At 46.7% G+C, this 72,089-nt stretch overlaps 1 protein-coding gene across 1 annotated transcript; it reads right to left on the bottom strand.

Annotated features, from left to right (window-relative positions):
* Nucleotides 1-16,629: 16,629 nt before the first annotated feature.
* Igf2bp1 (insulin like growth factor 2 mRNA binding protein 1) lies at nucleotides 16,630-60,357 on the bottom strand. Its single transcript, XM_040749563.1, is given in 16 exon segments — nucleotides 16,630-23,076; nucleotides 23,817-23,930; nucleotides 24,225-24,356; nucleotides 24,854-24,928; nucleotides 25,622-25,741; nucleotides 26,038-26,160; nucleotides 26,412-26,547; nucleotides 27,118-27,240; nucleotides 28,546-28,680; nucleotides 29,135-29,229; nucleotides 29,231-29,417; nucleotides 30,259-30,322; nucleotides 35,052-35,103; nucleotides 35,514-35,562; nucleotides 59,004-59,064; nucleotides 60,183-60,357. Coding segments are annotated over 16 exon segments (1,734 nt in total). The 3' UTR covers nucleotides 16,630-22,983.
* Nucleotides 60,358-72,089: the final 11,732 nt, after the last annotated feature.

The raw sequence follows: 72,089 nt of genomic DNA on the forward strand, positions 1-72,089 counted from the left end.
CTCTGTGATAAAAAGGATCTTAAAAGTTGCTGGCAGTCATCCCAGGTAGGCTGGTGAGTGAAAAGAACAGTTTGTAGAAGATTAAGTCTTGTGGGTTGTCTGAGAAAGGGGAGTTTTGGGATCTCCAGTTGTACAGGTCACGTGTGGTAAAAGGCCAATAGTGGAAAGGTTGGTTTCCTGCTTCCTCAGGTGGTCCTTCCGGGCGCAGAGGGAGAGCTGTAGTTCCATTCTGTGGGGTTGCAGCTCTGAGGCTGCAGTGGCTTGAGCCGGCTCTCCCCCATTCCCAGCAGGTAGTTCAGCCTGCTCCAGGTGTCCGGCTGCCTGTGGTGGTGGCCTCTGTGGGGCATAAGGATAAGGGGGAGGAGGAGGAGGAAAGATATCGAACTCAGTTGTATCCCCTTGAAAAATTGGTGGTTTCGTGACAGGTTCCTGAGAGGATCGGGCTGTGGGCTTAACGGCCATAACCTGTGGGGCGGAAGGCGTTACGGGTTCAAGGTGAGAGAGAAAAGGCTTGCCCCATGGGAGCGGGTCCTCTATGAGACTGCGCCAGGTGACTATGTATGGTATCTGGTTTGGATACTCCGTGCGGGGCTGGAAGACAATGTCTTCCACCTTACTAACGAGATCTAGGCGAAAGGTCCCTTCTGGGGGCCAGCCTCCATTGAAAGCAGGCCGTTCTGCTTTACACAATGTGGCCCATTTGCCCTAGTGGACATTAACGCTGTTGTGAGCTCTCGCCTTCACATCCTTCCAGTGAGCCAGGCTGAGATCTAAAGGAGAAGAAGGTGTCTGTCCCATATTAGTTTTTGTCGGGGGGGAGGGTCGTCTGTAGGGGAAGGGTAACAGAGAGGTATACGACGAAACAGACAGACAGAGGACAAACGAAACAGACAGACAGAGGGCCAAAAGGCTGACTGGCGCGCGTTAGGTTCCCTCAGATTCGGATGTCCTGACTCCCCGTTTCTGCGGGGGGAGGGGTCCACTGTGCCAAACACAGTACGGATGCGAGGGTAGCACGGTCCTCGACTGTGCTTTCACCCTCAGATGCAGGCTGATCCAGACCTCCTCGTCTAGATCCCTGCCCAGGTCTGCCCGTTCTGGCAGAGTCTCAGATGTCTGCCACCGACCAGAACTACAGGTTCAGGTGATACCTTCTATAGAGCAGAACACAGCGAACACAGAACAGATAGAACCCTCACCATCTGGCCAGGAACACAAGCTTCTTGAGAGTCGAGGTCCTGGGAGCCTTGGGCACTTCCCAGCCCAATGCACCAAATGTGTCCCTACGCAGAGAGGACCCCAAGGCTTCAAGGAGCTTAGGCTCAACTCTGTCAGCAGCAAAAGCAAGGCACTTTTAAGGAAAAAAGAGGCGGGGGAGTCCCGAGTCTGCTTGTCTCAGTCCTCAGGGTTCCCATGGTTACAGAGATTACTTAGCATACCAAAGGTTATCAGACAGAGAAGGCCTGGGGGGGGAGCCCTGAGGCTGCAAGTCTCAGTAGGATTCCCATAGTTACAGAGATTATTTAGCACTGTAAGTCTATACGTAGTTACCGCGTACCAACTTTTCATACAAAGTTATAAGACGAGGCCTTGAGAAGACAATGACTGCCTTTGGTTAGGTAGAATTACTTGGCACATCTGGCACATCTGTGCTCTGGGATTCCATGGCCAGAGCACATCCTACGATTGTGGGCTAAGGGAGCAGCTGCAGATGCTGTTACAGCTGCTCGTGGGTCTGGGCTTCTGATCGCGTAACCTCACATAACTCTCCTCACTTAGTTGGGGACTTTTATTCTTTTTTTGTTTTTTTTTTTTTCATCCATTTTCCTTAGTGGCCCAGAACACATCACTCACAAAGCAAACATAAAACAAACTTAACTTTTTTTTTTTTTTGGTTTTTTCAAGACAGGGTTTCTCTGTGGGTTTGGAGTCTGTCCTGGAACTAGCTCTTGTAAACCAGACTGGTCTAGAACTCACAGAAATCTGCCTGCCTCTGCCTCCTGAGTGCTGGGATTAAAGGCATGTGCCACCACCACCTGGCAAACTGAACAACTTTAAACCCTGTGGTGGCCCATGCTTGACTCAGTTTCCATCTGGAATCTATTCTGAATTAAGAGTTCAAGCTTGCTTACTCCAGTCTCCTTGAGAACCATGAGAAAGTTCTGATTAAGACCTGGGGATGGAGTGTATTATCTCTCTAATGAGTTTATGATGCCAGGGGTAGGCACACAGCCAGGTAACGCAGCTGCTTGCAGCTAGTAGGACCCACATGACAGACAGTGAGCCTGGCTATTCCTTGATGCAAGGACAGTGCAGGGAGCTGGCTAACTGACTGTGCTGCTCTTTGTTCTGCTTTGCCTCTCGTCTGTATATAAGCAGGGTCTAAATTAAACTCGGGGGCTGTTCAGTGTGCTGAAAGGCATGGACCAGGCAGTCCTCCTGAATCTATCCTGTGTTTCTGTTTCTGTTTCTTCATCTGCCTTTTCTCAATCCTCAGGCCCCTACTCAGGTAACCCAGCTGACTCCCTGGAGCCTGCAGGCTCTGACAAAATCCTTCTTATCTAACCACCCTGAGAGATCAAAACTGAGATAAGGATGAACCAGATCACACCTTAACCAGGGCTGCTTTGTTTCTGGGGTGTTTGTTTGTTTCATTCACTATGAAACCTAGGCTGGCCTTCAACTCAGTGTTCCTCTGCCTCGGTCTCCTGAATGCTAGGCAACCTTTACAATACCCAGCTTAATTCTGCATACCTCTTACCTGCCCCCCATTCAAACTCTTCCCCTAAATTTAAAACTCACAGAAAACTTGGAACCGCTGGCCCTTTTCATCTGCTCCTCTCACCGGCTTACCCTCTCTTCTGATGGGGGGAAGGCCTCTAAATGTTGTGACTACGTGTTTCTCTTATTGGCTGATGATCACAGTCGATCTCTTTCTAAAGAACAAAAGACATAAATATGATATAAAAATAAATACTTCACATTGGTATGGATTTTGGCTCATTGATACAAATTTCAGGTCAATTTTGTGATATGTATATTTCTACACTTGTTTAGTTATTATGTTTATACATCTCATTAAAAATGTAATGTATATGTGAGTTCGAGGCCGGGCTGGACCGATAGCCTCCGAAACAATACAGAGAAACCCTGTCTCGAAAAAACCAAAAAAAAAAAAAAAATGTAATGTATAATTTAGAAATACAGATTAATAGTCATCTAAAATAATCAAAACTTATAGTCATGTTAGTTATATTTTCTAGATATACAGAGATGTATTTCTAATGGATAGGTATTCTTCAAAATCTTTCAAATACCTACAGAATATGAATTTAAGATGATTTATTAACTTAGGATTTTCATGACAATGAGACACATCTGCTCCTGGCAGTACCAATCACATCAGAGAAAAAGATGGATATCAAAAAAATCATTATGAATTTGCCTTCAATATGACAGGGATAGCCATTTGGATGAGAAACTGCTCTTGCCTGGACTGCTTGACAGCAAGCTGTCCAAATTGGATGAACAGGTTACAAAAGAAAGCAACTGACAAATTTTGGCAGTATAAGACAAAACAGATCTTCAATTTTCCTGCTTCATTAAAAAGTCTGCTAGACACTCTGGGCCTATAGGCTAAAGATAGATGCCCCAATATTACAGAGAAATGTTGGTGACTGTCCAGGCAGCCAGATGTCTCTGTTAATTCTGGAGTTTATATTATATCCTTCTGGAGTCTTTGTTGGAGTTAATGACATATAATTATAGTTTTCCTGAATTATAATAAAATATAAGTTAAATATAAAACTTTAGACTCACAAAGATAGGATAAATGATATTTTCTTTAAATTTTGCCAAATGTAAATGGACTAAATATTGTAACTATAATTCTTGCTTGATAACTATTTTGTTGTATATAAGTTAAAGTTAAAACCTTCCTTTTTATTTAGACAGAAGAGAGAGATGATGGGGAATGTCCTCTGTGTGCTGTTACTATGTGTTTCTCTAATTGGTTAATGAATATAGCTATTTTGGCCAATGAATGGGCAGAATTCAGCAAGGCAGGAATTCAGAGAAAAGAGGCAGGGAAAAGATGAAGGGCAGAGGCTCACCAGGGAGTCAAGAGGCCAGGGCAAGCCAAGGTCACTTGGTGATACATATATTAATAGTAATGGGTTGGTAATGAAGAGAGAGCTAGCCGGGCTGGAGAGAAGGCTCAGAGGTTAAGAGCACTGTCTGCTCTTCCAGAGGTCCTGAGTTCAATTCCTAGCAACCACATGGTGGCTTACAACCATCTGTAATGAGGCCTGATGCCCTCTTCTGGCCTGGACAGAACACTGTATGCATGATAAATAATTATTAAAAAAAGAGAGAGGGAGCCGGGCGTTGGTGGTGCATGCCTTTAATCCCAGCACTTGGGAGGCAGAGGCAGGCAGATCTCTGTGAGTTCGAGGCCAGCCTGGTTACAAGAGCTAGTTCCAGGACAGCCTCCAAAGCCACAGAGAAACCCTGTCTCCAAAAACCAAAAAAAAAAAAAAAAAAAAAAAAACCCAAAAAAAAAAAAAAAACAAAGAGAGAGAGGGAGCTAGCCAGTAAGAAGCCTAAGCCAAGCAAATATATAATATAATATTAAAAAAAAAAAACAGGACAGCCTCCAAACCAATACAGAAAAACCTTTCTCGAAAAACCAAAAAAAAAAAAAAATACATACACACACACACACACACACACACACACACACACACACACACACACACACATATGTAGTCTCTGAGTATTTATTTCATAGTGGCTACTTGGTTGGGCGGAGAGAAACCTGTCAGGTGGTACAGAGAAAGTCTGCTTCAGAGGGAAAATTAGCATCACGTGCTCAAACTGCATAGCCCCAGCTTTCTCTCTTCCTCCTCCTCCTCCTCCTCCTCCTCGAGACAGGGTTTCATGAACACACAGTTCTACCACAAACTCTCCTGCCCCCACCAAAGCCCCTGGCACCACGTACTGAAATTCTATAATCTACCTTGTACCACAATGCCTACCTCAAAACATGAAGTCTTGGGATATACACCCTTAGACCATACCTAGCCATAGTACCTCAGTTGTGTCAATTTGTTTTTACATCATAGCAAACTACCCCAAAACAGTGACTTAAAACAAGTCTGTTTTGGCCGGGTGGTGGTGGTGCATGCCTTTAATCCCAACACTTGGGAGGCAGAGGCAGGTGGATCTCTGTGAGTTCGAGGCCAGCCTGGTCTACAGAGTGAGTTACAGGACAGGCTCCAAAACAATACAGAGAAACCCTGCCTCGAAAAAAAAAGGTCCGGAGAGATGGCTTAGAGGTTAAGAGCACTGGCTGCTCCTGAGTTTGATTCCCAGCAACCATATGGTGGCTCACAATCATCTGTAATGAGATCTGGTGCCCTCTTCTGACTTGCAGGAATACATGCAATCAGAACACTGTATACATAATAAATAAAATAATTTTTTAAAAAAAGGGCTGGAGAGATGGCTCAGAGGTTAAGAGCACTGGCTGCTCTTCCAGAGGTCCTGAGTTCAATTCCCAGCAACCACATGGTGGCTCACAACCATCTGTAATGAGATCTGGTGTCCTCTTACGACGTGCAGGGATACATGCAGACAGAATTCTGTATACATAATAAATAAATCTTTTTAAAAAACAAGTCTGTGTCTCATGATGGTAAAGCTTTTGGTTTGGACTAACTGAGCTGGGACTGAGCCAGAGTGATCTAAAAGTCTCATCCACACACTTCGTGGCAGAGCAATCTAAGGAAGCCTTGGTTGGAATCACTAATGGCTGCTCCATCTAGTCCCTCAACTTCCAGAGGTGTCTGTACAACACAGAAGGGTTTGATAGGTCAGCAGGAGAGGGCACCCCACACCCAGTGCTAGGGTTTGAACCCAGGCCCCTCCACCGTACTAGGCAAGCACACTCCATGCCCAGCTCCACAGCCCTTCCAAGTCCCTTTTTATCGCTTGGCTAATGGGGAACAAGCCACCTGGCTAAACTCCAGGAAAAGTGAGACATAGACTCCAATTCCTATGAACACTGCCACAATCCTAATGCGGAGGGGCATGCATTCCGGAGACGAGGAATCGGAGGCCATTTCTGCAGTCTACCACAAGACTTTAAGGTAAAGATTAAATCAAAGGTGTGGTTATCACACCCTTTTAAAGTGAAATTCGAAAGGATTAAGGTGGTGCCTGTAGATCTGTTCAACCAGACGAAAGGGTTCCTTGCACAATTAACCATGTGCTCCCACAACCCCTGATGCTTCTGTTAAGCCCTGTATCTGATACTAAGTCTGGGGAGGAAGTGTGAGAGAACTGTGGAATCAAATACAGAGAACATGCTTGGCTCTGAGAGTTATTTGGCAAAGTGCCCCCACCTGGACTGAAAGGGCTGAACGATGTAACCTAATCTCCACATCTCCACCTTGTACAGAGAGGAAGGAGGTTAAAAAGTCTGGCAGCCACACAGAGCACACATTGCTCAGTGTTCTCCAAACTCTACCAAGGAGCCAGGCTTGGTGGCTCATCCTGTACCTGCCAGCCCCCGGGTGACCGAGACAGTGTGGCCAGGGAATCTGAGGTTCCCTCTTTGGGTTCTCGGTCTTGTTGATGAGGACTAAGAAAAACAAGCTAGAGAGGTGGGTGCAGTGGTTAAGAGCGTTTGCTGTGGCCGGGCGGTGGTGGCGCACGCCTTTAATCCCAGCACTCGGGAGGCAGAGGCAGGCGGATCTCTGTGAGTTCGAGGCCAGCCTGGTCTACAGAGTGAGTTCGAGGCCAGCCTCCAAAGCCACAGAGAAACCTTGTCTCACAAAACCAAAAAAAAAAAAAAAAAAAAAAAAAAAAAGAGTGTTTGCTGCTCTCACAGAGGGCTCAGGTCCCCAGCACAGACAGCCAGGCAGCTCAAGAAACACCTGCTGACTCTAACTCAGTTCAAGGGCACTGTCGCCCTCTTCTGGACACTTGCGCACACATGGCATATATGCACACTGACACACACGACATACACACACACACAGATGGGAACAAAAATAAAATATTTTAAGTGGTAGTTTAGAAACAGACTTGGAAGGGAACTCAAAGGCACCTTCTTATTTTCTTTTTTGACACAGGGTCTCACTATATACAGCCTAGCTGGCCTGGAATTTGCTATATAGGTCAGGCTAGCATCTAACTCACAGAGATCCACCTGCCATGTACAAAGCATGGGTTAAAGCCATGTACAACCAAGGGAGGCCTTTTGATTTCTTTCTTTTTTACTTATTGATGTATTTTGTGTCTATGAGTGCTCTATTTGCATAAACACCTGCAGGACAGAAGAGGGCATCAGATCCCATTAGAGACCTTCAGGCCACCATGTGGTTGCTGGGAACTGCACTCAGGGCCTCTGGAAAAGTCATCTCTCCAGCCCCTCGTTTCTTTATTCTAACACTGCCCACAACCTGTGCATGTTTTCCTGACACCCTGGGCTTCCTAACTTGTGCTCTGAATGCCCCTTCTGCCATCAGCCTTTTGCAGTGCAGCCGGCTAGCTGACCTTCATAGCTGACCCTTTTCCTTCGATTTCAACTCAGAAGGCTTCTTCCTCTTCTTCATCTTCCACCTCCCAACCTGGATTTACAGCCTGCCCACCGTCATGGTGGTTCTATTTCTAAAACTCAAGTCTGCTGGTCCTCAAGCAGGCCTGCGAGATCTTCAGGTGATAAAGGTGCCTGCCACCAAGCCGGGTGACCTGATTTGGTATCTACAATTCACAGAGTGGAAGAGGGCACTGACTCCTGCAAGTTGTTCCCTGATTTCCATATGTCACTGTGATGAATGTGCATGTATGTATATACACACATAAATTTTAAAATGCAATGCATTTTAAAAAAATGTCATCAGCCATGTATGTGGTGGTGGCAGATGCCTTTAATCCCAGTACTTGGGAGGCAGATATGTATGAGCTTGGTGACAGCCTGGTTTATATTGTGAATTCCAGGCCAGCCAAGGCAACAAAATGAGGCCCTGTCTGTTGTGGGATATTATCTTAAGATGTGTTACATTTGTTTATGCTATGGAACATTCGTTTTAATGATGCAAAGATGTGCTTCATTCTTCTACGTTGTATTTGTTTAACTATGTGAAGCTATGTTACTCTGCCTGTCTAAAACATGATTGGTCTAATAAAGAGCTGAACGGCCAATAGCAAGGCAGGAGGAAGGACAGGCAGGGCTGGCAGGCAGACAGAATGCATAGGAGGAGAAAAAGAGGGGTCAAGAAGCAAGGAAGATCAAGGAACGAGAGAAGGAGGACACTGGGGCCTAGCCACAGAGTAAGAAGTAAAGAAAAGGTACACAGAAATAGAATAACGGTAGATGGAATAGTTTCAGCTAAGAAAAGCTGGCAAGAAACAAGTCAAGCTAAGGCTAGGCATTCATAAGTAAGAAAGAGTCTTTGTTCGTAATTATTTGGGAGTTGGGTGGCAGGCCCAAAGAGTTAAAAACAACCGACACCTGTCTCATAACTAACAAAAGGAATAAACACATAAACACATAAAAGAAGAGGGAAAGCAGCTGGGAAGTGGTGGTGCACGCCTTTAATCCCAGCACTCGGGAGGCAGAACTCTGTGAGTTCGAGGCCAGCCTGGTCTACAGAGTGAGTTCCAGGACAGCCTCCAAAGTCACGGAGAAACCCTGTCTCAAAAAAACAAACAAACAAACAAACAAAGATTCCCTCCTCAATGTGTGTGTCAAGTTGACATAAGACTGACCCCTTGTCAGCCTGACACACAAACACATCACTACGAAGGCACACCTTTCCTTTCTTATTCCTCCCCAAAAGCTCACATTAAAAACATAAATAACTTTAAAAGTCCCAAGTCATTACAAATTCAAGCACATTAAAATGTCAATCTCTTAAGCCGGGCGTTGGTGGCTCACGCCTTTAATCCCAGCACTTGGGAGGCAGAGGCAGGCGGATCTCTGTGAGTTCGAAGCCAGCCTGGTCTACAAGAGCTAGTTCCAGGACAGCCTCCAAAGCCACAGAGAAACCCTGTCTCAAAAAACCAAAAAAAAAAAAAAAAAAAAAAAAAAGTCAATCTCTTTAAATTACTCAATCTCCCTAAAAATCCAAAATCTCTTTTAAAGTTCCAAGTCTTTCAGCTGTGGGCTCCTATAAAAATCTTCAAGAGGGAAGAACCAGGACATAGTCACAATCTGAACTAAACAAAACCAAACTCCGACAGTGTGAATTACTCAATGTCCAGGTATCTGAGATTCACTCACGATCTGTGCTCCTCCAAGGAGCTTGGGTCTCTTTTCCGGCTCCGCCCTCTGCAGCACACACAGCCTGTCTTCCAGGCTCTGGCTGGCTCCACGCCACTGCTGCTGCTGTTCTTGTGGCCATCCCATAGTACTGGCATCTCTAAAAGTCTGGAGTCTTCTGCTGTGACTGGGCTGCATCTCACCAGTGGCGTCTCACAGGCTCTCCCTGGGGCGCCAAGCCTCAGCCTCTCCGCGTGGCACCTTCAGTCCTGGCCCTTCAACCGCCTCTGAGGCTGCACCTTCACCAACGCCCTTGCCTCTCACAGTGCCGAGCTGACCTCCATGACACTTTCATACCTTCAAAACTGGTGCCACCTAGGTGACTCCTTACACGACCCAGCTCAGCTGCCAACACAAGGTATACCCTTGGCTGCCTCTGGAACGCAACTTCTGTTTGTTCTCAGGAAACACTTCCCAGAAGATTTCACCTCAACAATGCCTGGTATTCTGGTTCCCTTTTTTTGTTTGTTTGTTTGTTTGTTTGTCCAAGACAGGGTTTTTTGTGTAGTCCTAGCACTTGCTCTGTAGAGCAAGCAGTCTGGCCTCAAACTCACAGCAATCCACCTACCTTTGCCTCTTGAGTGCTAGGATTAAAGGTGTGTGACACCCAGCTGGTCTCTTCTTATTCATCACCAAATTCTCAGCTCCAGCCAACCAACATTGAGTACCCCAGCAAAGCAAAGGTTTCATCTTAGTAGTTCTTAGTGTCTTGTAGTAGTTTAGTCTCTTGTTAATCACAGCTGATTCTTCAGCCCAGCTAACCAGAACCACAGACTCTTGAGTTAAAATAGCAAATAGCCCTGATAGTCTTTAAACTCTAGTTTGTGTGTCAAAGTAAGACTAGCCAGAACAACATGTATGTAGTTGATACAGATATCTTTTATTTTTATTTTTAAATTTAAATTAGAAACAAGGTTGTTTCACATGTCAATTCCAGGTCCCTCACCCTTTCCCTCCCCTCTGCCCGTGCCCTCCCAGACACAGATTTCTTGAAGGGGTGAACTTATGGCTATGTGATCGAAACCCTTGGATTAACTATTTATTTTCATTGTTTATATGTATAAGTTTGCCTTCTTGTATGTATGTGCATCACATGTGTGCCTGGCCCCAGATTCTGTTCCTTTGGCTAAGAGGAAGTAGCCTTGCCTCAGTGGACCTCAGCAAGGCCTGGGTACCTCCACCCTGGATCTCCTGGAGCTGGAGTACAGGCAGTTGTGAGATACCCAACCTGGGAGCTGAGAACCAGACTCGGGTCCTTTGGAAGAGTAGAAATTACTTAACCATTGAGCCATCCCTTCTCCGGTTCTGCCCCCCTCTGCTGCCCTTTTCTTCTCTCTCTCTCTCTCTCTCTCAAACAAGCTCTCATGTAACCCAGGTTAGCCTCAAATTTTCTCTGTAGCTGGGAATGGCTTTGCATTCCCGACCCTCCTGCCCTGAGTGAGTGCTGAGATTACAGGGATGCACAATTATGCCAGGTTTATGTGGATAGGAGTGGTACCCAGGCTTTGTGCATGCTAGGCACACAACATCAACTGAACCAAGTTCCTAGCCTCTGGCTTTGTTCTGATGTTACACTCCACCCCTCTCCCCTGCCCATCTTACTTAAGTCTTACTATGACCATGAACTTTAAAATATAGTGAAGTACCATTGCTGGGGTTTTCCCTTGGCTTTGTAGTATTGGGGGTAGAACCCGGGTATCTGTGCATGCTGGGCAAGCAACACAGGCCTTCTTCCTGGCTTCCAGGTGTTAATTTTGGTTTCCTAGAAAGAGAGGTTTGCAACAATGCATGATAGTTCTAGTTTTGCACGTTTAGCTCTTTAATAACTACTAGCGTGTTCTCTTTATGTGGGTGGTGGGGTGGCTTTTTGAGACAGGGTTTTTCTGAGCCATGGTTGGCCTCAAATTCAGAGATCTGCCTCCACCTATGCAGTGCTGTGATCAAAGGCGTGAGCCACCACCACCGGCTGTATCTCATGTCTTCAATTTGCTTGGTTTTCTAGAATTCACTGATACATACTGCTGCGATGTTTTTTATTTAAATCAGAAACAAGCTTGGTCACATGTCACCCTCCCCTCACTACTGTGATTTTTTTTTTTTTGGTTTTTCGAGACAGGGTTTCTCTGTGGTTTTGGAGGCTGTCCTGGAACTAGCTCTTGTAGACCAGGCTGGCCTTGAACTCACAGAGATCCGCCTGCCTCTGCCTCCCGAGTGCTGGGATTAAAGGCGTGCGCCACCAACGCCCGGCCCACTACTGTTATTTTTAAAAGCACTGATTCTTGAGTTTGTCAGTAACCATCATTTCTTGGTACCCTGATATTCTAAAGATAACTTATGTATTATATGTGTATGAGTGTTTTGCTTACTTGCATGCATGTGTACCACCTGTGTGCAGGGCCCAAAGAGTTCAGGAGAGGTGTCAGTTCCGGGAACTGGAGTTACAGATGTTTGTACATGGCTATGTGGGTGCTAAGAACCAAAGTTGGGCCCTCCCAAGAGAAGGTAGTGCTTTTAGCCACTGAGTCATTCTCCAGGCTGCAGGAGGGAATTGCATCTATGTGAGTCTCACATGTGCCACGAGAATGCTCTATTATTGAGAAACTTTTCATTTTATTTCTTACAGAATTAACTCACTTCTTCAGGTCACATAACTCAAAGTGACTGCAGTAAGTACCACAGTTTTCAGTTATTGCTGTTTTCTAAATATAGAAACAGTTTAAGTCTACAGATGTACCTTTTTTATGGCCTGTGTAGTGGTGTATGCCTTTCATCCCAGCACTCAGGAGGCAGAGGCAGAAGGCAGTAGGAGCTCTTTAAGTTTAAGGCCAGCTTGCTCTACTGAGAAAGTTCCAGGACAGCCAAGGTTCTTACACAGAAAAATCCTGTCTCAAAAAACCTGAAAAACCCAATCTCAAAATAACTGAAAAACACCACCACCACAAAAACTGTACCTTTTTAAAAAATTATAAGAGGGCCACACACACATGCACCTGCCATCACTAATGTATGAAAGTCAGAGGACAACTTTGTGTAATTCTCTCCTCCTAAAAATAAACAAAAGGGTTAATTTTTGTTTTTTGTTTGTTTGTTTGTTTCGAGACAGGGTTTCTCTGTATTGTTTTGGAGGCTCTCCTGGAACTTGCTCTGTAGACCAGGCTGGCCTCGAACTCACAGAGATCCGCCTGCCTCTGCCTCCCAAGTGCTGGGATTAAAGGCGTGCGCCACCAACGCCCGGCTTAGAACAGCACACATCTTAACCACTGAACAATCTCTCTAGCCCCTTTCCACTTTTATGTGGGTTCCAGCAGAGCCAGAGACCCTATTTTCTCACACACACACACCCAAGACAGGAGTTCTCTGTGTAGTTATTATCCTGCAACTAGCCATGTAAACCAGGCTGGCCTCAAACCGACAGATTTATCTGGCCTGCTTCCAGAGTGCTGGGACTAAAGGTGAGTGCCAATACACCTGGCTTCCCTTCTTGAAGTATAAGCTCCCTGTTAATTCACCTTTAGTATGTTAATCAGTAACAACGACAGAAAGTACAGAATGAAAATTCATTGTGTCAAGATTCTGGGGCATCCTGGGGTGTTGGTGGCATACGCCTTTAATCCCAGCACTCAGGGAGGCAGAGGCAAGTGGATCTCTGTGAGTTCGATGCCAGCCTGGTCTGCAGAGCAAGTGCCAGGACAAGCTCCAAAGCCACAGAGAAACTCTGTCTCAAAAAACCAAACCAAAACAACAAGATTCTAGGGCATGCAGGCCCAGCAGTGGTGGTGGCACACGCCTTTAATCCCAGCACTCAGGAGGCAGTGGCAGCTGCATCTCTGTGAATTCGAAGCCAGCCTGGTCTACAGAGCTAGTTCCAGGACAACTTAGGCTATTACACAGAGAAACCCTGTCTGGGGGTAAGGGGGTCAGTTTCTGTAGCATGCAACCAAAGCTATCTTAAGAGGTGCATTTGTAAGAGCTGGTTAGACGGCCCAGCAGGCAAAGGTGCCAGAAGTACATAACAGAGCAACCCTGTCTCAAAATAAATAAACAAATAAATAAATATTAAGAATGTCTTTTGTGAGAAATGTAGATAGACAACAAATAGACAGGCAGATAGATAGACAGACCGACAGATATTTTGTGAGAAATGTAGGTCAGTAATATGTGCCTAGCATGCCCAAAGCCCAAAGCCTGAACACCAGAACATGAAAAAGGAAAAAGTCATATTCTACAAACCAGGTATTTGACATGAATCGGCCTCACAGATGAGACTTGGCAGTGGAAGAAAGCTTTACCACAGTTCCTGATATTGTGGTGGTGGTCTGAATGAGAAGGGCCCCCACAGGCTCATATGTCTGAATGTTTAGTCGCCAGGGCACAGAACCACCTGAGGATTATTAGGGCTAGCAGGTGTGGCCTTCTGGTGTGTCCACTAGGGGAGGGCTTTGAAGCTTTAAAGCCCATGGCGGGCCCAGGCACACACATCCTCTTCCTCTCCCTCCCAGCTACTGCTCCAGCGCCATGCCTGTCTGCTACGCTAACACTGTAAACTGTAAGTACCAATATTAAACGCTTTCTTAAGTTGTCTTGGCCATGGTGTCTCCTTACAGCAATACAACAATAACTAACACAGATAAACAGCACTGAGAGCAATGGGAAATGACGGTGCCTACTGCTGAAATGGTATCTGAGCTCTAACCATGGTTCTTCCTGTGTGCTCCAGACTCACCTAGCAGCTCAGCCCATGAGCTTGTTTCCTGAGGCATGGCCACCCTACAGAGTCTCAACATGTTCCATGCCTGCCACTGCCTTTGGCCTCCTTCATCTCCTGCCTCTGAAAATCCCATTGAACTTGTCATCCCTGTTCAAGTCTCCGTTGACTCCTGTTAACCCTCTAGATGCCAGGGTCTCTTTAGGACCCAACTCCAGTAGCACCTACCAGTATTCCAATAAGATCCCACAACATAGCTGGGCAATGGTGGTAGACGCCTTTAATCCCAGCACTCGGGAGGCAGAGGCAGGTGTATCTCTGTGAGTTTGAGGCCAGTGTGGTCTACAGAGTGAGTTCCAGAACAGCTTCCAAGACAATACAGAGGAACCCTGTCTCGAAAAAAAGCAAAATGTACCAGTTACACCAGAGGAAGAAGTGAAAGGAGTTCATTGGAAAACCAGTTTGGGAGATGGCAAGACAGCTCAGCAGATAAAGGTACTTTTCCCTAACCCTGACCGCCCAAGTTTAATCACCGGGAGCCACACAGTGGAAGGAAAAATATTCCCAAAGGTCATCCTCTGATTTACCCCACCCCACCCAACCCCCTGCACAGTAAGTAAATAAATGTAATTTGAGACAGGGTTTCTCTATGCAGCCCTGGCTGTCCTGGAACTCTATCTATATAGATCAGGCTGGCCTGAAATGCATAGAAATCAGCCTGCCTCTGCCTCTCCAGTCTTAGCATTATAGGCTTTGTGCAAACCACTCCCAAGAGTGTAACTTTTATTAAAATTTAAAAAAAAAATCCAGCCTCAGAGGCAGAGGCAGGAGGGTTTCTGTGAGTTTGAGGTCAGCCAAATTTACACATTGAGTTCCAGGACAACTAGGGCTATGTAAAGAGACTCTGTATTAACAATCATAAGAAAGTTACCAAGATGGTAACATTAGGCAGTTTATTGCTGCTTGTAATCCAGGCCCAGCAGATCCAAAGCTCCTGGCCTCCAATGAGCACTTGTATTCATGTGCATGGGTGCTCATGTGTGTACACACACACACACACACACACACACACACACACACACACACACACACACACTCAAAAGTTGACTGGAGAGATGCGTCAGTGGTTTAGAACATTTGTTGCTCTTTCAGAGAACCCAGGTTTGACTCCCAGCATCTATATAGTGGCTCACAAACATCCTTAACTCCAGGTTTGACTCCCAGCATCTATGTAGTGGCTCACAAACATCCTTAACTCCAGTTTCAGAACTAACACCCTCTCCTGATCTCTATGGGTGCCAGGCACACATGTAGTTTATATACCTACATGCAGCTAACATATTCATACACATGAAATAAATAGGACTAGGGGTATTCTTTCTGAGGCAGAGTCTCACCATAAGGTTCTGGCTGTTCTAGAACTATGTAAAATAGTCTGGTCTTGAACTAAAGAGATCTACTCAACTCTGCCTCCCAAGTACTGGAACTAAAGGAGTAGGCCACTAGCAACATTTCTTGGAATGTTTGTTCATCTGGTTTCTTCAGGTCAGTGGACTTCTCTGTTTGTTAGTCCAGTAGTTCTCAGCCTTCCATATGTTGTGACCCGTTAAGGCAGTTCCTCATGCTGTGATGATCCCAACCATAAAATTTTATTGCTACTTCATAACTGTAATTTAGCTGTTACGAATTGTAATATAAATATCTGTTTTCTGATGGTCTTAGATGACCCCCCTCAAGGAATCTCGACCCACAGGTTGAGAACCAGTGTTAATTCCTTCTTGTCAATATCTCAGGTGATAAATTTGCCCTCCAGAACTGGGAGTACCATTGCTCACTTTGTAAACTTAGGACTTAACTCAAATTGAAGGATGGACAAAAGGGCCAGGTGTGTGTGTGTGTGTGTGTGAGACAGCTGTAACCTCAGCACTTGAGAGGCAGAGGCAGGATAGCCCGGTCTATACAGCAGGTTCCAGGACTGCTCAGCGGAACTCTGTAGCTCAAAGAGGCAGAAAAGATGGGCTGTATTCATGTAACCTTCAATGGACAAGTCCCCTGCCCTCTGCAGGACTGTCCACAGATGGGCCAGGAAGCTCCAGGTAAAACAAATCAGATCTTAAAAGCTTACAGGGCAAACCCATGGTGTCCACATCAAAGTCACTGAGTGCCCTTCTCCAGGGGCCTCAAGTCCCCTAATGGGCTAGAAACTACTGAATTGATGGGGTAGATGTGGATGAGTCCAAAAAATAGCTCAGGTCATAGAAACAAAACAGATTTGGAGCTATACTCTATGAATGGTAATAGTTCTGTTGGGGTTGCCAAACAAGGCAACTATAGTTAAGAACAAAGGGAAGGAATCAAGTGACAAGTTACAATGGTACAGCAAGAGAATAAAACAAAAAACACCTTTCAGGAAACAAAGCAAGCCAGGTTTGAAACAAAAGAGAAGTGGCTGATAGGTAGATTTGCTCCTATCCAGAACTTAGCCATCCGAAGCTGAGCCCTGGCCAGGTATGATGTTATCATCCATATATCTGGAATGCCAACTGGAGCCCTCCCAGACTCCAAGAGCCCCTTTTTTAGAAACAAACATACTCGGTTTTCAATATAAGTTTCATTTTATTTTGAGATGGAAACAGTGGAATGGAATTGCTTTGTGGCTGAAACATTCACCGGGAAGGACCCCGGGTGCTCATCCATTGAAAGAACAAACGTGCCAAGTCCGAGCCAGGTGCCCACCTCCCCCCAGCTTCAAGAACAGATAAGGGTGGGAGAGGGAACATCAGATTCAGGGTTGTGACAGCTGGCAGGGTTCTACAATTTCAAAGTTGTCCTGATTACAGAGCAGAGCAGTCACAAGCAGCAGCCCTCCCAGATTTCCACTCAGAAAGCTTAACTCCTCACTGGAAGCTGTCTTAGGACCGCCATCAATCCACTTTGTCTTAGGGGAGCAGGCGGGCTCTTTTGACTTTACTCTGGTTTTGGGAACCAGAATAAGATTCTGAAGGGAGACTCCAAGTAGTGATGTTTATTCATTATGCTAATCGATAATGCACTTAAATTCATCTCAAATGCACTTATTAGCAGTGGTTCACCTAAAACTACAATGTTACCAGTGGTCCCCAACCACCCGCCAAGAGGAAATACTGAGTCAGGACTGAATCGCCCCAACCCAGTGTTCCTTCTTGTGGTCTTGAAGTCACCTGGTTAGGAGAGTAGTGACAGGAAGCACAGGTGGGTCTCACTGGCAGCCATGGGGTGGGGATGTGACAAGCCAAGGAGCACACCGGCAAAGCAGTAACTGTTCATAGCTACCACGTCGTCGTAAGTGAAAAAGATTGCCAAAAAGTGATAATCATGATTGGGGGGAAAACTATTCAGGAAATCAATCCATTGGTTACCAGAAATTGTCTCCCTCCTTTCAAAGACTTTTTTTTGGTTTTTAATTTTTTAATATTTTTTGGAAAGTAATTTTTAAGGTAATATTTTTTCCTTTGGAAAAAGAAACCTTTTCCCCCCCTAACCTAAGTTGAGTTGCCACTACCTAATTTCTCTATATTGTTTTGCTAAGAGGTAGATAAAAAACAAAAGTGAAATGGGGCTTCTAGAAGGTCCTTTAGAGGGTGGGGAAGGGCTAGGTCACCCAGTGGAATTCCCCAACTACAAAGATGGCCTGAGCGAGCCTGATAGACGAGGCTGGCCCAGGACAAAGGATCCCGTTCCATCTCTTCTCCCCCCACAACCAACTGCGCCCCTACGGAGAAGCGGGACTCAGTGGAGGTAGAGGATCTTCAAGAAACCCTGTTGAAGAGACCCTGGTTCTAGGACTTAGAATGTGGGGGCTGAATGAGGGACTCCAGGTCAGCCCTAGAATCACCTCTGGGCAGCTCTAAGGGAAGAAAGAGCCCATACCTTTCCTCACCAGCTGGTCCGTCTAAGCTAAAGCAGGTCAAAGAAGGAACAGCTGGAGGGAAACGTGTGAAGCATGGGTGGGGAAAGCAGAAAAGGGGGGACCGGACGAGATGACGAACCCTGCCAACCCGACCGATGTGAGTGGGGGTCCTGGCAGGCCTACCCGATCCCCAAGACAAACCTTTTGTGTCATAAGCCTCAACTCTTCTGGCTGGGATTCATACCCTCATGCATGAGTCCCTGCCCTTATTTCCAATCTTATTGTAAGGACTGAGGTAGATCATCCATTTACACTCGTAGCATTCATCATCTGTGATTACGAAAAACATGGTGCTCCAGGAGCTTCCTGCTATGTAAGAAAAACAAATGCTCTTCTTCTGTCAGTCCAGATTGAACCATTTGAGGTCATCAGTAATGGTGCCATCAGACCATGCAAGGCTGAGGCTTTGGCCGCCCCCAGAACCTTGGGGCATGCGGCCTCTCCCATATCCTGTACTCTCAGAGACGTATCCAAAGGAAAGAAACAGGGAGTTTCAGCTGGTATTACTCTACGTCTAAATACAAGAGAAACATTCTGCACCTAAAACATCGAGTATCTGGAAGGAAAAATGGCTTTTACATCCCCTGGCGATGATGAGTTCTTGTCAGTCTTCCTACAATGTCCAGTCAGGCGGAGCTGTTTTCCTTCTATTGGTTCTCAACAATCAGCAAAACAGTTGTGGTTTGAATGGCAAAGCCACTAGGATCTCCCCCACAACACTTAGGGAAAGGAGACCTCGCCCCAAGTGAGGGGGAGAAGAGGTGCCTGAAGGCACCAGCTCCTCCTGAGGCTCAGTTAGGCTTGGCGCCCTCTGGGGCTGAGGTAGTTAGTAGCACTGATGGTTCCCAGTTTGGCAGAGGGTGTCTGGGAAGGGAGGAGGGGAAGGCACCCTTGAGAGCTAACTGAGGCCCCTCCTCACTACCAGTCTGCCAGGCCTGAAGGGAACTTCACGGTGCCATCTCTGCGGTGGGGACAGGGGAGGAGAGCAGTCCTGCAAGGAGCCTGAAATATTCCCTCCTTCCCCAAAGTGCAACAGGGGGCCAAAGGACCCTTTCCCCTTCCCTCGCCCTTGGCAAGCACCACCCACAAATCCCTGGAGCTTAAGAGGAGTGGGTCCTAGTCTTTAGTTTCCACTGTCTCCAGGCCCCTCCCCTAGCAGACAGGCCCAGGAGTTGTACAAAGATGGCCAGCCACTGCTTTTGTCTCAGAAACAGCCTCAGCCTCTGTCTGTCTGTCTTTGGCACAAAGGAAACGGGACACACAAAACCAACTAGAGCATCGTGCTCCTGTGTCCTCTGGGTTTTTACATGGGGTCTCTTCGGCCAACAGTGAGGCATGAGCTTTCCCCAAGAATGGAGAGTTCAGGGAGAATTAATGAAAAACAAAGGACCAGAGAAGAGTCAAGGACCACACAGCTTCCCTGTCCTCAGCTATGGTTCTCTCCTGCCTAGCCCCCTCAACAACTGAGTCCACAACTGGAATTGCAAAAGGCAACCAGATCCCAAAGGGAGGTAAAGGCCCTGTGGTATGAGCGGCAGGCGCAGGCTAAAGTAGGTCAGTGGATGAAACCATTTGGCTCTTTTGATGTGTTTCAAAGAATTGAGAAAAGAACAGACCCTAAAGAGATGGTCCTTCCATAAAAACACACGTGTAGCGAGCGCGCGCACACACACCTCTCTATGTACATACACCTTAGGGCATGGGAGCATTTTTCTAAAAGTTGCTTTTTTCAGTTCCACCCAAATCTCCCAAGTGCTTTTTGTAGTGGTATGCTACCTCACCTAGGATGCGGAAAGGGTGACAAGCAAGGCAAGGAGCAGCCCTAAGACCCGGGCTTCAGGTCACAGGATAACCCAAGATAGGCCAAGTTCTTCCTTCCCGCTGACCTCTGGCCCCTGATCACTATTATTCTTTTGAGTAAGCCAACTTTCACAATCTTCCTGCTGGGCAAGTTCACCTACAAGTGAACCTTGCCTGATCCGTGTAAGTTTTTGGGTCCCTTGCCGCACTTTCTGATCTCTTCTGGGAGCTCCATCAGCCAAAGGACTTGGGCTTAAGGTGTGAAGGGAGCAGGCCCCAAGGAATGCAACACTCCAACAATCTCATTTCAGGTACTGTGGGATTCCCCCTCCCCCACGATCACTTGAACCAGGTATCAAAGCATGCTTGCTGCAAGAAATCCACTTTTAAATCACTAAATGGCCGATGTCTGAACATTGTCAGCTTCGTCTGGGGACAAAGCATGTAGAGCCAGATGGGATGTTGGGAGACCCTTTCTTTCTTTGTGTCTGGGACAGGCCTGTTACCATCCCTAAAGACTTTTGAACTAGATGGTCTGGAGGCTATGAGGGGCTGTCACAGGGGCCATGTGGTAAGATCATACCAAAGCAAGACCTGTCCCAATCATGCTCACCATTCCCCTTCCCTCTTGGCTACCCCACCACCCTAAATCACAAATTTCCTACCTAACAAGTCCACTTTTAGTATCAACCACATCAACCTAAAGAAGACAGGGAGATGGGAGAGGGCAGTCATTGACCATCTGCTTGCCTTGTAGTCTAGGAATGATCCAGACTAAGAATAGCAAGGTGGGATGGAAATGAAACAATAACCAAAAAATAAAAACGGACATCGAGAAACCAGGTGAGCCTCTCGAAGGGCGAGAGGGTGGCCTTGTCTTTCTCCCATTAACGGAATCTTGGCTCCCATATTTTTTAAAGAAATACAGGTTTTCTTAAAAGGTTCTATTTTTTAGTTATTATTTCTCTCCTCGATAAAACGGAGGCAATATCTTAAAATAATAACAGCACCACTGGTGGGAAACTCCAGCTAAGGTACTGTTTCACCACAGGAGAGGGAGGGGTGCCCACAGGCCATCTGGTTAGTGGGACACTGCTGTTTGGTCCCCAAGGGTCCAAGCTCTGTTTGATCTTAATATTTCAAGGCCAGAGATCAGAACCCAGCAAGGTCCTGGGCCTGGACCCCTTTGGGGTTATCCACTTCTCCCCTGGGTCCAGTCCCCACCTTTCCCCACAGGGCCTGTTCTCCACAGAGCTCCTAAAGAGTTACTGGCTCATGTTGTAAGAAATTATGAAACATAACTTTCTCATTTTTTCTTTTCATTAAAAAAATAAAATATTCAAGACTATCAGCTTCTCTTTTGCTCTTCTTTTTTATATAAAATATCAGCAAGCCGCAAAGAAAAAAAATCAAAGAAAAAAACAAAAATTAAAAACGGGGGTTTAGGGAACAAAAGGAAATCATTGCTGAGGTAACGTCACACCTTGAGGTAGTTTACTTAGCACAGTACTGCCTGACTCCGCCCACACATCATGGTTGCTTTGTCACTGTTGTCCTTGCAATGTCAGGAAGAGGGGAACTCTGTGCATGGGCTTTTCCACATGCAGAAAGAGGCCCTCCTTTCTTCCCAGCACACTTGATAGTATTGTCCAGGGTAGCTAAAGTGCATCACCTGGCTAAATGCATTACAATCAATCAGTACACTGTTAGGAGGGGAGGCCTAGCCTCACTTAACTGATGGCCACTGTCCTCCATAAGGGCTTAACTTCCAACAGGATCTTATTGAGCCTGTCAAATTAATAAATTAAGTGTGTTCACCCCTTTGTGCATAATGCTGCTGGTATTACGAAGTTTTCAGGCATGCCTTTTATAATGACAATTCATGGAGGCATAGCAGTCAGTTAAATACTCCTCTACAATAAAAACAGAAGCAATATTCTCCAATTTACTAAGTTTGCCAGATGGTGGGCTTGAAGCTTTATCAGGAGCCCAGGGTTGGGTTGTAGGTCCCACCACCACAAGGAAACAGTGCTGTGGTGGGGAATACAACTCAATGCCTGCCTCAGCCCTTATAAGAGCACATGGGTTGGAGCGAGAGCACCTTTGGACTACTCAACTCCTCCATGGAACTGAGACATTATCAAAGGGAGCTTACACCCCCTTTCCCAGAGCTCATATATCCAATCATTAAAATAGACTTTAAAAAAATATAAAATCCGCCTGAGAATGATAGGAATCAGGGACAGTGGTCAGTCCTCACCCTGCTGAGCATGAGGTACCACGCATGTGTACCAGGCACCACGAAGGCTTAGATGGGCATAAACATAACGGGGAGTCTTGGTGAGGAAGCCCCAGCTGACCAAGAGAAATTTCTGTTGTGCCAATTTTTCTATATGGTGATCTGCAATAGCTCGCCCATAAGGGCAAGCTGTTTTTTCCTTTTTGTGATGCCAAGGATGGAACCCAGGGCCTTGAACATGCCAGGCAAGCACTCTGACCATTGGGCTCTATCCTCAGCTGAGGGCTCCTTTTAAACGTGGATTAGTATATATTTTTTATTATCTCTCTCCTTTCTATCTTGCTGTTCCCACTGGTAGATTGAGGAAGAATCAGGATTAAAGCACTGATGACAAGTGTTCTCCACAGAGTTAATATTGTAAACAAAGCTGTGGCCCAGCCACCCCTACCCCCATAGTCACAAGGCTAAAACAGTGTAAATGAATACAGGAAGCAGTAAGGTATTGGTCAAGGCATTAAGAATGGGAAGAATTTTCATCAATTAACCAAGAAGTCAGGTTAGAAAGATTCTGGGGTCAAGAAACAAACTATCCTTTGAGGTTTATAAAACCTGAAGGAAATTTTATTTCTCTTCCCCACTGGGATCTGACCCATCTTTCTGATGGAGATTGGAGGACTCCTCAAAACAATCCACGTTTAAAAGCAACCCAAGCCACAACTGCAATAGTGACATTCCAAGGGGTGGGTCATGGTGGGCACCTGGCTGAATGAATTGGGGGCGAGAGATCAGGGTTCCTCACTGGAACATTTTTCTCAAGACAGTGGGCAAACCTGATCTCCAGCCAGACCCAAAAGCCCGATTCCCACTCATTCTCAGGCCTGCTGGGAAGAGCACACTGGCCCTCTGCCCTCCAGTTCTGCATTCTGCCTGCTGATCTGGAGCCAATGGGACAGGAGGGGGGGTCACTTCCTCCGTGCCTGAGCCTGGTTGTTCTGTCCCTTCTGGTGCTGTTGCTTAACCTGAGCCAAGATGTCTCGGATCTTCCGCTGCGCCATCTGTATTGGGAACAGGCAAGGATGAGGAGGATGAGGACCTCCAAGGAGAAACACTTCCCATACCATACCAACAACAGCCTCTACTGAATGGAGAAAGACCTGAGTCAGGGAGGAGGGGGGGGGACTGACTTGAGTCAAGGTGTGTGTGTGCTCGCGCGCGATGTCTGTGTGAGAAAAGAGTTCCTTCTGTAAGAAGTATCTTTCTTACACTCTGACATGCTATCGAAGCTGAAATGGAACTTATAAGTACATTTCATGATGCCCCGATCACACATTAGAAGGAACCACTTTAGGCAGTGGTGGTGCATACCACCTTTAAATCCCAGTACCCAGGAGGCAAAGGCAGGTGGATCTGAGTTCAAGATAGAGAAACCCTGGCTCAAAACAAAACAAAAACAAACAAACAAAAACCCCCACCACTTTAAACTACTGTGCAGTGAAACAGTGGGAGAAAGATGCCCAGATGTAGGATACCAAACAGTAACGGGACAGTTCTCCACTTTTTTTTTTTTTTTTTTTTTTTTTTTTGGTTTTTACGAGACAGGGTTTCTCTGTATTGTTTTGGAGGCCATCGGTCCTCCACTTTCATTCTTGAAATTTTCTTCCATTGGGGCTGGAAAGATGGCTCAGCAGTTAAGAGCACTGGCTGCTCTTCCAGAGGACCCAGGTTCACATCCCAGCCCTCATTTCCCTGACCCCGGCTCCAGAGTCCTCTGAAAGTAAGAGAGCATGCTACACACCTGGCTGGCATAGAAATGCCCGATGATCTTAACAATGACTTGGTCATTCTCATCCGGAGTCTGGTCTCTTGGCACTACCACCTCGGCAGCAGTCAGGTTTTGCAGCTCATTCACCTAGGGGTGGGACAGTCAGAGAGAGGCTCAGAGTGCCAGCAATGAGAGGCATAGGGAGAGGAGGGCAACTCAGGGGTAGATGGATGCTCTGTTTCAGTGCATGAGGTCCTGGGTTTAAGATAGCACAAGAAAAGAAAACCGCTGTAGGACCAGAAGTGGTGAGAGGTAGGTGAATGGCACTGGGCCAGGGAAACAGAATCGAGTCAGTGACAAATGAGGGTAAAAGTAACAAAGCCAGACAAAAGGGTGGGTTTCAGAGAGCAAGGCCTGGAGCTTCCAGCCTTGGGAGCTCACCGTTTTGCCGCCTTTGCCAATGACCCGGCCAGCTGCAGAAGCTGGCACCCGTATGTGGGTCTCCAGCTTTACTTCCTCCTTAGGACCAAAGAAATTCTCTTCTTTTAGTTTGCCATAGATTCTTCCCTGAGCCTAGGGAGAAGTAGTTATGGTTAAAAGCAGTCATGGTGGAAGGCTCGGGTTCAATCTTTTCCATCCAAGTGCCAGAACTCTACCAGGGAGGACCAACCAGCTAAGGCAGGTTTCCTGATTATCTGGAATGCTTGAGACCCTCAGCTTATGACCCACAAGTAAATAAGTATGGCAGTATTACAGAGGCAAGAGAATCACAAGTTCATAGTCAACCTGGCCTGCAGACCTGGTTCGGCGCCAGCTAGAGTAGAGTTACACACTGAGACCCTGCCTTAATCTCTTCCCACCTCCCTCCTAAAGACAGAAATGAATAGACACTTCAAAGGATGTACCACACTTACAGGTTCCAGGATGTGGCAATAACCAGTAATGACAACCATGAATGGCAACAAACTCATGCTCCTTGAGTGCCTAGAAAGCTACCCAGGACCCAGTCTCTCTTAAGTTCCCAACCTCAGTTCTCTATATCCATCATAGAAATGCAATATAGATCAAACCTTGAATTGTGCCTCTGGGGGGCCAGTGATGATAACCATTCGAACTTTGGAGTCAGGTGTTTCCGGTGGTGCGATCTACAAAGGACACAGTTGGTCAGAGGGAGTTGCTTCCAGAGGAAGATGAAGGCATCTCCATCCCCTCTAATACCCTCCCATTGCCCATTCTGAGAAGGGGAAGAACAAAAAGCCTCAAATCCAAGTTCCTGTATGTACACAAGACCTGTGATGACAGCATAAGCAACAGGTAGAGGGACCTGCCTCAGCGACAGGACTGCTCCCCACCACCATCCCAGAGAGAGTCTAAGCAGGGTGCTGCCAAGAGGCTGTAAGTTATGAGATGACTACATAGAGAAGGTAGAGGTTTCACCTCTCTTGGGATCAGGGAGGGAATCACAAAGCGTTACACGCCATAGAATGAAACCCATCCATCTGGACCCGTAGGACCAACAACAGCACTGGTTTCGTGATTAGAGTCCCTTACCCTCCTGGATTCTGGATGCAGGGAGGTTAAGACAACCAGCACAGATATAGTGCTCACTCCTAGGCACTGCCTGCTTCCTACATCCCACACGTGGAAAGTGAATCCAGCAGGTGGCGGGGGTATTGGTTTAGAACATCTCAGCTTGCTGTGTTATACTGCTTCTCATATAGCCTAGAAACCTAGCTAGAAGTAGTGAAGACACCCACAGGGACTGGGCTTTCATTCCCCAAAGTGTGAAGGGAGCTGGAGTTTTCACACTAGACCTGGGAGAATTCAGAGCAAATTACCTTGATGGAGGCGCTGGCGAACCGTGAGAGTTGTTTGATGTGCTGCCCCTTCTTGCCAATGATGGCGCCCACAGCCTGGGCGGGGATGAACACCTGTACCATCTCCTGCTCCGGAGCCTGCTGCCAGGACAGGGGACTCCTTACCAAAGGACCAGGGAGTAGGGCGAGGCAGAACCCAGGAGCCCCTCCATCCTGCTGCCTTATACTCTAGGCCATGGAAGGCTACCACGGACTCTTTTTAGCTCTCATCCAGCTAAAGGGAAGCAAAATCAAGTGGAAAATTGCTGCCACCACCGCAGGTGCTATCTGGGCTGGGCTGCTTTCCTTGTAGCTGGCATTCTCTCTTCCCTCCATCTAACCAATGCACTCAGCTCCCACACTCCCATAGGCCCCCAGTAATAAGACCTTCCACCTACCATGAAGGAGCTATAGGGAGCAGCCCCAGTGACACTGCTGGGAGGTGGTGGGACCGCACTGGATGACGCTGGGAAGAGACCTACAGCAGCCAGGTTGAGACCAGGGATGAGGTGAGACTGCAACTGGAGAGAGGAGGCACAGGTGAGCTGACCTTGGTGGGAACCAGGGATGCACGTGATGTCCACACATACATGCAGGCAAACACTCACACAAAAGTGATGCTCTAAGGTTATGCTGGCCACCCTGTCTGCTGCTGCCCTTGCTGGGTGCTAAGGAGGGACTAGGACATAGTCAGGGGTATAGACTTTGCCATCTCCAGGGCCTAGACTCAACTCCCAGCAACTAACACAGAAGGGTGCCACTTCTCACTCACGCTCATGGCAGCTACATCATTCTCGTAGGCTTCTCGAACTTTCTTCATGATCTCTTGCTCAGCCCTGCAGCAATTCTCAATGGCCCCCTTCACAGTGATGGTCCTCTCAGGGTTATAGAGAGTGAGATCCTGGAGCCTGGCAGGAGAGCAGGGCAATGTTAAGCAGTAGGCAATGCAGGAGTGGGACCAGGCCCCAGCTAGGGACAATGTCATTCCTAAATTAAAGGGCCAGCATTTCTAAAGGCTGTCTTGCCTCAGGTAACCAGGGCAAGGAGCACAGGACAACGAGGAAAAGCCTTCAGTGGAAACAGAACCTATTGTCAAGATGCAGTCGCCACGCATGCAGAATGGCTGTGCTGCCGGCTGTGCTTTACTGTTTTCCCAGGCACCGTCAGTCTCCAAGGACGTGAACGGAGGCAGGATGCTTACAGTCTCCAAGGATGTGAATGGAGGCAGGATGCTTACAAATAGCTAACCCGTACTGGTCAGAGGCAGCCCAGAGCCCCCAGGCTGAAAAGGACCAAGGTCTGTACACCTCTCACAGTGACAGACATATCTAAAGCTCACACCCTGGCTGCCTGCTTTCCTGGAGATGCGCAGAAGCGGTGCCCAATTTAGAAGGCAGGTGCTAAGGCTCAGTGATGAAATCCGTGGTACCCCACCCCTGTGCTCACCACTCCTTAAAGGGAACCAAGGAAAGTCTTACGATGAGATGGTGATCTTTGTCTCTGTGTCCTGCTCAACTTTCTTCAAGTTCCTCCCTTCCTTGCCAATGAGTCGCCCCACAAAGTTATTATGGGCCAAGATCTTCAGGGGAACCTCATCTGCCCTAAGGAGGAAATAGGTGACAGCCGGGTCAATAATGCCAACAAAGACTCAACCATGAGGTCATCCACAACAAACGCAGGACAAAGCACACAAATCAAATGTCAGAAGATTACAGAGAAATGGTGGGTGAGAATGGACTGAAGAAGGCAGGATGAAAATTTGGGAGCCAAAGCTCCCAAAATGGTTTCAACAGATACTGCCATATATACAAATGAAACCCAAACTGCACACTCGAAAAATTACCAACCACACACACAAAAGGCAGGTGCAATAGTTTTAGGGTTTAGCTGAGCTGTTTACCCAGCTTGCATAAGGCCCAGGTTCACCCAAGGTGAAGGGGGTTGAGGGAACACAAACGGGAAAGAACACAATTAAGCCAGATATGGTAGCATGTGCCACAGCCCCAGTTACTCTAGGCAACTTGTCTGTTAACATTATTGTACTAAGTGAACGCCAATAAAACTACATCAAGAAATAGCACCTGAGTGGGGTGGTAGTGGCCCACGTCACCTAGGTGTCAGAGGCAGGTGTATCATCTGAATTTGAGACCAGCATAGTATACAGAATGAGTTCCAGGACTACACAGAAAAACCTTACCACAAAAAAAGACATATACATGCAGGCAAAACATTGGTGCACATGGGAGGGAGGGAGAAAGGGAGGGAGGGAGGGAGGGAGGGAGGGGTCAGCACTCAGGAGGCAGGGTTATAGGAGTTCAGGGTTATCTTGAGATACAGTGAGATCCAGCCTCAAATACCCACACCAAAAGTGGTGTAAGTAAATCACCTATACTTTTTTGCATTAGTGGGGCCCATACCCAGATCCTCACATATGTAGGCATCTACTTCATGCTACTGGACTATATTTCAAAGACTGTGTCACTTCTCTCTCTGCGGTGGCTTTATATTTACTGATAGATGTAGTGACACAAAATATTATAACAAGATAGAGCAGCATTTCAGCCTGACCACCTGTGCTGACACACATGCACACTCAACTAACATACTCCATCTATGGAGACTCAAACACATACGTATCCATATATATGACACAAACAGAAACAGAGTACATAATAAAATTCCTAGATTATACAAGAGAAAGCTCTTATGTCCCAGCTTCTATGTTTTCTGTCCATTTTGTGACTCTCTCCTGAACTCTGTGTCATTGTTATTAATAATTTAGAGTAAAGACTGGGATGTGGCTCAGTAGCCAAGAATCTGCTGGCTTGACTCATAGCACAGAAAAGGGGAGAGGACGGGGGTTGGGTGGGGGTGGCAGCAGTCACTGAAGTACAATTGGAGCTTACGTTTTGGTATCCTTTGCCTCCTTGTGCATTATCTCCAAGATCATCTTGCATGCCGAGGAGCAGCCTTCAGGCGTTGAGTGCACGCTGATGGCCTTCTCCGCAGCTCCTGCATTCTCCTTCCTATGCACGTCTATCCTGAGGACCACAAGGATAAGGCTGGTCAGTTGTCTCCAATAACACTGACTGCCCCACCTCTTGTCAACCAGAGACATGGAAATGTATAGAACCAGGAAAGTAAAGAAGGGGCCAAGGAACCATGGCCAGGTGCTGCCCTAACGGCCTCTGTGGCTGAAGAGGACAATGCAGTCCACCTCACAGCTGTTGGGTGGGGACACTCCCAGGCTGTGTGTGGCTATGCAACTGTTTCCCGCCCCCCCCCCCCCCTTTAGTGTCCTTGTACTAGGGAGACACACTGTCTCAACTACAAGTAAATAAGTAATTTTCTAAGCAACACTGGCAATATTGACCACCATGCTAAAGCAACGATTCCCAGGAGAAAAGTACCGACACCTATACCAACTGTTTTTTCCAGGAGCCTCTCTCTCTCCAGGCCCCCACTGTTCCCCAGCCTCCCTTTCCCAGTACTCACTTGGACTGGGTTTGTTTGGTGATGTTGCGGATGGTGGCACCCTCCTTGCCAATGATAGCACCTACATACTGTGTGGGCACCAAGAGCCGGAGGGGGGATGTCCACTTGCTGCTGCTTGGCCGGGGCTCCTGCTGCCACAGGTGATCCTTGCCGAGGCTGGCCCCGAGAGCCAAAGCCTCCACGGCGCCCATTCTCAGGACCCTGAGCTATCTGCTCATCAGGTATATATGAGACCTTCAGGGCATGGTTTTCCAGTTGATGGCCATTTAACTTCAAAATAGCTCTGGGGACAGAGAGGAAGTCCAGTGGTCACTGCAACATCCAGTGCCTCGTGCCTCCTTCCACAAAGCACCTACTGGGTTACAGCTGGGAATACACTGGGGACACACTGATGGTGGGGAGATAACCGCCTGTGTGCCACCCCACCATCTCTAGGGAACTATCCAGTTCTATAAGAGAGAAGACACTAAATGATTCAGCAAGGCCTCATGCTTTTAAGACCATTGGAAAAAAGGGGAAATGTGACAAAACCCTATGGCAGCCAGGTAGAGCTATAAATAATCAACATACATAACATATGATCTGTCCACTCCAGGGAGTGAGAGCTGTAAATGCTAAACCTAAGGACCTAATGGCTAAAGAGCTGGGACCTGTGGTGGTGGTGGTGGTGGGGACTATCGGGTGGGGACATCAGCTGGGCTCCTAACTATCCTGCACCACACACTTGATTCAGAAGCAGCAACCCATGCCTATAAGCCCAACATTCAGGAAATGAGGGTAGGAAAATAGGAGTCCAAGGTAGCCCTTTGCTAAGTGAACTGGAGTTCACTAAGGTCTCAAAAAACAAACACAGTTTTGATCCATCTTGGTTTCTTTTTCAAATGAGGCAGTTCCCCCACATAACCAAAAGATGGCACCATCGACACATACAGGACACTGCACTCCTGGGTACCCAAAGCCAATTTTCTCTCCTAGTCAGTTGCCCCCCTCCCTCTTATTTGTGAAACAAAACATGAAGGCCCCAATATCAGAAGCCAGCTGAGGCTTCCAGCCTGCCTGGACCCACCTACAGCACCGACCCACCCCCCCACCCATAGAACCCAATTCACTTCTGAGGTACTCACTGCCTGGTCTGCTCCCTGTTGGAGTAGGTGACGTTGACCACTGCTGTCTCACTTTCTGTGTTCACTGTAGAGACAACAAACCCAGCCAGTGTGTAGGTCAGGAGGGTGAGCAGGAGACTATCCCAAGCTTTGGATAAGGTCCTCAAAGGACAAGTGAAAAAACATCTCACAGAAAAGAGATCCCCTTCACTCGAAGCAAAGCTAGGGAAGCCTTTCCCTCTTTCTGGAGGCAAACTTACCCTGGGAAAGTTCAACTAGCAAACAAACAAACAAAAAACCCAACAGAGTAACTGCCAAGAAAATGGTCTGAGTCTCCTTCCCTGAATGGCTGAAGAAGAGTCAGGACTACCTAAATCCATTCTCTAAGCTCAGATATCCATAAAGACATTTTCCAGAGAAGGAATTCCAGGCTCCAGTATTCTAAGCATCTTGAGAGTGGACACGGGATACATTGGGCCACCATAGTTATGAGTCCTAAGAATGAATCTCATCCAAGAGTTTGTGTTTGTTGTTGATTATCGACTTGCTTTTAATTAATTTTATATCACTGGCTTTTGCACATCCTATACAACTTTACTATTGACCTATACCCTCTACCTTTGGCTTTATGAGACAGAATCTAATTCAATAGCTCAGGCTGGCTGGAAGTTCACTGTTTAGTTAAGGCTAACCTTGAACTCACCTCACCAGCAGGACTAAAACTAAGGATAGGAGAGAGGGAGAGGGTGAGAGACCAAGGGAGGGAGGGAGGGCAGAAGGGGAGGGGCCCCAGGCCATGCATTATGATGTGCACCTGCAGTCTCAACAATTGGAAGGAGAAAGCAGAAAGATCAGGAATTCAAAACTGTACTGATGATTAAAAAGAAGAAGAAGAAAAGAAAAGAAAAAAGGGCTTTGCCTCAAAATACCTTGGAGATGGCTCAGTGGCTAAGAGCACTAGCTGCCCTCCCCAGGACTCCTCAGAATCCACATGATGGCTTATAACCTGCAATTCTACTTCCAGGAAATTGGGTCTGGCCTCTTCCGGCACTGAATACATATGGTACAGAAACACAGATTTAGTCAAAACACCCATACACAGAAAGTTAAAAATAAGAATTTTTAAAAAGGGACTGGTGAGATGGCTGAGTCTTATCTCTGGATCCACGAGAAAACCAACTCCCAAGTTGTCACCTGACCTCCACAAAAAGGGCATGACAAATGTACGCATACACACACAAGCTCAATAAACATAAGAGAAGATTTCTAAAAATTAAGGGGGCTCAAAGGATAACTTTTCAGACCCAGCCCACACCCTCCTGGCTCCAGGAGGCAGAGGCAGGCATATCTATGAATTCAAGGCCAGCCTGGTCTGCACTGCAAGCTCTAAGCCAGTCACAAGCCTACATAGTGCAACCCTGTCTCAGAAAAACTAAAGTAGTTGAGGGTGGTTGTGCACACCTGCAATTCTGGCACTCAGAAGGCCAGAAGGCAATACTGTCAATACTGAAGACCAGCTTTGGTTACACTGTAAAATAAGTTAGCCTGAAGTAGAGGGAGAAGCTTTCTCAAATAAATCAGTAACTGACATACACTAGTAATTCCAGCACACTGAGAATAAAGGATGGCCAGATCTCCTGGTCAGCCTGGGCAAACTGTAAGGCCACCCAGAACCATACTATAAGGCTCTACCTAAACTGAAACGTTGGGTGTGGTGGTGCAGGCCTGCAAACCCTGACCAGGAGCGTGTCTGAGGCCATATTGGGCTGGTGAGAACCTTGAGCACATCTGTGGAATCCTTTTTAATTTTTGTTAAACTACTTTAAATTATTTCTTATGTGTGTTCGGATGTGTAGAGGTCAGAGGTAAACTTTGGGGAGTCAGCTATCTCTATCCATCACATGGGTTCTAGTGTCAACCTGACTAGGCCTGTTGCTTTGGTGGCAGACGGGTGCCTGCTCAGTGGGGCACCCTGATCTATTTAACTCATGAGTCCCGCTAAAAGCAGGAACTGGGCAACAGCTATCTGCGAATTACACTGTGTTCTGGCATTTCAGATGAAAGGCAAGTTAGAGAGTTAAAGCAGAGAAAACAGCACTCCACTGCTGGGCAGGCGGGGTCTATAATAATCTGTCAACACAGTTTGCCTCTTCCCACAAAGAATTTAGAAATGAATATTTAAACCTCAGAGTCATCAATGTTTTCTTAAAGATTTCCAAAAGTGGCTGCTGCACTATTCACAGGGAGAAATGCACTGCATCTAAAGTGGTCCAGAAGGCACTCACTCACCTTCCCTGACCCCAACACAGACCAGAGCACTAAGAGTTAAAAGCAAGAAACAAGAAAACAAAAAAGAAATCCCCTCACCTAGGAATAGATGGAACCAGGAATTACTACATTAAACTAAATCTAAAGGACAAGTCACCACATGCTCTCAGGATCGTGAAAACAGATGGAGAGAATGGAAGGGAAGAGGAGAGGAAATGGGGAGGGGAAAAGAGGGAAAGGAGAAGGGAAGAGAACGGAGGAGAAAGGAATCTCACTCAACTGAGAACAGACGGTGGGAGAGTGACGGGGAAGGGAAGTCTGAAGAGAAGCTGATTGGTGGACAAGTGACAGACAGGAGTTCAGGATGCTTCTTTCTGTGTGGTTTGACAGTCACGGACCACATTGTACTATGTATTTCAGAGAACGACAAGATTGCATGTTCTCACCAAAAAGAAATGACAAAGCAAGGAGGCTAAAATGCTTATTTAAGCAGGACATGATACCCCTATACATCACATGGCACCCATGAACATGTAATGCTCTTATGTGTTAGCTTTAAGGGGGGGTGGTGGGGGGGGGGTAACAGCCCTGTGTCCAGCCAAATCACCCCAGCCCATTTTCTCTGCAAAAGAGTTTATACTCCTAGAAATAAAAACCCTCAAAATCACAAACAATTTTGTGTAGCTTAGAATTCCTTATTACTCTTCTCTCTGTAGGTAAATTTGTCAAAAGATTTTTGGCTAAGCAAATTATTAATGAATAAACCCTGTTGTTTGGGGGATTTGTAGGGGGGTGGTTGTTCCAGGGTTTCTCAGGGTAGCCCTGGCTGTCCTGGAACTCACTCTGTAGAAACTCAAGAGATCAGCCTGCCTCTGCCTCCCAAATGCTAGGATTAAAGGTGTGTGCCACCGCTACCCTACTGCTTGGTGAATTTTTAAAACAATGTTTGAATTATTATTATTTTATGTGTATGGATGTCCTGCCAGCATTTCCCCTTGAATTTCAGAAGAGGGCATCAGATCCTCTGAACTGTAACTACAGATGGATTGATTTCTGCCTTTGGGTGCTGAAAATCAAACCAGAGTAGCCAGTGCTCTTAATCACGGAGCAACCTACCACCCCAGCACTCTCCTCCTGCCACCCCTTTCCTTTTCTTTGGTTGCTTTTGATTTCCTTGTTGCTATTGTTTTTCCTAGACAGGGTTTCTTTGTGTAGCCTAGTTGTCCTGGAACTTGCTCTGTAGACCAGCTACACTCAGGAAATTTTTTTAAGAATTATTTATTTAAGCCAGGGGTTGGTGGTACACGCCTTTAATCCCAGCACTCAGGAGGCAGAGGCAGGCGGATCTCTGTGAGTTCGAGGCCAGCCTGGTCTACAGAGTGAGTTCCAGGACAGGATCCAAAGCAATACAGAGAAACCCTGTCTTGGGGGAGAAAAAAAACCAAATTATTTAATTTATTATGTATACAGTGTTCTGCCTGGATGTATAACTGCACACCAGAAGAGGGCAGCAAATCTCAGATGGCTGTGAGCTGGTGGTGGCTAGAAATTGAACTCAGGACCTCTGGAATAGGAGCCAATGCTCTTCTGAGCCATTTCTCCAGTGACCCCCCCCCCCCCAGTTTCTTCCCCCTTGTTAAAAAAAAGAGGTCTCTCCCAAGTAATCCTAGAGACTGATATGAGACCAAGCTGGCCTCAAACTCAGAAATCCTCCTGCTTCTATCTCTCAAGAGTACAAATTCCATTCTTTTTGTTTGTTTGTTTTTGGAGACAGGGTTTCTCTGTATTGTTTTGGAGGCTGTCCTAGAACTCGCTCTGCAGACCAGGCTGGCCTTGAACTCAGAGATCCACCTCTGCCTCCCGAGTGCTGGGATTAAAGGCATGCACCACCAGTGCCCGGCTACAAATTCCATTCTTTTTTTTTTAAAAAAAAGATTTATTTTTTATTATGTACACAGTGTTCTTCTTGCATGTACTCCTGCAGGCCAGAAGAGGGTGCCAGATCTCATTATAGATGGTTGTGAACCACCATGTGGTTGCTGGGAATTGAACTCAAGACCTCTTGAAGAGCAGTCAGTGCTCTTAACCTCTGAGCTATCTCTCCAGTCCAAATTCCATTCTTAAACTTCTACTGAAATACCGATCCTGCAAGCCTGGGACTCAGATTCCTCATTGAAAAAGGATGATGAAGTGAGGTGTGCTGGCCTACATCTTTAATCCCAACACTCAAGAAGCAGGGGTTAATAGATCTGAGTTCAGGCCAACCTGATCCACGCCAAGTTTTAGGATAGTCAGCATTACACAGACTCTGTCTTGAAAAACTGAAAACAGAAAAATGAGAGAGGCATCCAAGACTGCCTACTACACAGCAGTACAGTTTCATGGTTCCACACACAGTAGGGCACATGCTGGGGCCAGTTATCCAGCGCATCTACTGCAGCACCACGCTGCTACAGCACGCTGTCTGGGTCTTCACAGGGGTCTATGATCACAGAACAGTGAAGCCACCCGACTCCTTGTACGCTCACTCATCCCTGGGGTCTTACCTTGCTCACAGTTCTCCACTGTACCATACTGGGCCAGCAGGCTGTCCAGCACCTGGAGAAATAGAGAAGGGCTGAGTATTCCAGAGCCTGGACATCCCTTGACCCAAAGCTCTGGGACAGCAGCAGGAACTAGACATTTTGATCAATTCGGTTCCGTCTCCTTAGATTCCTACTCCTGAAGGCAACCCTGGGGTTTGCAAGAGAATGTCCCTGGCTCTGTGCTGCTAAAGGACTTTGTGAAGCAGACTGAGACTTCTGCCATCAGAAATCTTGAAAGTCAGAAAGCACTCTTCCTACTCCTTAATGCCTCTTGCCCCAGGGTATGAATGAAAATGAGTCCCTTCCAACCTTTCCAACCCTACACCCAGGGAAGAACTCTCTAGTCATGTCTACCAACTCAGAAGGACAGAGCCCGTCCCTGTCCAGTCTCTGCTCCCAACCCACTGTGCACACCCCACTTACCTCCCATCGGAGCTGAGGTGGAATATTCCGAATCTGAATTTTCCGACTCCTGAAATAAAAGAAAAAAAATATAAGGTACAGAAAATTCCAGAAGCTTTAGCAAGGAGAGCCCAGTGGTGGTAGCTCACGCCTTTAATCCCAGCACTAGGGAGGCAGATCTGAGTCTGAGGTCAGCCTGGTCTCCATACTAAGTTCCAGGACAGCCAGAGAAGATGGTTTAACACTATCTCAGGAAACAAAACGACAAATAGCAGCCCAATAGGAATGTAAGCCATACAGTGGGAGTGGCCTCACCTTAGCGACCCAACTACCAACAGGACCAGAGAGGACCAAAGAACCAGATGTTCTCAGCATAATGGCAACAAAAGATCACATACACTGTCTTGACATTTGCTACAACTTAGCTTTCTCACATACCCCTCTGTCCAGCACTACAAATCCAGGGAGCATGGAGCTCTTACAGGACCCCTGAGGCAGTTTACAACTGCTTGGAACTCCAGCTCCAGGGAAGCCAACCTCAGGCACTTGACTCACAGGGACATACCCACAATACCTAACCAAATAAATCTAAACATCAAGCAAGACAGTAATCCAACACCTCTTTAGCTGGCACATACTTCCAAGCTCTGCTTTGCTCCTGAGGTTGGGGCACAGCAATGAACAAAAGAGGTGGAATGTCTGGACCAGGTGCTCACACCGGATTGGGGGAAACAATATATTAGAACAATTACATAAGATAATAGTACAGTGGTTAAGCCCTTTGGCACAGTTAGGGATCTAAACCACTCATTAGCACTGATCTTTATACGATTATTAACTTGAGGCCCAGTCTCCCCTTTTGTACAAAGGGATAATACCTATTCACAGGTGGGAGGTGGCAGCAGATAAACTTGTAAAGACTTGGAGTAAGTCCTTAAACTGTAACTGGCGTCTGTGAGTGGTGAAGGCACCCCAGAATGATTACACCAAGCTCAGCATCAGGAGCTCCTTCTTCCTCCCTGGCCACTATACCATGGATACTCATCCCAGCTTTCAAACAGTTGGAAAAGAAATCCTCTGAGGATCCCTTTCAGGTTCAGGGCTGACTCCCAGAGCAAATAAATGCTCACCACCCAAATCAATACCGTAATCCCGGAGTTTAAGACATTTAAATTGGCTTGATGTGTTAGTCGATTGTCATTAAGATCTCTGTACATCTTTGATTCTGCACAAACCCTTAGTTCAAAGTCAAGGTTTAGAGGGTTGGATAGATGGCTCAGCAGCTAAGAGTACCAGACAGTCTTCTAGAGGAGCAGGGTTTAATTGCCAGCACACACACATGATGGATGGATCACAACCCCTATAACTGGAGGGGATCAGACACCCTCTTTTGGCCTCCACAGGCACTGCACATACATGCAGGCAAAACACTTATGCACATAATAAAATAAAGATTTGCTTAAGTCACTTGACCTCAGGCCTCAGTGACCTACCAGATGAGCTAGTGAGGAGGTACAAAAGGAATGCTGTGTCCAAACTGTGGGTGTGTGGGCCTCAGCTGTCCCAGGCCAGTCTCTTCACCAAGGCAGAGTTTAGTGTCTCAGGTAATAAAATACAAAGGTCTTCTGAGAAGAGCAAGTCTTTATCCATGAGGAAACTCTGGGATGAAATAGCTAAAGGAACTGGGCAGTGGTGGTGCACAACTTTTAATCCCAGCACTTGAGAAGGTGAAAAGGCTGTTTGAAGTCAGCCTGGTCTGCACACAGTGAGGTCCGGGACCGCCAGGGCTACACAGAAAAACCCTGTCTCAAAAAGAAAAAACTAAATAGCTAAGGAAGTCTGCTTGGAAGAGAATCCTTGCAGCTTATGAACTTGATGTCACAAAGTTAGATAGACAAGACACAGTGAGGAACAGAAATAAACAGCTCCAGCTGGGCCTGATCATGGGGAGGTCAGTCTTTGTGAAGGAATAAACACTAGGCCAGTCTGGAAGGTGGCATTAGAGTAAGGGCAAAAGAGGGAGGGAAGAAAGACAAACAGATGTAACTCAGTGGGCATAGTGCTTGCCTGGCAGGCACAAAGCCTGAGTCCAAGTTCCAGCACTTCATAGAAAGGTAAGCATGTATCAAACACCTGTAATCCCAGCACCCAAGGCACTGGCAGAGGATCAGAAATTCAAGGGGACACACACAGCCAGTAAGCCTATTTCTGAGTACTTCATCTTATCAGGCACCAGGTCCAAGGATTAGCCAAAAAGAAGCTGTGGATCAAGATTCTCACAAAACAATTGCCACACTCTCTCTACTTCCCACTTGGGGAAAAAAATGAACACTGCGTGGTTTAAAAGCAGGAATAGTCCATCCCAGGATACCTCCTTCCAGAAAATCCTTTTGGATAGAGGGCAGAAAGATGAAGGCCGTCTGCCTAGGAGTCCCGGTAATAAGGCACAGTCCCCGTAATAAGACATAAAAGCAACAGTACAGGAGCCTAGTTTGGAAACAGTCCATTAATGCAATTCAAGGTCAAAGGCCAAAACTTCCCTCTCCAATCTGTTTCAGGACTCTATTTAGGAAAGGCAGAAAGGAAGGGTGATAGCAGAGAAATCAAATCTCTGCAAGGATGTTAATCCATATCCAGAAAGCAATGGCAGGCAGATAGGCTGGAATGTCTGGAATGTTCCAGGAGAGGGAGGGGGAGGGAGGAGGGCAGAGCCACCCAACCAATGAAAGAAAGACATCCCAGAAGCCTTCCCTCACCCCTCGAGGGCACACAGCCCACCCTGGGAACCCAGGCTAGGTTTCTAGGCTTCCTGTTCAGCAAAGCCCCCAGCCCTGATTAAAACAGCCTGGAAGAGCTGAGGCAGCCAAGGACCTTTGTCGGCTAAGCCTGCTTTCCACAGTGTGGCGCTATCTAATTCCTTTCAGGCCCAAACCGCACAGGGTAATGCTGGGACCTGTAACTGGAATTACATTACAACCCCCTTGTATAACTCATTCATTCCACATATGGGAGGCCCGGAGTTGACTGGTTTAGACTGGTGTCATGATGGTTTAGCCTCTTAGCTGTTCTCAACCTGTGGGTCAAGCCTTTTCACAGGGATTACCTAAAACCATCAGAAAACAGATACTAACAATAGCAAAATCACACTTACGAAGTAGCAACAAAATTTTATAGTCGGGGGTCACCACAACACGAGGAAGTATATCAAAGGGCCACACAGTTAGAAAGGTTGAGAACCACTGCTTAGATGCTCCTGATGGACAGTGAGAACAAACCCCTATATTTCACTCCATATTGGTTTCTCCTGGTAGAAATTAAATAAAGGCCTTGTTAGTACCTTCAAGAAGGCCAGAAGGTAGGGTGTACAAGCACCACATACTCCTGAGCACTTTCTTAGTGCCTAGAGGACCAAGGCCCGCTCTATCATGTTACATGAAAAAATAAATGAACCAGAGACTGATATTGGCGTTCAAACTTCAAGCTGAATATCAGAAAAGCAAAGCAGCTGGCCCACTAGCTTCTCACCTCTATCTCAGAATGAATGGACTGATCCCGTTTCCGAGAGTTCTCACCAAGCCTCAGACTGTAACCTCTCCTCAAGCTCTGGTCTTTTCTACTCCTCTAGTGCTGGGGTTAAAGGTGTGAGCTCTAATTCTTTTAGACCGATCCACTCTTGTGTAGATCTGAGCGGCCTTGGAATCACAGCGATCAGTCTACCTCTTAATCCTGAGTCCTAGGATTAAAGGTGGGTACCATGACCTCCTAGCTTCTGGCTGCTCGGATTAAACGTGTGTGATTACCACTGCCTGATTTCTATAGCTTGAGGCTGACTTTCTGAATCTTTAGTCAAGCTTTAATAAATCATAAATAATATCACTACACTAGCAAAGAGAGAGAACTAGGAGAAACTCACTAACTACCCCAGTCCTCGAGCGGTTAAACCTCCTGAAGTGTAGGAATTGCCAGCAATGGCCATTAAAGGCAAGGGTTACATCAGCCAAAATGCTTCCTTAGTGGCAACAGCCTGTAGCTTTCTCATGTCCTGTCAGAGCAGGCAGAGGACATGAGATCCAGCCCCAGAGGGCAGCTCAACAGGCATATGACAAGTCAACCTGGGGATGTGAGGACCAGAGCCGCCCCCACCCACCCCAACCCCACCCCAGAACAGGTCAGGTCAGGAAGATTGAGAGAAGCAGAAAGACAGAATAATGTACCAAGACATCCATCACAGTATACACACCGGACAGTGTGGAGACATAAGAGTGCCTGCCAGCCAGATCCATCTCAGAGTCCTCCCATTGCACAGGCTACTGGTGGCTTTGTTTGACAACCCAGGGCCCTGAGATTAAGAGGCTTAATGAATGCCTTGTGTTTCATAACCACTAAAGCAGGAATTGAACCAAAACTGTCGGATTTCCATTTTGTTTGTGTAGGGTTTTTTTGTTTGTTTGTTTGTTTTCTGGTTTTGAGACAGGGTTTCCCTGTATAGCCCTGGAATTCAGTCTGTAGACCAAGCTGACCTCGAACCCAGAGATTCGCCTGTTTTATGGACTAGGCAAGCATTCTACTGCTGAGCGATACGCCCAGTCCCGGCCCACTCTGCAGAGGAATCCCAGTCTGCAGAGGCCCCAGTCTTGAATCAAGCCTGAACAACCATCTCCTTGAAAACAAGATTAAACCAGGGATCCGCACATCCACCCCAACCCAAGGTCAAGCTCTGCCTCCACCTGTGGCCTCAAATCAACGGTCAACTCTCTGGGGACCACTTTTCACATCTGGGGGAAAGCAGTAGGATGTGTGTCTCCAGATGGGGATCGGCCTGTCTGCCTACAGGCAACTCTCTTAAACAAGGGATTTTCACTGTACATTAATGATCTGAGTAACCTGTTATTAGTTTCTTTTTTCTAGAATGTAAGAAAAGGTAAAAACACTCCACCAAAAAAAAAAAAAATACAATTTGTGCAGAGTTTCAAGACTTCAGGGGTTAACGAAAACTTTGAATCCATCCATCCAAGAAACCAAAGATAGAGCTGGGCATTGGTGGTGCACATCTTTAATCCCAGCACTCAGGAGGCAGAGGCAGGCAGATCTCTTCTGAGTTCGAGACCAGTCTGGTCTACAGAGTTCCAGGACAACCTCCAAAACAATACAGAAAAACCCCATCTCAGAAAAACAAAAAAAGAAAACCAAAGGTAAAAGACCCTAACACGCACCCACACACCAAACTTTATTTAAATGAAGTCCAGGCTTTCAGTGAAGTCTGTTGGCTCTCTCAAAGTGAGAGAGAGCTGCCCCTGGCAATGAGAAAACACAGTCAGGGAACTATACTAGGATACCTGCCTAGTGTGCTAATGCCTTGGCTTCTACCATTTGTCACGTAGCACTGCATTCATGGAAGTAAGTGCCAGACTAGTGATGCAGACTGTAACTGGAATGCAGCAAAGTAGCTAGCCACCAGGCTGAAGAAGATGGTTCAGTAGTTAAGAGCAGTGGCTACTCTTGTGGGCACCGGGCATGCATATGACCCACATACATTGATGCAGGCAAAACACAGTAACATACATAAAGCAAACCTAAAAATTCATATACATAAAATAAACCTAAAAAACAACGGCACCACTGGGTGGTGTGGTGCATGCCTTTAATCCTAGTACTCAGGAGGCAGGGACAGGTGAATCTCTGTGAGTTCAAGGCCAGGCTCCAAAGCTACACAGAGAAACCCTGTCTGAAGAAAAAAGGAAAACAAACAAAACCAAACCAAACAAAAGAAGCACCCCACAACAGAGCCATGCATGTAATCCCAACACTCCAGGGGTAGAGGCAGGCGGATCTCTGAGTCCAGGCCAGCCTGTTCTACATAGCAAGACCCTACCCCCATCCAAAGTAAACCACGAGGATACTCATCTGTAGCCACACAAAGCTCCAAAGCAACATAGGTACTGAACTCTAATTCATCAACAGAAAGCTGGCTGTTGGGGCTCAGATGCATCTGTAATCCAACCATTCCTAACACAAGGTGGAACTTCAGGGAATCTCATGGGCCAGCTGGTCTTGAGAGAAAATAGAGACCCAACAAGTTGGAAGGTGAGAACTGCTCCCTAAAGTTGGCCCATCACACACACACACACACACACACACACACACACACACACACACACACACACACACACACACACACACAGCACACACCATATACACTGGCTTCCCCAACTTTCTTTCACATTTCTAGAAGAGTCCAATGGCTGGAGCCTTCTAATTCTGGAGGTTATTCTGGTGGCTCTGGTGCGCTGGGGAAGCCACCGACTGAGGCCTCAGAGAACATGACCAAGTGCAACAGAAAAACTGATTTTACTTCAAGGGTTTATATGATATGCAAAATTTGTTGCTACTAATTAAAAAATTTGGGGGGGGGGACAGTGTTTCTCTGTGGATTTGGAGCCTGTCCTGGAACTAGCTCTTGTAGACCAGGCTGGCCTCGAACTCACAGAGATCTGCCTGCCTCTGCCTCCCTGAGTGCTGGGATTAAAGGCATGCGCCACCACTGTCCAGCTGAAATATCCTTATTTTTAATTGTGTGTTGTGTCCTCAGATGCCAGAAGAGGGTGTTGGCTCCCTGGAGGGGCAATCAGTTGACATGGTACTACAAGTCTCTCTGTGTAGCCCTGGCTGTCCTGGAAAGTACTCTGTAGACTAGGATGGCCTCAATCTAACATAAGAGATCCTCTGCCTCTGTCTCCTGAGTGCTATGATTTATAAAGTGTGCACTGCCACTTCCCGGCAATAATCTCGTTACATTCGGTCAAAAATTATAGGTGTGAGCCACCACACAGTTCCCAGCAGGACCATGAGTTCGAGGCCAGCCTAGACTACATGAGACTGTGCCTTAACTCTACCCTTTCCCCTCCCCCCCCCACACACACACAAAAAAAAAATCAGCTAAGTGAGCTGGTGCAAACCTGTAATCCCAGCCCCGGGAGGCTGAGGCACAAGGTTTTAAACTATCGGCCAGGCCCAAGCTACTTATTCCAGTCCTTTCAAAAATAAAACAAAACACTGTGCATAAATATGATTCTTAATACTACTTACACGCTACTCCAAGGTCTCGTGGATCCTGGGCAGGCCTGAACTCCCAATATTCGTATTTCAGCCTCCACAGTGCTGGGATTACAGAATTACAGTCTGTAGCGTGCTACCACCCCGCCCACTCACCTAAGCTTTAAGGTGGAAACAGTAATTCAAAACTTGCGCGTGTGCATACACACTAATGGTTTCTGTTCTTTTAGTTCCCTGTGCGGCTTTGGCTTCGGTTGCTACTCCCTGGGACTGTACACTGCTCACCGTACGGAGCCGACTGATGGAGAATGGCCTTGTCTCATAGAGCAGAGGTGGCCAGCCCAGCTTCTCGGTGTGGAAAGAAGCGAGTAGATAAGTCTGGCTAGGGAGTGCAGGTAATTCTGCTGGGGTTTTGTTTGCTTTGTTTTTTTGTTTTTTTATTCCAACAATAGGACCCTAAGTGACTGACCCAGAAGCCAAAGCTGGGCCCTTTCCAGATGAGAAACAGTGCTCATCACTGAGTCTTCCAAGATGGCCTTGGTCTTCCAGATCACCACAAGACAGTACTTCCTTCTCACACTTCTTAACCATATACAAAACAGAGAACGGGCTATCAAAATAGGAGTTGGAGAAGGGGGAGTCCAGAAAACTTCTGAAGGGGGCCGGCCTGGCACGCTCCAGGCAGGGCAGTAGCTGAGAAAAGGGGCAGTGCCGGGAAGGGAGGAGGAGCTGGCCCCATGCCCAGGGCTTCATGCCAGGGTGATCCAGGGGCAGGGCAGCCAGACAGGGCCAGGCAGCCAGCGGGCACTCTACTGAGGAGCTAGCTGCAGGTTAGAACTCAGGCTGAAAAAACAACCAAGAGAGAGGTCTGCAACCAAGGCAGATGACATCACCACCAAAGGGGGAGAGGGAGGGAAGGGGGGAGGGAAGGAGGGAGGGAGAGAGAGAGAGAGAGAGAGAGAGAGAGAGAGAGAGAGAGAGAGAGAGAGAGAGAGGGAGAGAGGGAGAGAGGGAGAGAGGGAGAGAGGGAGAGAGGGAGAGAGGGAGAGAGGGAGAGAGGGAGAGAGGGAGAGAGGGAGAGAGGGAGAGAGAGAGAGAATGTGTGTGTGTGTACAGGCATCAATAGAAAGTAGCTATGTGCACGCTGCCTTTTAAAGATGTTTTGTGTGTGTATGAGGTACGGGAGGCTCACGTGCCACAACGTGTACGGAGGTCGGATAACATGTTCAAATAGGTTTGGTTCTCTCCTTCAGGATGTGGGTCCTGGGGTTCAAACTCAGGTCATCAAGCCTGGCAGCAATAGCCTTTGAGCTTTAAATGCATGCCACCCTGGTTCCTAAACTAATGCCTCAGGCCCAGGAGAGGAAAAGCCCCCTGCAAGATGCAAGATGCTCCTTATCTAAACCTAACCCTGATTTCCTCTCCTCTGAAAAGGTCTTTACCCGTGCTGTTTAATGCCAAATTGGAAGTTGAGGGAATCACTCAACTTCTTACTACTCGCACACCTCTTATTACCAAGAAGTTCTGGCAAAGGACAATCAGATTCTGGTTTCAGAGCTGTCCCCCTCATTTACAGGTTCAGACAGGGGCAGAACTAGCCAACTTGGGGGTAGGACTAGGGAACCCAGTCCTACAGGCTGGTCTGTGTATGCTGATTTCACCAAACGGTGCTGCTTTGCCGTTAGCATGGCAGAAGCCATTAGAGTCTGGCGGTAAGTGCAGGAAAAATGCCCATATTCTGTATGGCTAAATGCTTGCCAACTGGCTTTTACTGCATGCGGCTCTAATTTGGGCACCAGATTTAATTTGCAGAACAGCTAACTACCCTATAATACGGCTGGATGGCTGTCACAGATCTGTTACAGAGAGGGAAAGGGTAGTCACCGACAGTTCTTCCCTTCGAAATACCAGTTAGATCTAGAGCAGGCAAAAAAAGTAAAGGTGCAAACATGCAAACGAGGAGGGGGGGAGGGAGGGAGGGAGGGAGGGAACACCTCAGCATCGTTGACAAGAAGAAAGCAAAGTGGTCCAAAACAATACAGAGAAACCCTGTCTCGTAAAAAAAAAAAAGAAAGAAAGAAAGAAAGCAAAGTGGTTTTTGTTGTTGTGGTTTTTTTTTAATCCCCACCCTTTACTCATCTGGGCAGCCCCCCCCCAAAGTCAAAAACAGAAGTTCTGGAAAAGCTGACCTCTTTCCAGGCCAATCCCAGGTCAGACTGAGCCAACTGCAGCCTCCCCACACACACCCTGGGGTTTGAGTAGAATCCCACTTTTTAACTGCAGGGCTCTGGCCAAGTGAAGCTCAACAGTGGGGGGCAGGAGGCAAGAACCGGGGGTGGGTGACTCGTGAGGATGAGGCCTTCACCAAAGCTTAAAGCACACACACGGAAAATAGTTTGCCCACACAAACCACCTCCTGTGTGGGTACAGAGACTGTCCCTCAAGAGCACTGTCCTCACCCTCTCCAGACTGGTGGGGAAGGTTAACAAGTTCTGAGAGACCCCCACTGCCTCTCCATTGGATAAGATATGTTGTCTTAGCTCCACCACCCAGGATTTCTTCAGGAGCCAAAAGGTCTAGCATTGGGGAGCCTGAGAGGGTGGGCTAAGAGTCTCTCCTCAGGGTGTGGGGAGACCTTGGAAAGGAGTCTCTCCTCAGGGTGTGGGACAAATGAAGAGCCTAGCTCAAGACAAAGATTTTGAGGTGAAGTTCTCAGAAGCAAGCAAAGAAGCCAGGCCAACCTAAAAAGAAATCAGGCAACTCACAATCTTGTCCAGTGAAAAATGATGAGAATAATGCTGAAAACCCTTAAGGTTAAAAATAATAACTTGTCTTACCAGTAGAAAAGGACTCTGGTGTATCCTCTCCAATTGTCAGTGCCTGTTGGTGGTGGGCGAGGTTGAGAAGTGTATACTAGGTGCTGTCAAAGTTCTCAGGGGTGTCCTCCACATTCCTGCCCACCCTGAGTTCTGCTTGGATTGGGGTGGGGGACTGGGTGGACTGCCTCTCCAGAAGGGCCCTTTCTTCCAAATAGAGGGATTATTAAGAGTCAGGACCACCAGCGCTTTCCAAAATGGCTCTTGGCCACCCTGACCAGTAAGAAACGCGGGTCTTCGAGGGCCCGAGGACCGAGGCCTTGGCCACAGCCTTTTGCCAAGGAGGGTTGGGAAGCAGAGCAGTCAGGGCAACTGAGGAGGCAGAGCCTGGGAAGGGCGGCGGCAGCTGAGGTGGGGGAGGGTGGCAGCAGCTGGGGGGAGGAGGGGAGTCCTGCCGGCCGCGCAATTGAGAAGGCCCGGGCAGCTGAGAGGCCCGGCCTGCGCCCCACGGGGCGCCCCTTCCCCCAGCCACACACCTCACCCAGGGGAAGCCGAGCGCGCTCTCCCACCCCAGCCCCTGGGTGGGCTGATACACGCTGCGGAGGGAGGAGGGGACAAGGACGCGCCCCAATCCCTCTCCCGGTCTAGAATGTTCGCAGCAAGGCCGAGGACGCGCAGCCGGTCCTGAGCTGAGGGGCCCCGGCGGCCCTCGGTCGCCCGCGCAGGGCCGGGGGGAGGGGCCGCGCTGGGGGCTGTGGGTGGGGGTGGGGACCGGGACTTTGCCCTTTGTCTCTCTCTCCCTCTCTGCAGAGCCACCGGCCGAAACCCGACCCCATCGGCGAGGCAGGCAGCCGGCGCGGGGCAGGCTCCCCCTCCGGGGTTCTTTAGTAAATCCAGATCCGACCTCCCCGTGGTCAGGGCCGTGACTGAGGTGGTCCTGTGGGGGAGGGGGCTTCCCGCCTGAGAACCGGCCTGCAAACATTTAAGGAGAAACTGGGTAGGGGGCAGGGAGCCGGGAAGAGGCTGGGGTGGGACCGCAGAGGCTGGAGAGGAGAAAATGGCCCTGGAGGCGACAGATCCTAAGGGACACCGTCGGGCTGCGCAAGGCGGCAGAACCAGGCTGTCTGTGAGGCCTTCCACAGCAGACAAGGCAGAAATGGAATCTGGGGTGGGACAGAACCGGGGCACAGAACTCATGGGCTCTCCGGGCCATGGGAAGGCCTAGGCTCAATAGCAAAGTTATAATTGAAAAAGTCATCCTTGTTCGCATAATAGAGTCTTAGGGGGTGAAACGAACTTATCAATCCCTTTGGGGTGTCATCAATTATCTTTCTAATATGCAGTTTTGCATAGGACTTCTGAGTTTGTCTCTACATACAAAATCTATGAACCTGGAACACGAGGCTGACGCTGACGTGGGCTTCTCAACCAGCAGCCAGAACTGAGAACATTGTTATTTCTTTTTCCAGTGGTAAGAGGCTCAGAGATTGACTAGCCCAAAGAGGCAATGGCCAGTGACAGCATAAGGTTTGTTCCTGCTTTCCAGAAAAACAAGGTACTTGGGTTCCTGCTCCCTAGGAGCTAACATGTACCAGGTAAGAATTATGATTCAGTAGGTATTCGCCCTATTTGCGGGAGGGGAAGCAGGAAAAGTCATCTCATTCTCTGCCCTGACCACAAGCTCCTGCTCTCCCCATCCCCACACCACCACCTCGCGCTCTAGCGCGCGCGCGCGCGCGCGCACACGCGCACACACACACACACACACACACACACACACACACCAATCGTAGTTGAAGATCTACCTAGATTTTTCAAGTTTCTAGAAGGAGAATCCAGGTGAGGAGCCTGAAGGCCCAGAAATAAATAAGCAATGACCCTAGATCCCATTGCAGATCCCTTTTCCTAACTTACTTGGCCACACAAGAGAAGATGGTTGAGACCCATCATCTTTGTTTCCTTCAGCCTGGGAAGGAAGAAGGCTCAAAGCCGGGACAAATGCTTGTCGGGTGTGTTTTTCTTTGCAAAGCTCATGCTACTCCAATAAAGCTAGAGAGAAAATTCAGCTTATATGTGACAGACAGCTCAGCTTTAGACACAAATGGCGGGACTTAAAAAACAAGCACCCCTACTGAAGGCAGGCCCTTGGCTGTCATATAACACTGCCGGAGCTTTGGGGGTTTTTTTTGTTTTGTTTTTTTCAGTTGGATGTGGTGGCAAGAGCACCTTTGTAGTTCTTTTGTTTGTCGGAATAGGGTCTCAACAGTAACCCAGGCTGACTTAGAATTCAGGTCAATCAATCTTCCTTCCATCCAGGCTTCCAAATGCTAGCATTACAGGTGTGAACCCCCACATGGGGCTCCTTTGTAGTTCTGAGAGAACATGGTGGAACTAAGATACTCAACATTAAGCCCCCTCCAATTGTAGGAGTACAATTTTTGATCCTTGATCCTCCCACATAATGCTCCAAGAGGCTCACTGAGAGCAATAACAAGTCTACCTACCTTAACTCTCCCCCTCCCATGCCAACTCCAGTTTAGCTGCCACAGGCCTCCTCTGTTCAAGCTCTTGAGTTATGAGTTAATGTACCCACTATCTGAGTGCATAATCCCCAGCCAGTACCACAGCTTTCCTGGATCGAAAAGGAAAATGCCGGAGGGCAGATAGGTGGCATTCCTCCTCTTGTTAGAAGCAGAAGGAACTTTGTCCTGTACCTCCCTCTTTGTGGAGGCCCCCTCCCTTCCCTCCTCCTCTCCCTCTCCCCCCCCCACAATCCCTCTGCCCGACTTTCCCACCCTGGCTGCAGAGCTCCCGTGCTGCTAGAAATAAAAACCCAATAAATAAAAACAATGCAGGAAAGTGGTCGGCAGCAATGGAAGACCACTTCATCACAGAGAAAAAGGAGGACAGGGAACAGGAGACACAAGTTTTCAGAGAAAACCTAAGCATGGCCTTTCACTTGTCCCTGGTTTTTACTTCAGGTATCTAGCAAAGGAAGTCGCATGCAGTAAATAGTAGATTCAGTGGATAAGGCGGAATGAATGTATACATGACTACAAGTTCCAGCTCCTGCAACAATATGCCAACTATCACAAAAGTCAGAGCTAGGTGGCCAAATATTTCCTCACACGTATCTGTTATATATTTTAATTTCTCATAGCCAGTGGCTGATTGGCGAGCAGAACCTCGCGCTCCAGGCAAATGCTGCTGACAGTGTGGAATTCTTTTTTCTTTCCTCTTGAAAAAAGAAAGGAAAGGAGCTTTGGAACTAGACAGGTAGCATTCCTCTCTTACCTAGGAAGGCGAGGAAGCTACTTACTCAAGGTGGCCAGCAAAAAGCAAGGGTCAGGTGGAGCCGTATCACTCAAGACAGCCCGGGGTTCCTGAGGACCACCCCACCTCCACACAGAGCTCACTCTCAGCAAGAATCTCTCCACCCTTCCCTTTGTGAGGCATTCTCACTGTGCAGTCCTGGCTGGCCCATAACTGAGTGTGTAGAAGGGATGGCCTCAAACTCAGTGATTCCCCTGCCTCTGCCTCCCAGCGCTGGAATCACCGGTGTGTGCCGGCCGTTTTTTCCATGAATTACTTTATGAAGAGGAAAACACTCAAGAGTATTGGGAGGTGGAGGGGGCTGGTGGTTGAGAGCAGCAGCCAGTGCTCTTCTAGGACACAGGTTAGATTCCCAGCACCAACATGGTAGGGGATTTGGTGATACCTTCTTCTGGCCTCCACAGGTAATGAGTGCCCCACCCCATAAGACACAGGCAGGCAAAACACCCATACTTGGGGGGGGATGGAGTGAGAGACGGCTCATGTTTAGAGCAAGTACTGTTCTCCAGGACCTGAGGTTCATTCCCAGCACCCAAGTCAAGTATCTCACAACCTGTAACTCCAGCTTCAAGGAATCTGCCACCTCTGACCTCCTTAAACACCTGCATATCCCCAGACACAGATACAGACACATAGTTAGAAAAAATGCCCATACACATAAAGAAATAATATTTTAAAAGGAGTAAACCCCAGGCCAGGGGTGTTCTCATTGGTAGAATGTTTGCCAGGCATTCAGCAAGGCTGAGGGAAGAAAAACCACTGAAATACAGGGGTGGAAGTCCCCACAAAACAAACAAAACCCTGTCACGGCCTAGTTCTACTGTCAGTCCTTGCTCAGGAAACATGGGCTCCAGAAACCCAGCTCTCTGAACCAACATCGTTGGCCTTTAACACTGGGCTCAGTTACAGTTGGGCTCCTCCACCCCAGGGGCTGAGTCCTTGAGAGAGGCGGAATAAATGCTTCTAACTGAACTGACAGCTCCAGGTTTCCTTCATGCAACAGTCCTGACTCAGTTCTATCCCTCACTTCCTCCTTCTCCTTGGAGGGTGCAATGGGAAGTTGGTGAGCCCAAAGCCATCCCAACTGCAACACACCACTCTGCATCATCAACAAATGGGGAAACCCTTCATAGTAGCTGAAGTACAACCCTGTTAAAGGGCCAGAAACCACAGGTTGAAAGCCTTGCCCACAGCCAGTGTGGACTGTGGGTATGTACACTCAAGGCATGACTAGGGTGTGTCCACTGGGAACAAGGAGGACTGGAGGCAGAAAATAAACATGAAAATGAGTTCAGGGTGGATTTTGCAGGATTTTCCAGAACTGGGAACCAGGGAGAGGATGCAAAGCCACAACAAAAGCAAAGAAAAGAGGAACTACAGATTCAGTCACCTCCAGGGCATTCAGGGATCCCATTTCTAAATTCTCATTTTATGAGCTTAATAAAAGCGGGGTATAAAAACCAGCATCCCTATTATCTGCCATCAGGGTAAGAGCCCCTCCTCCCTGTCAGAATTCACTACCCCATTCCTCCCATTCTTCCACCTTCATCTGTGGCTCCCTCCCCTATACACACACCTTTGACAGTAACCTAAACAGTGAAATTACTGAGAGGTGCCTGGACATCAAGGAAATGTATGTAATAAATGACCAGTTTCCCCTTTTAAAAAAGAAATCTAGCACTCTCCACCACATTTGCCCAGTTGCGTCCCTCCAACCTATGAGCTGGTAATGTGGGAGCTCTGAAGGTTGCCCATAGCTAAGCCTTTAAGGCACCCTACACCAAACCCACAGTATTCCACCAGCACAACACACGCCAAGACTGGGTTACACAGAAAGACCCTGTCTCAACAGAAAACCAAAATAAAATAATGAAAAACAATGTGCCAGATTCACCAAGCATATGCAAGCACACTGAAACACCTAATCTTATGTTTTAAACACTCCAAATTGCCATGCACAGTCCTAAGACAACTTTTCATAGACACGTTTTCAAATACAAATACTACACATGCTCCGTTCCAATTCTGGAACAACCACAGCTCTTGGGAACAGAGCTGTGACACCAGGAAAGAGGACAAAGACCTGCCAGGTCAAGAGACTGCCAAGCCCAAGTATTGACTGCTACATACTACTCATACTACTCTGCACACTTTACAGTCAGAGAGCCTCTGCTTTAAACACTGACTCTCGGGTGAGGAAGATCTTTCCTTCAGCCCATTTAGCGAAGATACACAGGAGACTTGGGCTGGGTCACCTTGGAATCCTTCCTCTCTCCTGATCCTTAACAGTTTTGAATAATGCCAAACCTTTTGATCCCAGCACTCAGGAGATAGAGGATCTGGGTGAGTTCTAGGCTGCCCTGGCCCATATAAGGGAGTTCCAGGCCAGCCAGGGCTACACAGATCTTGTGCCAAAAAACAAAAAATGTGATCCTGGCCTGATGGCTCACACCTTAATCCCAGCACTCTCTACAGAGGGAGTCCCAGGAAAGGCTCCAAAGCTACAAATAAACCAAATAAATAAATAATATCAGCTCTCTTGTCTTTATTTTTCTGAGTCAAGGTTTCTTTACAGAGCCCTGACTTTCCTGGAACTATGTAGACCAAGCTGACCTGGAACTCATGGAGACCCTCCTGCCTCTGCCTCCAAAGTGCTGAGATTAAAGGTGTGTGCCACAGGGCTGGAGAGATGGCTCAGAGGTTAAGAGCACTGACTGTTCTTCCAGAGGTCCTGAGTTCAATTCCCAGCAACCACATGGTGGCTCACAACCACCTTGAATGAGATCTGGTGTCCTCTGCTGGCATGTAGGCAGAAGACTGTGTACACAATAAATAAATAAAATATTAAAAAAAAAAAAAGGTGTGTGCCACCACGACCAACTTTTTAAGATTCCTTTTGGGACTTTTCAATATCCGCTGTGTGCATGTGTGTACTCAAGGAGGCCAAGGGGATGTTGGTGCCCAAGTTGCACATTCAGACACTAGGAATGCAACTTCTTGCCAGGCAGTGGTGGGGCACACCTTTAAGCCCAGCACTCGGTAGGCAGGCATATCTCTGAGTTCAAACCAGCCTGATCTACAGAGTGCCAGGACAACCAAGGTTACAAAGAGAAACCTTGTCTCTGGGAAAAAAAGTTCCAACTCGGTCCAAACTATCCACTCAGATTTTTCTCATATTAAACATTCCCATTTCAGACTAACCTGAAACTAATTCTAAATGAAAATATTTGGAAAAAATCCCTCTTTTGCTAAAGATATATAAACTAGAATTCACAGAACAGACAAAATATTACAGAGAAAATAGAGAACACTTTGGCGCTTGCCTCAAGAGGAAAATTTCCAAGTGGGTTTACCCAAACTCAACACAAATTCCCAATCAGTCTGTATCATATCACTGTTTCTTCTGTGCCTTCCAAGCCCCAAAATATCAGTTTATAAAACTGCCCCAGGGACCAGAAAATATGTGGATAATCCAATCAGTTCTTTTTAGCCATCCAGCTGTTGACTTGGTACGTTTTCATCTAAAACAGTTGCCTAATGGCCAACTCTGCCCCTGGTGCTCTGTCTCTGCACCAGGACTGCATTTCTGATGTTTGGTCAATATGCTGCAATCAGATTTTTCTCTAACTATATTAAAATTATGAGGTCCAGACCTACTTTGGAAAACCTCATATTTATCCATAATAGCACACATCTGATTTCAGTGGCTTGTGTTTTGAAAGAAACCTTGTTCCTGTCATATTTATTCCAAACTTACTGTGCTACAAAGGTTTAAAACAAGCAGTCTTATGAAGCTGACTGTGCAATAAATACTAGAACTAAAAGTACCATTTTGCATCTTTGAAGTACACATTGTCAAAAGCCTCAAGGGCCATCCAATTGGTCACAGGCAGAATTTGGACTGAAATGAACACTTTCTTCTCGTGATCTGTTCTTTGTTTTCTTAGAGGACCATTTCTAGCCAAATCAATGATCAGTAACCAAATGGGCACCTACCTTAATTACATGTTGAGTTTTTTTGGTTTTAAGAGACCTTTGCTTCTGTTTTGGAGAGATGTTTAAAAAAGGCAGTGGAAATGGATGGGAGCACAAGTTTCCTGCTGACAAGGAGTTAAGAACCGACCCAAAGCCTCCCCAGTGGTCAGCTGTACGACCAGTTTAAACATTTATTTTTGGTTGTGAGCCTAGCCTTTAACTAAGCTGAGCCCCAGCCCTATCTTTACACACACACACACACACCACCACCACCACCACCACCACCACCACCACCACACAGACTCTCCCATTATTACTCCTCCCTATTGACTGTTTCAGTCGGCCTTCAGGACCTACAAACAGGCCAGTTTGTAAAGATTACAAAAAAAAGCCCGGGGTTGGTGGCACACGCCTTTAATCCCAGCACTGAGTTCCAGGCCAGCCTGCTACTGCATTTGCTCTCTCCCTCTTCACCTTAGGACGGGAAGGTCTGCCAAGGGAGCTGGGCCCCATGGAGCCCTCCAACTAGGAAGCAGCAGAGGCTGCGAGAGTTGCGACCTAGGTACCAGATAATAAATCCTGATCCAGGGTCTTGAGGACCCTAGGAAAGGAAATGCAAATCAGAAGGTTGGGTTCAGGGCTGGGAAGGTCATGTGGGAAGGTCAGATAGGGTTATCCAGGAAGAGCCTCCGGCATGCATCTCTCTCCTCTCCCACTCCACCCTCTTTTTGAAAAGGGGAAGTCAAAAAACAAGTAGCAAGGCCTCCTTCCTGCTGGCTGCATCTGCACCCTGGTGACAGAGAGTGACTACAAGCCTCCAGTGGCTTTCAAAGTGAGGTGGGAAATCCAAGGCCCAATCTCAGTCTCGCCTATGCTCCTTAACACTCTTCTCATCAAATCAAAGCTGCACTTTGTAAAAGAACAGCCCTGTTTTAGGATCTTTAAGAGATGGGGACAGACAAGTCGATTTAAATTTGAACAGATGGGAAAACGTCACTTCCTCAGTCACCGTAGGTTAATTTTTTTCTTATGACACTATCCCTGCCACCTTCCACACAAAAACCAGAGGTATACACCAAAAAATGTTTTTCTTCAAATAGTCAGCCAGGTCTAGTGGCTGAATCACACCTGTAATTACAACACTGCAAAGACTCCCTGAGGCAGGAGGATTACCATCAGGCCAACTACACAGTGAGTTCTGTGCCAACCTGGGATACACAAAGAGACCCAGTCTCAAAACACAAACACCTGCTCGTCTCCTTCCTTTTCACTTCATCCAAACCAAATGTGAAAACTTTTGTTTTTTTGATAGTCTCTACATGGCTGTCCTAAAACACACTCTGTAGACCAGGCTGGCCTCAAACTCAGAGAGATCTGCCGCCTCTGCTTATTGAGTGCTGGGACTAATAATGTGTGACACTACTAGTTCAAATGTAAGGTTTGGGCTTTTGTTTTGGATTTATTTGTTTGGTTTTTGAAGATAGGGTTTCTGTTTAACAGCCCTGGCTGCTGGCTGTCTATAGACCAAGCTGACCCTAAACTCACAGGCCTCTGCTGGGAGTACTGGGATTAAAAGTATGCACCAAGCGGGCGTTGGTGGCACACGCCTTTAATCCCAGGACTCGGGAGGCAGAAGCAGGAGGATCTCTGAGTTCTAGACCAGCCTGGTCTACAAGAGCTAGTTCCAGGACAGCCTCCAAAGCTGCAGAGAAACCCTGTCTCGAAAAACAAAAACAAAAACAAAAAAAGTATGCACCAATGCCCAGATCAAATGTAAGGTTCTCACGTTTGTTTTTAAGACTTATTTATGATGTATATAGTATTTTGCCTGCATATATGCTTGCACTCCAGAAGAAAACACCAGATCTCCATTACAAATGAATGTGAGCCACCATGTGGTTGCTGGGAATTGAACCAGGACCTCTGGAGGAGCAGTCACTGCTCCTAACTGCTGAGCCATCTCTCCAGTCACCCCCCCTTTTTAATATTTTTTTTTAAATTCATTTTTTTTTTTTTTGGTTTTACGAGACAGGGTTTCACCGTATTGTTTTGGAGGCTGTCGGTCCAGCCCGGCCTCGAACTCATAGAGATCCGCCTGCCTCTGCCTCCAGAGTGCTGGGATTAAAGGCGTGTGTCACCAACGCCTGGCTAAAAATTCATTTTTTTAACGTGCATTGGTGTTTTGCTTGCATTTATCTCTGTGAGGGTATCAGATCCTGGAGTTACCTACAGTTACTAGCAGTCACATATATGCTGGGAATGGAACCCTAGACCTCTGGACATATCTCTAGCTCCAAGTGTAGAGTTTTTTGTTTTGTTTTGCTTTGTTTTTATGAGACAGGGTTTCTCTGTATTGTTTTGGAGGCTGTCGGTCCAGCCTGGCCTCAAACTCACAGAGATCCGCCTGCCTCTGCCTCCCGAGTGCTGGGATTAAAGGCGTGTGTCACCAACGCCTGGCTTCTTTAATAAAGCATTCGCCATCTCTGTGGCTTTGAACTAGCTCTTGTAGACCAGGCTGGCCTGGAACTCGCAGAGATCTGCCTGCCTCTGCCTCCCAAGTGCTGGGCTTAAAGGCGTGGGCCACCAACGCCAGGCTAAAATTTTGTCTAATTTGTGTCAGGGTTAAGAAATTGACAATGCTTTCAAGGGCCACCAGATTAAAAAACTATGGTTTCTACTAGTCATAAAGGAAAACCTAGTCATAATGGAAATTTGTGAATTTGTAAAATCCACTTCTAAATGGAAGCTAGAGTGGAGGGAATGAATCTGTTTCCTACAAATCCTAAAGAAAACAAACACAAACATTTTTCACTTAAAAACACAGCAGCCTAACATCCTTTTTACTAAAAGTTATAAGTTGTTTGTTACAAATTTTTTTTGCTGTTCTGTCTTGTTTTCCCAAGCCGGTTTCTCTTTGTAGCCCTGGCTTCCTGGAGACTAATCTTGAACTCAGATCTGCCTGCCTCTGCCTCCCGCACAACCCTGGATTACACAGGAATGATTTAAAAGCCCAGGCTGCTTTGTTTGTTTGTTTTCAAGACAGGGTTTCTCTGTAGACTCTCCAGGAGCTCACTCTGTAGACCAGGCTGACCTGGAACTCAGGGAAATCCGCCTGCCTCTGCCTCCCAAGTACTGGGATTAAAGGTGTGCGCCACCAATGCCCGGCTCCAGGCTGCTGCTTCCTCACATGTTTCAGCCCCAACTCCAAACTGTATGCTGTTTGCTTTCCAATTAAATTCACACTTATTTCTGAAGGTGGCTCTAACTTGTTTTTAAAAAGATTTAGCAACTCAATTATTCAAGATTTCTACAGTACATTTTGAATAAGTTGAAAACATTTCTTGTCCTGTATAAAACAACCCTTCACAGATTTTAAGGTGCTGAGTCCAGAAAATTAAACTTATAAAGTAGGAATCAAATCGAAAACACTCTCTTTTAGAGTTCTTCACCCCGGGAAAAGAGACTTAGTTTTCATTTTAATCATTAGAAATTTAGGAGAGCCGGGCGTTGGTGGCGCACGCCTTTAATCCCAGCACTCGGGAGGCAGAGGCAGGCGGATCTCTGTGAGTTCGAGGCCAGGCTGGTCTACAGAGTGAGTTCCAGGACAGCCTCCAAAGCTACACAGAAACCCTGTCTCAAAAAAAAAAAAAAAAAAAGAAATTTAGGAGAAAGCATTAAACCGCTTCATTTTAAATCAATTTAAAGGAAAGAACTATCAACCTGCCTAAAGATATCAAACTTGGAATCACATATTTCATATGTTAACAGCAAACAGTTTGATGACACCAGTTGACTGTAAATATGCAAGGGTGAGGACACACTCTCCTAGAATAGACCTCAAGGGAAGGTGCATGAAGTTTCATTTTCTGGGAAAGCAAAGCAAATCATTTCCCTCCTTCCTTGCCTCAATTTCTCCTAGAACAAAACACATCTAAACACAAATGTTGCACCACTGTTTTTAGAAATGCTTTGGATCTTTCTCCTTTATACCAATATTTGCCAGTGAATAGATATAAATTCTCAAAGGCCAAAATTGCCAACCAAATTCCCAGCACTAAGAGAGATGGGGAAGGTAAGTGAAATTTAATGCCTCTCATATTTAAAATTCAAATTTGTTGTTTTCATCTTAAATATGATGCTAGGACTGAGTACTTAAAACGTATAAATCACTTATCAAATATATTCAAAAGGACAACAAAATACTTTAATACTTTCAAATCAAAATTCATTTGCAACTGAGTTTATCAAGAGTTCAATTTTAAACACTGAAAACACAATACATTTAGAAAAAAATACACCTCTACAGGTGTTCATTTTACATAGAATTTTAGTCCTGACTAAACTCCTCTGTGTTTCAAGAGAATGAAAATGCCAGTCACAAACTCAACTGAAGGAGTTGAGACACAAACTAAAACACCACAACAGGATTCCTCAAGGAACACAAAATAGCAAACTGAGTTAATGAAAACAAACTTGTTTTTTTAAACCCCAAGACTTCAAAAATTGGTTCATGGGAGAAATAGTCTCTTCTCACACAACTACCCAGGAACGGGAGAAAAGACAACTCATTCAATTTCTGGTTCAAAAACTATTTCAGTAAAGGAGAGAACACACAGAAAGTAGAATTTAATGTAGACATGAAAACTTTTTTAAGAGCCATCTTCTCCCAGACATCCTTTCCATCCCAACTCAAAGTGGCTCCTAGTGATGCATTCTGTAGGGGACAAGAAGCCTGGATAAAAATACCATAAAAGCAAGCAGCTGGCTTGAGGAGAAAGATTCACAAATACAGGGCACCATGAACATTAAAATTCGGTTATTTTGCAGAATTTTGCACCACATTTTGCTGTTTCTTACTTTTCCCTTCTTCCGGCTTTAAATTTTAAACCATTCTCAAGAGCAGAAGGGGTTAAAGATCACATATTTCAGAATTCCAGTTATTAGATTTACCATGAACACAGTTTTGAATTTAATATAATATTCAAAGAATACACCTCAATTATGTTATTCTCGCCCCAAAATTTTTCACAATAGGACTTTTCCTTCCTTCCCATTTAGTGCCTCTTTTGCTCCTAATTCCAATCACCTTTCCAGTTTCTCGAGCATTTGACAACAAATTACATACTCTATAAACAGACACAAGTCATATTGATCATCTATAAATGCAATCATTCAGTTATTTAAAAATCCGAAGGCAAATCACAGAACAGTTTATCTCCAGCTAAACTGTAGATTCTTTAAAAATACCCCACACACACACTCACAAAAGCATAGCACCCACACATACTTTCCACCTCAGGAAGGGCCAAAAACTGTTCAGAAATTCATGAAGTTTCTTCCAGTTGAAAGAGGGGTTTAGGGGATCAAAAATGTACTGAGGGCTGCTTCCAACTAAAGACAGGAAAGAAAACTGCACTGTCAACATGTTCAAAAAGTCTGATGTGAGAAACACTGCCCTTACTCTTAACGGAGTTCAACCAAAGACTTCAGAATTAAAGGCAGACTAGAAAATGTACCCTGAATTTTAGGGGAGCAAGATGGAGACACCCCATTTTGCTGGTAAAGACGGAATACAGGAAAAAAAGAATTCAGATGAGAACACACACACACACCCATTCATCCCCGGAGTTCTAGACCCTCCAAAGAGCCCCAGCTCACAGCCTGAGCACAAAGCTCTCACCCCAGATGGTCCCTCGTAACAATGGGCTGAAGGAGTGGGGGTGGGGGGGCTGGAAAGGGATAGTACAGCCACAGCATATCTGAAAATCCAGTTGAAGGGGCAATGTAGGATGTGAGGGGCTGGGGATGAGGGTCTGTAAGGGAGTAACAAAAACCAGAACCAGAACAGAAATTAATACAGCATGAGGAGATTCTAATGGGGGTAGGTTCCTTATTATTTCACCCAATAGGAAAAGGATTCCCCTAAATCCACTTTCAAATTATGATGTGGATGAGAGAAACAGGAAAAAAAGGCCTGGCAGAAGTTAAAGACATCACCCCCGCCATGAGTTTGAACTCTGTATATCTAAGCCTCCCTACAAAAATGGTCCCACACTTTGAACTAACTCCACAGGGTTTCCACCTATTGATTTTTTTTCTCTTTCATTTCTTCAAGTAACATCTTTTGGCCCACCCCAGTTCCAAGTTGTTGGTTTTTTGTTTTGTTTTGTTTTTAAGCTGAAAAATACCCATTACAAGACCTTGGCCAATCTCTCCCAGCCCCAACATCCGGAGTTGGGAGGTGGGAAGGCCTGGGGTTTGTTGCACTGGAGACACTATAGATTGGACCCCCTTAATATTTCTCTCAGTTCCCCCAAATGAATTCTTTTCCTACCTTTGTTTTTTGGGAACAGAGTGTTCAATCTCTAGACGTTTTCCTTGTAGTTCTACTTTCCCTGAAGATTGAAAAAAAAAAATGAATGAATGAATGGGGGAACAGGAGTGGGGGGGTGGGGAGAAAGGGTGGGTAAGGGACATTAGTTAAATTCAAGAGTTCGAGGGCCCTCCTAGGAATCCAAGCACTAGCTGCCGAAGCCTGTATGGGGAAAGGTTGCTCCGGGCATGACCGAACCCGTAAATTCGTTTTTGCAAATTTTATTTTATTTCCACGAATCACGTGGGCTAGTTGAACAGACTGCTCAGAGAGCCAGATTTAGTAAAGATGTGAGAGCGTTTGTGTGAGCGCGCTGCTTGTGCGACTCCCAGAAGTAGGAAGGAGCCAGGGGAAAGGATCACCCCGGCTCTCGAAGTGGGGTAGGAGCAGAGTATTAAACTTTATTTTCCTGCCCAGCCTCCGAGAAGAGCTTAGGCAACAAGGCGTCACCTGTCGGGGCCGCAGGGCAAACGGAGGGCCCCGGGGGGCGCGGCGCGGCCGGGTGGGGAGGGTCCCTCGCGGCAGCCGCGCGCCTCTCGGCCCAGCCTTGGCGTCTCGGGAAGCAGCATGGCGACCCGGCGCCGCCGCGCCACCCGGCTCACGCCCCACTTTCAAATCAAAATGGCTCAAGCCCCAGGCCTTGGGCGGGAGGCGGGAGCCCCTTCCTCCCACGTCCTGTCTCAGGGCTCGTCCCCACCAGGAGAGCGGGAAGACCCGAGGTGCAGGAACACCCCTCCTGGAAAGGCCTGGAGGGAGAGCCGGGGCGAGGGGGTGTTCCAGCAGGGGGGCCTTCCAGCGAGGAGTGGGGGGCACCGGGGAAACCACGCCTAGACCCGGACCCCAGTGCCCGGGAGACACCCCCACCCCCACCAGTTGCCAACGGGGGCTCCCGCCCCGTCGGTGGGGAGGGGGGCGAGGAGCCACGAGCGTCCCGGGCTGGGGGAAGGGAGAAGGAAATACCGAGTATTTCTGCCTGGGGAGGGGGCGTCGAGGGAGGTAGGTCGAGGCAGGGTACGGAGGCCGAGCCCCGCGGGCCCGGGAAGAGTTGGCGGGCAAGAAAAGAGGAGCTGCAGATCTCCGTTGTTCTGGGATTTCGTTGTGTTTTTTTTTTTTTTCCCGGGGAGGTGGCCGCGCTCTTACCCGAGAAAGTTTCGATGGCCTTCATCGCCCAGTGCTCGTCGGGGCAGTCCACGAAGGCGTAGCCGGATTTGACCAAGAACTGGCCGCTGTAGGAGATCTTGTGCTCCGCAAATACTTTCTCCAAGTCTGCGGGGGTCACGCTCTCGTTGAGGTTGCCGATGTAAAGCTTGTTCATGGTGGCGGTGGCGGGGCAGGACGCGGTCCCGGGCAAGGCCGAACGGGCGGGTGCGGGCGGAGAGCCTTCTAGGCCGAGACGTGGAGGCGGGCGGCGGGAGCTGCAAACTTTCTACGCGCCCCACCCCTGGAGTTGTCCGGAGCTCCGGGCGGGTGGGCGGCCTGAGGGCACGCGGAGGTCACGGGAGAGTTCGGGTTAGCCCGGGAGAAGTGCCCGCGGAGCGCAGGGAGGCGAACGACGCGGCGCGGCTCCTTCCCTTCGGTCCGAAACCCCAGCGAGCGGGCTGGTGTGTCACGTTTCTCCGCGGCCGCCCTGGCGCCGCCTCTAAATAAAATCGACTTGAAAAAAAAAAAATGGAGCGGAAAAAAAAAAGGCGAAGCCACGTGGTGACAGCCCCCACCCACCCTGCAAGGAAAGACCCCCGACGCCACCGGGCCCCTAGGCCGTCCAACCTGGACCAACCCAACGGTCTCCGGTCTTGGGGGCACTCAGCGCACCCCAGGGATTAACCAGGAAGGTGGAGACAGAGTCCCCGAGGCTCTCCTCGCCCCCTCCCCCTTTGCAAGAACCTGGCCCCTGAGGCGGCGCCCCGCCCCCACCCATCTTGCCACTGTGACCTGCGCTGGGGGGAGGGCGGTGGCGACCCAAATCTCTCCAATCCTTAGGGGTGAAATGTGCGGTCATTTTTTTATTCGTTTTGTGGAGACTGGGTTGCCCACCCCACCCTGGTAAACTGCTAGCGACTGACAGGCGGGGGACGGCCGAGACAGACAAAGAGAAGCCGAGGACTCCGGGGTCTTCAGGAGGGGGTCGCAAGAACGGGTCATTTAAGAAGAAAGACGGCTCCCCCGTACATTTCTAAGTCGGGGGTCACTGTCTTCCCTTCCACACCCCCACGAGACTTCCCTGGCCTCCCGGGTCCAGATCCCGGGGACCCTGATTGCGCGCGACCAGGAAGCTGAGAACACGGGGGACAGCTCCTGGGAACCAGGGACCCGGAGCAAATCGTGTCGCGGGATCCCCACTGGAGGAAAGCTGGCTCGCACCCAGTCCAGCTTCTGGATGACAACACTCCAGCGTTCTTGGGGGGAAGCCGGCGACCCGGCTCGAGATCACCCCCGAAGGACGAGCAGGGTGGGAAACAACGATGAGGGGTGGTCGCTTCACCGAGAGCCAGCGAAGCGAAGGGGGTTGGTTTCAGAAGAGAGTGACGGGGTGGAGACCCGAGGGCCCCCTCGCCCTCCCCGCGCTAGGAGGAGCGGACAGGTGGCGTCGCCCGCGTCCGCTCCACCCGAGATGACTAGAGCGGCTGTCCACGCGCTGGGTTTGGGTCTCAGAACTTAGTTTGGGGTGCTAGATTTTGGGAGGCCGCCGTGGAGTGGGGGGGCAAGGCCACGCCCACGTCCCCAGGTCAGCCCGAGCGGGGAGGGGGCAATTTCCGCTTCGCGCTCGAGGAAGCGAGAGGCGGGGGAGGGGGCTGCGGCCCTCCCCCCGTGGGGAGGGGGAAGTGGATCCGCCCAGGTCCCTTCCCTCGGCCGGGACCGACGCGTTCCGGATCCTCCGGCGCGGGGAGCCTGCGGGAAAGACCGGACTGGGCAGGGGGCGACACGTGGGCGGTCGCACCCCGTCTGCGCGGTGGGGGAGGGGTCCGCGCGCCGGAGTCCGGGACGCGCAGCGGAGCGCGGGATGCATTGCACGCGCAAAAACCGGGATCCCCGGCTCGACGCGGGGACACCGGGTTTCCAGCGGCAAAGGCTGGGGGCTGCGCCAGGGGGTGTCGGAGAGCGCAGCCTGGGGACCCCCTGCCCGACCACCATGAAGAAGGGGGCCGCCGACCCTCCCCCCCGAAAAAGGGATGTTCCGTGCGCCGCGCGAGTCCGCGGGAGGGAGGAGGGTTGTCTAGGGCACGCGTGCTGCAAGGGCAGGTGAAGAAGAGGGTTACCCTCCCCTTCTCCCGTCCCGACCCCATTGTCTCAGTCGCCTGCGGCCCGGGCCGGCTCCGTAACACGTGTTGACTGCACCGATATGAATGGCTTGAAATTTTTTTTATTGTTATTTTTTCGTTTGCAGAGTCCGTAAGCCAACTCCGACTTCGGCTCACCGCCCTTCTGCCGGATGATTTCCTACCGTTTGAAAAGTCGGGAGTTAAAACACAACACCCAGCACCTTTGTCCCCCTCCTCGTTTTCCCGGCGCGCTGGGAAGAAATGGGGCGGGGGGAGGGCTTCCAACTCGGTTTCTGAGTCTCCTCCACCACCTCACAATCCACTCTCTGAAATCAGCGTTTTGTTCTAGCCAGCCACGTGTTTGTCGGATTTTTTTGTTTTTGTGACATTTTTCTTCCCGTGAAGCAACAGGAATTTAATATTACGAGCTATTAGTCGCTTAGTAGGAAAAAAAATGTTTTCTGTCCACGAAGGTGGGAGACAGCTGAGTCTCTGTCACCACACGGCCTCCCCGACATCCCCCAGCCCCCAGTAACTTCGTATTTGTCAGCAATGATCACAACGTAATTTTTAACAAACTAAGCAATGAGCTGGAAACAGTGCCTGCCCATATTAGGCAGTTACAGCAAACATTTTTGAATGGCAAAAAAAAAAAGAACCTGCAGATTAATGAAAATTAAAAGTCTTGGCTAGAATGTGTGGATCTGTTGCCTAGGGACTTTTCTTAGTGATGCGTGTGGATTTTTGAAAAGGTCTCAGAAGCTGTAGTAGTCTTGGGTCTTCATAAATAGTAACTGTCCCCAAATCTTGTGTTATATTGGGGGACAAGGAAGAAGGTACCTAGGGAGGACATCCCAGTTCCCAAAAACTTTACGTGCTGTTTGCTTCACTTACTTTAAAGTTTAAGAAGTTGATAAAAAACACTTCTCAGATAATCTCCCTGGGTAATCTAACCACTTCTGGCTTTCTTCCTAAAACAAAAGCAACTTAACCCTCAAAAAAAACTCTACCCAGACTCCTAATCTCCTACAAAATGTAGCCCATCTTTTACTATCCTAGAGTTCAAGAGAAACAAAACTATTAAAAATAGTAATTTAATTCAATTCATTTTTAGGTTGACTCTTTTTCCATTTAAGAAATAATTTAAATGTTGGCTGAAAGTAATCAGGTTTTTTTTGTTTTTTTTAATGACAGTAGAATGAAAAAATACAGAAATTCAAAATAGCCTACTTCCACAGTCTATTTTTAAAATCTTTTAAAAATTTATTTCATTAACAAAGTACCAACTATTTCTATTCACACTGGTTCTTTTTCAAAGTTAGCTGCTTCACACTATATTCTAATCCTCTCTCCTGCCTACCCCTTCCCCCACAAGACAGGGCTTCTGTGTTTACAGTCAAGCTACAAAAGTTTTTAAAGAGCCAAGAGTAGAGGCAGCTGGGGTGTGAGATGCAGTCTTTAGCCCCCACAAGAGTTTTAGGTTGGGGTTGGAGGAGCTACTTGGTGTTGATTGAGGCTCTGTCCCTCGAATGTGCCCAGCACTAAAATGAACCTGCCAAAGGCTTGTGTCTTGTTAGGACTCACATTCCTAGGTGGGTGTAAAGATGGACACCATTCAGCCCTCTTGACTAGTGTTCTGCTTTGATTTTGATATTAAGACAAACACTGTGTTGTTTTTTCCCCCTGTTTTTTGGGAAAAGATTCACAGTAAAATCAAGTTTGTGTGTGAAGGAGCAATGTCTTTAACAGTTGCATGCATTATGAATAATGTTCCTTCTTTTTGTCTCCTCTTCCTCCTCCTAGTCCATTTCTTTCCTAGTGTGGTCAGCTCCCCTCTAACTTCAAAAAACTGAAACTGGATTATGTTTTAAAGATAAAATTCTGTCTATTCTCCTTCAATAGGAACATGCAGAGAGAAAAAATGTAAAAGAATAAAGATGCTTTTTACAAAGTTGAAAATTGGAAAAGCAGTTCCAAAAATAAATCCAACATTTTTAACGTCACACAAAATTCAACTTACTTTCAAGTGTTTCTTGCCAACATTTTTCAGTTTGTAATAATTTTCTTTTTGTGCTTTTATGTCTTTGTTTTTCACTGACTGCTGTACCGTGGCACTTGTTATACTGCCTCAAAGTTTTCATAACTATTTATTCAGGCTAATAGGTAGAAATAATTTATTATTGTTTGAAAACTATGTTGCATTACTTTTAAACTTTTTAATGTAGTGCAGGAGAGGAAACTAGTACAGAAGATATATTTTTGTATATAGAATTCCTTCTGCTTTTGTGTTAACTCCCTTGGATAAACCCCCAATATACATACATGTTGCAATTTAAATCTAACATTTTTCTATGATTCCTATCTTTAAAATTTTGGTATGTTCTATAAAAGAGAGGACACTCACACACAGAAGAAGGAGAAGAAGAAGAAGACTAGAAAGCTGTTATAGAAATATACATTTAAATAGAATTCCTTATTCTGTGTTTTCTAATAAATCCTACTTAGTTTTTATATAATTATTGTTGCTACAGAATGGGGAAAAAAAGTGAAACATTTCCTGACGACTCTGACTTTAAAGTTTCTGGAAGTTTTGAGGGTTTTTTCATCTGGGTTTTATTTTGTTTATTTTTGTTGTTGTTTGCTTGTTGTTACTGCCTTGGAATGTTTTCTTTCTTCCTGCAGTTTGAAGTGTGGTTCTTCTTAAATGCCTATAAACTTTGTGAAAGTGTAAATTAGTCCCAATTTTTAAAAGGACAGGCAGCATTTTCTTCTGTGGAACAAATAAGGATAATTATGTTTGTAGGCTATCTCATGAAATAGAAAAGCACCACAAGCAGAAAAGGAAATTTTCCTCATTCAAATCATCATTCACTCAAAAGTGTTTCACACCCTTAAAGGAATGTTTTTTTTTTTTTTTATTGTAGAGCTAGGAGAATTCAAAGAGGGGAAGGAGAACTTTAAGAACAATTATTTGTTTTACTGAGTCAGTGTGTGTAACAACAATAACAATAAAAAAAAACTCAATTTTTTTGCCTCAGAATTAGCATGGAAACCTTCAAGCAAGGAAGTAAATTCTTTGGTAACTTTTTTTTATTGCATGTTTCCAAAGCCATTTGCTAATAAGACTCTTCTACTCTGTCTCTTTGGTAGAGGTAAAATAGTCTAAAACATCCCTAATGTGTTGCTACTTCAGCATTTTCTGTTTTACTCCAATGTCATTTAGTAAAGATAATGAACAGTTTTGTCTCCTGTAGCACAAAATGCAGAATAGGTCCCCCGTTTCGTTTGTAGGAGACTGCACAGCTCCAGAAGAGACAAATTTTATTTTTCCAAATAAAACGATTTCTGAAAGGAGGGAATCTATACCTAAATATTATTTAACTTGGAGGTAGTAATGAAGTCATTTTGTACTTGAAATCAGAGTTACACCTAAGTATTTAAAATATTTTGATTAAAAGATAGATGCCTTAGGATGTCAAGCCAGATGAGATTAGTTCAAGCTTAGCTACCAGCATCTATGCATTTTTAAGACAAGATTTTTCTAGCTAAAAAGTAAATTATTTTCGTTTACTTTTTACAAGTTTTATTCTTAAGATTAATTGATTTTCCTACTGTTACTTGTAAAGATTCCCCACCCTACTCCTGGAACTGCCTCAAATATTACAAAGTTCTTAGGGAAAAATGTTGCTTTTAGTTTTTAACTTAAAAAATCAGCACAGGGATCATTTCATTAGTATTTCATCACACTCACCGGGGGAGAAAAAAAATCATTAAGAAACACTTCACTCTGTTCCCATGTATAAACCAGTTTTACAAATAGAAGGGACTCAGCCTAAGTGTTTTGTTTTCACACTGGTTGTTTGACTAAACCAGGATATGATTCCTTTAGAAAAATTTTTGATTCATCTACCTCTCTCAGAAATACTCCAAATTTAAAAAAAACCTTACTAGAAGGTTTACTTACTAAAAAACTAGAATTTCTACTCTTGAATGCAACATGAAAAGATTTGTTCAGCATTTTTTGTAATAAGATATTGAATAATTTACTTTTTATCCTCTCATTTCGGCAGTGTGTTTAAAAAGTGGAGACAGATACTGGAGTTATTTCTAAATTGCTTTCAAATGAGGCTCCTGGTCCTATCCTTTCCCTTCCTCTTCCTCCCTGCCTCTCCCCCTCCCCTCCCCCTTCTCTTCCTCCCCCTCTCCTTTTGTTCCTCCATCTTTCTTCCTGCTCCCGACACTGTCAACTCCTCTCCCCCTCCCCCTTTACCTTTACCCTCTTTTCGGTTTTTCTTTTTCTCTTTGTTGCTCTTCTTTCCCGGTTTGCTGTGTTGCTGTCCCCCTGCCCCTGTCTTCCCTCCTTTTAATCAATGTGCTTATCCACACTTCTTGTTCTCCCCCTTGCCCTTCCTCTCCCACTTGTTAGCATTCAAACCGTTATCTCTGGTACCAGAGAGGATGCAGATGCTTGAATTATTGTACACACCAAAAGGAGAAAGGTGCATTTTGTTTTTTGTTGTTTTTCTTTTTAGGCAAACTCCAGGGTGACATAACCCAGAACTCCATCGTTCACTGGAGAACGGTCATTGGACACTTTGACATTTTTGTACGGCTTTTCCTTGTTTTACGTTGCTTAGGATTAATTTTGTTATAGTTATGTATGAGACCTTTGAGAACAAAGACTGTGGATCACCCAGGGAGTTTATCATGATACTGACAGATGTCCACGAAAAATACAGTGGATCAATGACTATCTGAGAAGAAATGGACCGTAGGATTAGTTAAAATCCCGCTTTGGACCATTTGCCTCTTTTATTTTGATTTTTTTTTTAAGTAAATACAAGACAGCACAATCACACTGAAAAGGCTAATTGGTCTACATGAAGAATAGCAACCATGGGCACCTCTGGGCTTGCCATGTCTGAGCTCTGTGCTCATGGCAGTCCTGTGCTGAGTGTCAACTGTTGAACCTACTTCCTGGGTTGAGTCAATCAGCCTGAGAATCTTTTTCCACCGAGGGTTTCAGGTAGGCAGGCAACCACAGCTGCTTGCCACAAGCTTTGTGCTGGATTCCCCTGAGGCTAAACAACAATCCCAAAGAAGGACCCTGACTTAATGCTTTCTGCTAAGAACCATCTTAGCATCTTCTGTCTGGGAGTGGCACTCACATAGAAAGATGGCTTATTTTGTTATGTCATTCAAAACTGTCACTTTGAAAGAGCTTTTCTTCTTGGTGATTCTCCAAGCCCTCTGGGGTTTCCCTCCTACTCATGTCATATGGTTGGTAACTGAATGTTATAGCTAGCAATACTGCCACCAATACGAAGAGAAGGCCAAAAAACAATTTTTACAGTGATCCAAATTAAAATTAAGCATGAAAGTAGGACTGGATTTTAAAAAGAATTCTAAGATTCATTGCTAGTAAGAATATAGTGAAGAGCCGGGCGTTGGTGGCGCATGCCTTTAATCCCAGCACTTGGGAGGCAGAGGCAGGCGGATCTCTGTAAGTTCGAGACCAGCCTGGACTACCAAGGGAGTTCCAGGACAGCCTCCAAAGCCACAGAGAAACCCTGTCTCGAAAAAAACCAAAAAAAAAAAAAAAAAAAAAAAAAAAAGAATATAGTGAAATAGCGCAACTTTAACCCCAGAACTCAAGGGGCAGAGGCAGGCAGAGCTCTGTGAATTGGAGGCCAGCCTGGTCTACATAGTGAGTTCCAGGACAGCCAGGGCTACTTAGAGAGAACCTGTCTTTACACACACACACACACACACACACACACACACACACACACACACATTAAGCATCCCACATATATTGTTGCATGAAAGGATTTGTTTGTTTTTTTGTTTGTTTGTTTGTTTTTAGAGACAGGGTTTCTCTGTATTGTTTTGGAGGTTGTCCTGGAACTCGCTCTGTAGACCAGGCTGGTCTCGAACTCACAGAGATCCACCTGCCTCTGCCTCCTGAGTGCTGGGATTAAAGGTGTGTGCCACCAATGCCTGGCTATGAAAGGATTTTTTAACCTGTTGAATAATTGGAAAGGAAAATAATTTTAAAACAATAAAAAAACACCCTTTAGCCAGGTGGTATGTGCACTCCATTAATCCCAGCATTCAGGATGCAGAAAGCAGAGACAGACAGAGCCCTGTGAGTTCCAGGCCAGCCTGGTCAGCATATCTGGACAGTCAGGGCTATATAGTGAAAAGACAGAAGGGAGAGAGGGAGGGAAGGAGGGAGGGGTGGGGGAGGGGGGAAGAGAGGGAGAGAAGGAAGGAGGAAGGGAGGGAACAGAGGGAAGAAAAGGAAGGAAGGAAGAAAGGAAGGAAGGAAATGAAAACCTTTAAAAAGCAGAGCATAAGCCTGTCTCGAAAAACCAAAAAAAAAAAAAAAAAAAAGCAGAGCATAAGTTCCAGGTCAGCCTCCAAAGCCTCAGAGAAACCATGTCTGGAAAAAAACAAACAAACAGAAAAAGTGGGCGGGTATTGGCACACGCCTTTAATCCCAGTACTTGGGAGGCAGAGGCAGACGGATCTCTGGGAGTTCGAGGTCAGTCTGGTCTACAGAGAAAGTTCTTAAGATACAGAGAAAAACTGACTCAAAAAAAAAAAAAAAAGCAGAGCATGATGTGCATGTTGGTCCCTATAGACATATACAATGTATCATGGCCCAGTGGATGGCTCAAAGGTCAAGATGCTTGTGGACAAGAACCTGATTTCAATCCCCAGGATCCATGTGGTATAAAGATATTGCTAATTTCTATAGGTTTAAACACCTGAACACAATAAATAAATGTAATAGAAAGTTTCAACAAAATAATATTTAGTGCAATAGCTGTCATAACAAAACTAGAAACTCCTAAAGCTGGCCATAACCATACCATGGGATAGCCTTGGGCAGTAACAGTGAAAGAAGTGACATGCACCAGCTCAGCTGACTCTCACAATGGTCCAAAGCTCTGAGAGTGAGGAATTACACACATTACGCCTCTAATTCTGTAAGTTCAAGAATGCATAAAACTAAGCAGTGAATTGTCCAGCTATACATCCGGAAGGAGTGAGGCAAAGAAAAGAAAGAGAATGCTAGACACGAAATTGCAGAATGTGCCTGATTCCTGCAAAGTCGCTCGGGGCTGATCACAGAAGAACAGACAGGAGGGCGCTTCAAAAGTATTCCAGCTGTTCTGGATCTGACTTTGAGTGGTATCAATGTACAAGTCTTTACTATCATTTGGGAAAGTAGGTATGCTTTATATATTATCGTTATTAATTATAGAGAGTTCATACTAGAGCCCACTGTGTAATCCCAGCACTTGGGAGCTCAGGAGTTCATTCACATCCCCACCTATCTAATGGTAAGTTTAAAGCCAACCGGGGCAATATGAGAGCCTGAAATGGGGAGTTGGGGGCTGATTAAGAAGTCTGATAAGAAAATTCAGCAATGGGAGGGTGGCTGAAACCCTGAAATAGGAACTCAGAATTCTCTTTGAGACTATTTCTCATTAACTTTCTCTCTGTGTGTCTTTCCCTCCCTTCTCACATTTTTCAAGACTTGCAGATGATCCAGACAGAATTTTTACAGCAAACTATTAAAATATCCAATGAGGCGGGGCAGTGGTAGTGCACTCCTTTAGTTCCAGCATTCTGGAGGCAGAGGAAGGCAGATCTCTGTGAGTCTGAGAACAGCCTGGTCTATGGAACAAATTCCAGGACAGGCTCTAAAGCTACACAGACAAACCCTGTCTTGAAAAACAAACAAATGAACAACAACAATAACAACAACAAAAAGACCAATGATTTTATTAAAATGAGCCATCCAAGAATATGTATATAACCCAAATCAGGAGTAGTAGTTTAGGATTGTTTGCTGTCCCAATTTTTTTTTTTTCGAGACAGGGTTTCTCTGTGGCTTTGGAGGCTGTCCTGGAACTAGCTCTTGTAGACCAGGCTAGCCTCGAACTCACAGAGATCCACCTGCCTCTGCCTCCCCAGTGCTGGGATTAAAGGCGTGCGCCACCAACGCCCGGCCTGTGCTGTCCCAATTTTGATGCCTCCAGAATTCTTTCCATTAGCACCCAAAGCTGAGGGTTAACTGCAACTTTTACAGATCAATCCTGGATGCTGCTATGATTAATTCTGCATGGTGTCATAGTAAAATGAGAAGATGTTTGCTGGGACTCAGGGCTGCCACTACAAACAATGGAGGAATAAGCACTCAGAACAAACACCTGACCCCTACAACCTGGATCTTGCAGACAATCTCTCCTCTCAAATCCTGATCCTTTTTATTAGATACCCTACACCCCTCTGGAGGTGAAGCCAGAGAGTCCCCCTCATCAGTCCTGGAGTTTCTTGCTGTGGGATCATGTTCTCCAACACACTAGAAACCACAGGACATCATCCATTCTGCTTCTTCTCTCTCAGTGTTTTCTGTTATTTTCACCACACAGACCCTCTGTTATATCTCCATGAGCTCAGTGGTTTGAAAAATGTTACCTATCAAAAAATTCCATTGATCAAGTAATAACAAAGGATTCTGTGGCTACACAGAACATCTGCTCTAGACAAGTTGCAAAATTCTACCAAAAGCAAATACACTGAAATTTGTCCATACAAGCCTGGTGTGGTGGCCCTTGCCTTTAATCCCAGCACTCAGGAGGCAGAAGTAGGCAGATCTCTGAGTTGGAAGTCAACCTGGTCTATATAGTGAATTCCAGGACACCCAGGGCTGTATAGAAAAACACCTTCTAAAAAAGAAGTGGGGGAGAGGGGTGGAATTTGCCTATATAGCCTTGCCTGCCTTTCTTCTCTCCTAGAGTCTGGTCTCTCTGGAGTTGGATTTTTTTGAAACCAAAACATAAAAAATAAATTAAAAAAACATAAGCTAGAACCAGTCCTCCGTTTCTACCATTTCCCCAGGAAAAGAGTTTGCAAAGAACTTTCCAAACTATGGCAAATAACTATGAAGTGAACTATATGACTGTTTCTATTAAAAATGCTATTTCATAGCCGGGCGTTGGTGGCGCACGCCTTTAATCCCAGCACTCGGGAGGCAGAGGCAGGCGGATCTCTGTGAGTTCGAGACCAGCCTGGACTACCGAGCGAGTTCCAGGACAGCCTCCAAAGCCACAGAGAAACCCTGTCTTGAAAAACCAAAAAAAAAAAAAAATGCTATTTCATGTTATGAGTGTTTTGCCTACATGTATGTAACACACACATGCCTGTTGCCCTTAGAGGTCAAAAGAGGGTTACCCTGGAACTAGACTTACAGATAGTTGTGAGGTGCTATGTGGGTTCTGGGAACTGAACCTGGGTCCCCTGTCAGAATGCAGGAACAAGGGCTCTTAAACTGCTGAGCCATCTCTCCAGCCTTTGTTTACATTTTTTTCAAATGTTATTGTGTGCGTGCATGAATTCTGTGAGTGTGGGTATAGCATGTCATGGATCGCTTATAAACATCAGAAGACAACTGTGTGGAGTCTGTTTCCACCGTGATGTGGGATCTGGGGAAGGAACTCAGGTTGTCAGACTTACGCAGCAAGCGCTTGAACACACTGAGCCATCTTGCCAGGCGCACTTTTTGTTTTTTGGGTTATTTTTTTTTTTTTGGTTTCTCGAGACAGGGTTTCTCTGTGGCTTTGGAGGCTGTCCTGGAATTCGCTCTTGTAGACCAGCCTGGCCTCGAACTCACAGAGATCCGCCTGCCTCTGACTCCCGAGTGCTGGGATTAAAGGCGTGTGCCACCACCGCCCGGCACGCCATTTGCACTTTTTAAAAATGACTTTTAATT

This window comes from Mesocricetus auratus, unplaced genomic scaffold (genome assembly GCF_017639785.1).
Source record: "Mesocricetus auratus isolate SY011 unplaced genomic scaffold, BCM_Maur_2.0 Super-Scaffold_100007, whole genome shotgun sequence".
Lineage (NCBI taxonomy): Eukaryota > Metazoa > Chordata > Mammalia > Rodentia > Cricetidae > Mesocricetus > Mesocricetus auratus.